The 72,089-nt window shown below is 40.1% G+C and overlaps 1 protein-coding gene and 1 long non-coding RNA gene across 2 annotated transcripts; both read right to left on the reverse strand.

The window, feature by feature from the left end:
* Positions 1-3,147: 3,147 nt before the first annotated feature.
* LOC148874302 (uncharacterized) lies at positions 3,148-3,724 on the reverse strand. Its single transcript, XR_016103153.1, has 2 exons — positions 3,505-3,724; positions 3,148-3,403 (listed from the first exon to the last, which is right to left on the reverse strand). It is a non-coding gene; the product is annotated as an uncharacterized LOC148874302 (long non-coding RNA).
* Positions 3,725-19,291: 15,567 nt separating this feature from the next.
* LOC148874303 (Thioesterase superfamily protein) lies at positions 19,292-45,408 on the reverse strand. The gene is made up of 3 exons (XM_088957239.1): positions 44,999-45,408; positions 44,753-44,896; positions 19,292-19,732 (listed from the first exon to the last, which is right to left on the reverse strand). Exons 1-3 carry the CDS (start codon positions 45,173-45,175, stop codon positions 19,592-19,594), a joined length of 462 nt encoding a protein of 153 aa, XP_088813365.1. The 5' UTR covers positions 45,176-45,408; the 3' UTR covers positions 19,292-19,591.
* Positions 45,409-72,089: the final 26,681 nt, after the last annotated feature.

Here is a 72,089-nt window from a genome sequence, read left to right on the forward strand (position 1 = left end):
TATGTATATCTCTCTCTGTACATATTTTGCAAAACAAATCTCAACACGTTTGAAATCGAGTCTAGGGGTTAGGTGTAACTTTTCAGTTTTTCCCATCTATCTTCAAGGTCCAGGGCATAACTGGAAAATGGTCCAGTTTAGAGTTTCAAACAAACCCACACTACACGTGCTTCAGATCCCACCCTAGCAGCTGAGACAAGCCACCCCAACCGACTTGGCAGCACATTAGTATCAGCCTTGACAGGATAAACCTCCCCAAGTCTATTCAACGGCTGTGAAGATTCTAAACTAACAGGAGTCTCTTAATTGTCTAGTTTAAGGGTATTACACAGAAACACACCATAATAACATGAATCAATTATGCACTTTATTCATTTACAATAAATGTAAAAAAGTACATCAATTTGATTAGAGTTAAGGGCATACATTGTCTAATAGCTCCCACTTGCACTTAGGTTCAATCGGGTACAAGCCAGAGTCCCATACTTTCCACATGTTTCTTAAACACTTTTTGTGTGAGTGTCTTAGTCAATGGGTCTTCCACATTCTCCGCTGATGCTACCTTTTGAATCTGGATGTCCCCTCTACTAACAATCTCCCGCAGTACATGGTATTTTCTCTCGATGTCCTCCGATTTCGAATGGGCTTGTGGCTCTTTATCTTGAGCAATGACTCCAATGTTGTCACACAACTGTAGAATGGGTGATGTGCTGGACGAAACAACTCCTAATTCTTGAACGAACTGTTTCATCCAAACGACTTTCTTGGCAGCTTCACTTATGACAATGTACTCGACTTTGGTTGTGAAATCTTCAGTGGACCCCTGTTTGCTACTTTTCTAGCTAACTGCACAAGACCCCATCGTAAAGATGTAACCAGATGTAGACTTTCCATCATCTGGGTCTGACTGGAAGTCGGCATGCATTTGTATACCCTAGGAATTGTAGTGAACTACCATCGAAAACTAGACAAAACTCTTTTGTCATTCGAAGGTATTTCAATATGTTTTTCACAGCTATCCAATGCTCCTATCCTAGGTTTGATTGATATTTACTTACCACACTCATTGCTTGAGCAATGTCAGGCCGAGTGCACAGCATGGCATACATGATGCTCCCTACGACTGAAGCATAGGGAGTCTCTCTCATGCTCTCAATCTCCTCGAGAGTCTTGGGAGACATACCCTTGAAGAGAGTGACTCCGTGCTTGAAAGGAACATTTCCTTTTTTGGAGTTCTTCATGCTGTATCTCTTGACAATTTTGTCTATGTAAGTAGTCTGGGATAATCTTATTATCCTCTTTGATCTATCTCTATAGAGTCGAAGACCCAAGATGTAGGAGGCTTCTCCAAGATCTTTCATATAGAATTATTGTGAAAACCATACTTTCACAGCAGTTAACATTCCTACATCATTCCCAATGAATAAAATGTCATCTACATACAGAACCAGGAACGTAACCTTATCTCCCACTGTCCTCTTGTAAACACAGGGCTCATCCGGATTCTGGTCAAAGTCAAACTGTTTGACAATAGAGTCAAACCGGATGTTCTAGCTCCTAGAAACTTGCTTAAGTCCATATATGAATCGATTAAGTTTACACACCATGTGATCATACATCATTCCAAATCTTTGCAGTTGCTACATATAGACATTTTTAGTAAGATCTCCATCGAGGAACGTGGTTTTGACATCCATTTTCCAAAATTCGTAATCATGATATGCTGCTACAGTTAGTAGGATCCTAATGGACTTGAGCATGGCCACTGGCAAAAAGGTTTACTCATAGTTGATTCCTTCTTTCTGAGTGTACCCTTTCACCACAAGATGAGTTTTATAGGTCTCTATCTTACCACTAGAGCCCTTATTCCTCTTGTAAATCAATTTTCAACCAATTGCTTTCACCCCATGGGGTGGGTCTACAAGAGTCCAGACATTGTTGGTATACATCGAGTCCATTTCGGCCTCAATGGCATCTACCTACTTCAAGGAATCTATGTCCAATATAGATTCCATATAACTTACGGGATCTTCCTCAATGTTCATGGCTTTCATCAAGTAACTTTCTTGATCATAGCCATAACGAACTAGAGGCCTAGATACCCGGGTGGACTTTCTAGGTTGGTTATTTTCTAAAGCTTGTGGGACATCTTCCACTACCCCTGGGGTCTCCTCATCAAGAACAACTTCCTGATGATGATTGTCCAGGATATAGTGTTCTTCCAAGAAATGGGCATTTCAACTACAAAACACATTTTACTCATTTGGGTCAAAGAATAAATAACCTATAGAGCTTTTGGGGTAACCTACAAATAGGCAACGACCGGTCTTGGATTCTAATTTGTCAGCACTTGTTCTTTTAGCATGTGTTGGACATTCCCAAAACTTCAAGTGTCTTTCACTTGGCCATAGCTCATATGGAGTCTTAGGAATGGATTTGGTTGGAATCCGATTCAGTACGTATATCGTGGTCTCTAATTTGTAACCCCAAAAGGATATAAGCAATTTCGAGAGAACGGAATATATCTAATAAAGTCCGATTTCTCTTCTCCAATACACCATTTAATTGTGGTATAGTATGAGGAGAAAGTTGTGATACAATTTCATTTTCCCTTAAGTAGTCTCTGAATTCATCAGAGAGATATTCGCCTCCTCGATATGATCAAAGGGCCTCAATTTGTTTTTCCAATTATTTCTCAACCTCTTGTCTAAGCTCATTGAACTTTTCAAAGGATTCGGACTTGTGTCTCATTAGGTACATGTAACCATACTATGAAAAATCATTGGTAAATGTTATAAAGTAAATGTGTTGGTTACGTGTCGTAACATTCATGGGACCACATACATTAGTATATATCAGGTCTAGTGTGGCAGTAGATCTTTCAGGCTTACTTGTAAATGGCCGTTTTGTCATCTTGCCCTAAAGGCAATGTTAACAGGTTGGAAGATTCTATGGTTAAAAAATCTAAAGGACCACCCTTTACCAACCTAGTGATACGATTTATGTTAATATGGCCAAGTTAGTAATGCCATGGGCACGTAGGATTAATTGTATCATGTGTTCTTTTCTTAAGAATTACATCCGACGTAGTTTTGGTTAAATTAGTTTCCAGAGAATGATGAAGAACATAGAGACCATTCTCAAGTTCTCTGTAAGTAAGGAATTTGTTATTCTGTTTAATAGTAATCACATTACTGAATAAAATAGAATAAACATCAATACACAATTTTGAAGCAGAAATCAAATTTCTTCTCAAATTAGGTACATAAAGACAATCTTTAAGTAAAATAACTCATCTAAAATATAATTCTACAGTTCTTATGGTTGTAGATGTAACAGTTGCAGAAATCCCCAAGTAAAGAGTCACTTCTCCGTCACTCATCCTTCTGCTTGACTTGAACCCCTGCAATGTGTTACATTCATGAGTAGAAGCCCTGGAGTTAATACACCAGGATGTAAAAGTAACCAATAAATTAGTTTATATGACAAAGCATTCGAAATTACCTTACTTCTTGGTCTCCAGATATTGAAGACAATTCCTCTTTTAGTGGTCGGTCTGCTTACATAAGTGGCAGACATCTAATATCTTATCCTTCTACTTCTTTTTAGTCTTGTCAACTTTCTTTTGAGGCTTCTTCTTTGCCTTCTTCTTCTTCTTGTCGGATTTTCCACTTTCAACAAGCATAGCAATTGGCCTATCCTTATTAATCAGTTCTTCAGTCATCTGCAACATATTGTTGAATTTTGAAGGCTAACTTTTAGCTTATTTATGCTATAATTCATGATAAACTGATTGAAGGAGGGTGGAAAACAGTTTAGAATAGTATTTGAGTGGTCATAAATAGCTTTAGGACTTTTTATCGAGTAGAACAATTCTGCTCTTCATACATTGTCCTTAGACTATCCATGATATCCTTGGACACTTTGATCTTATCGAACTGTCGTTGTATCGGATTGTCTAAGGAAGCTATGATATAACACTGGGCAAGAGAATTTTTCTCCTCCCATTCTTGATACTCTTTCTTTCGAGCCAAGGAAAGCCCTGTCACCTGGACGTTCCAGTGTAGGGTTATTGGGTACCTTGTCCAATTTCTCGGACATCAACACCAGCATATGGTTACGAAACTGGTCAGCGTAGTTTGGGCCTTTAAGTTTATTATCGTCTAACAATTTGGAGAAATGTCCGTTTGCCATTTCTGATAAAAGATAAAGCAAATTATTAGTCCACAACCTAAATTGATTCATGTTATTTATATAGAAATGACTTTTAATATATGTTCCATTTTCATTTTTTCATCTCTAAGATTTTCCTCCTATCCCAGTGATGGAGACGTGGTTATGTCTATGGAAATATGGGAAATCATATACGGTGCATGGAGCCAACTGTTTTAACTACAAATCCCTACCACTTTTTGTGAAGGATAATATCCACTCATCTTATGAGCTTTCCCTTTGGTCTTTGTCAGACAATGTTCATTGCCATTTTAGGTTAAGTCTTTCTGTCTAGTAAGTATAGACCCGTTATATTCGTGAACGCCCAAGGTACTGTGAGAGAGTCTTCCATTTTAGGATATGCCCCTCCCACATCGGTCTATGATGCCCTTATCATCTTATGAAGCAATCAAACAGACTCTCCAGCAAATAGATAGCCCAATTTTATGGTGCATCTCCTCATTACTGATAATCCCATCTTCATGTTAATGATGGAAGGCCTTTAGAGGTCATATGAATCTCTCTATCACAAGCACTTATATATCTGGAGGGAACAAGTTGTTACGTCTCTAGATCTTATTTAGGTCAAAACAAAGTGGCTCCCATAAACTTTCTTAAAGTTAGATTCAAATGGGCCCAAAATGGCTAGGGTTCCACACGGTTCATCTTGAAGAGGAAGTTGATCTAAAGCCCATTGAAAGGGAGATCATCCAATAATCTTTAGGGCACCATGGCAATGATGTGCATTCAGCCATGGTGTGCGTAGAGAGCCACTAATGAATGAACATGGGTCAAGTGCTTATGGCCCATGTATGTAGCACATCACACATTACATACATCCACATGTATGACAATTAATCCAATTAATCACATCTACTGAAAAACCCTAATTAGTTTTAAGTTAAATCCATATCAGCCCATTATAGCCCATAATATTATCATATAACATTATCTATGTATATGGGCTGAACTGCAAAAGGCGGTTCAGCCTATATAGCATTTATGCTGAAATAGGGCTAATGTAGTTTTAACTTAACAAAACTAGGTTTTATAGGGTGGGCCGAATTGCATCTTATAATGGGCCACCAAACCCCTGGCCCAAATCAGAATTTGGGGCTAAGAACAGACCCCTATTGAACCACAGGTTTGGTCCAACCAGTTTGGACAATCTTGTGTCAAACCGGCCTAGGGTTTGGTGTCCATTGCAAGATCCAATTCAAGATTGTGATCTGAAATCAATTATAGCCGATTAAAGACAATCAAGAATCAACAAGAAAACACATCAAAGGGCTGTACGTGTGATTGCAAACCTGCAAAACAAAGGGTTAATCGCAGATTACAGTTTCTTTAACTGCAAAAGGTCTTCTCTTCCTCCACGTGCTCCAGCAAGTCTTTAGACGTAAAAAAATAGAAAAACCTAATTTTCTATTAATTTCATCACATCAAATCCTATACATTTTGTCTAAAAAAAATATTTACAAACCAAAATGAATAGAATAAAAAATTGCAAGGTGCGCAAATGTTGGTGCCTTTAAAGAATTCGATCGCTATCACATGACAACCCAAGAATCCAAGAAACAATTACAGAACCATTCCATAATCATTAAAGAATACTAAAGGATTAATTTCAGATCTACATGCCCAAAAGCTGCAAACTTGCGCAAATCGGGTAGAATAGTTTCTGCCCATTTGCGCAGGTTCAGATTTGGTCCAGATTTGGTTCAAGACTTGAACCTAGCTCTGATACCACTAAAGGGAAGGGAGATCCATCATATGGATGGCCGAACCATATAGGGTGGTTGGGCGAAAATTCAAAAATTTCTTTTTCCCTTTCGGGAATCCTATTCCCTGATTTAGAAAAACTACAACTTTCAAGGTTTTTGAAACAAATAGGAACAAATATGTATCCAAGATTAAGGAAAGAATATACCTGATATGGAATCAACAGTAGTTCCCAACGCAGGTGTTCATGCCCAAAGAGTTCACCAAATCCTTCAAAGATGACAGTTTAGGGTGAGGCAGGATCAGTAAAGAGATTCTTTAGTAAGAACCCCAATTCTTCAACAAGAATCACGTAGGGATGTAAGCACAACTTCAAGATTGTTTTTTCTAATAATAAACAATATCAATATCCAATCTTGATCACTCTAAGAACTGGAGATTAAACAGGGTAGGGCGGCAAGAGCAAAGGGAGAAAGCAGATTGTAGAAAAGAATGATATCTCTATAGAATTCACCCTCCTAATTCATATCCTTTCAAAACCAGCTTCCTAATCAAATTAGGAAAGGGTTCTTTGGTCCAAATCTTTATTTGGATCTGGACTCTTAAGTGGATAAGACTTATCTTATCCTCTTTTTGATTCCTATCCAGATATAAATCCAAATTTGCCCCTTTTAATTAATCCAATTAAACCCAGTTCGAAATGGGCTTTAGGCCCATTAAGCTTTTAGACTCACTTCCTTTTAATTGCTGGCTAGCTTGGCTCTCTTTGTATGGCATGGGACCCTAACATTGATCTCTACAAATGCCATATGGGTTCAGCCTAGCCTCTATTACAAGGCCTGGCCAAATTCACTACTGAAGACAATGAACCCCTGAGCTCATCAGTATGGGCTCTTAATAGGCCCAACATTTACACTAAATGGCACTTGGGTCCAGCCACTTTATGAAGGTCCAATGACTATGGACTTATGTGAGATTATCCCATCAGGTATAAACCCTAAATGGTCTTACTCTTAACCTCTCAGCCCATAATGATCAAACACTGCCCGACAAGAGAGGAACTCTCCCTCGGCTGTAAGGTATAATGTTGCAATCTCTACTCACATGGATCCCAGTAATTAAAACCTTTTGCAAACAATTTGTGAAATCATATTTGCAAAACAAATCTCAACACGTTTGAAATCTACTACCGACAATTTAGGTTTCCATTAGAGATAGTGCATTCACCGATCATTCACTTTGTCTGACAAATGGGCTGATTTTGTCACTATGACCATCCACTTAAGTGAATTCTCAGGCTGCTCCAACATACCTAGATTTTAACCCCCGCTAAAGATTTTAATGATTAGCATATCAAAGACAACCCAATCCAACACCTAGTATAGTACCATAATCGAGTCTAGGGGTTAGGTGTAACTTTCCAGTTTTGTCCATCTGTTTCCAAGGTCTAGGGCATAACTGGAAAATGGTCTAGTTCAGAGTTTCAAACAAACCTATATTACATGTGCTTCAGGTCTCACCCTGACAGCTGAGACAAGCCACCCCAACCGACTTGGCAGCACATTAGTATCAGCCTTGGCAGAATAAACCTCCCTAGGTCTATTCAACGACTGTGAAGATTCTAAACTAACACGAATTTCTTAAGTGTCCAGTCTAAGGGTATTACACAGAAACGCACCATAATAATATGAATCAATTATGCACTTTATTCATTCACAATAAATGTCAAAAAGTACATCAATCTTATTGGAGCTAAGGGCATACACTGTCTAACATAGATAACACGAACAATGACAAAAATTAAAGGAAGATGCCTTAGAGTACTGCAATGAAGTCAAGGAACCCCCAGGTGCATTGCGGATTCCGTTGACACGGTAGAAGAACCGTTAGAAGAAATCAATCTAGCGGCCAACGGAACCGAGAAAAGACCGCTATACATATCGGATAAACTAGTAGTTGAGGACAAAGAAAAACTTATCGCACTATTGAGAGGTAAGGAGCTTTCCTTATCGCAAAACCTTAAATCCTATAAGCTAGTCTAATCTGTATACCTTCATAAAGTTTCAGGGTGTGTTCGCCTGGTCATACGACCAAATGGCGGGACTAGACCTAGATCTCATTAGACACTCACTGTGTATAGATCCCAAGTACTAGCCAGTAAAGCAGCCACAAAGGATTTTCAAGCCGAAAATAACCTTGAAGATTAAAGAAGAAATAGAACGACTCCTAAAAGTAGGTTTCATCAAGCCTATAGCACACCCATAGTGGCTAGCCAATATAGTACCAGTAAAGAAGAAGAACATATAGCTCAGGTTAGTATTCCCCACCTAGTCATTTAGCAATAGTACACCACCTGAAAACTAACATCACCTTATCGTAGGTGTTGTGTCGACTTTAGAGAATTAAACAAGGCCTGTCCAAAGGATGAGTTCCCTCTACCCAATATGGAGGTGTTGATAGAGTTGACTGTGGGACATGAGCTCTTCTCCTTCCTAGATGCCTACAATAGGTACAACCAGATATTTATGGATCCTACCGATGCACCCCACACAACCTTTAGGACACCGATAGGGGATTTTTATTGCAAGATGATGCATTTCGGCCTAAAGAATGCTAGAGCCACATACTAGAGAGCGATGACTAGTGTCTTTCATGATATGATGCACAAAGAAATCGAATGTTATGTGAACGATATAATGGTCAAAGCAAAGGAGAACCACTCCGAAGTCTTGAGGAAAGTATTCACCCAATGCATGGCTTTCAAGCTAAGGTTAAACCCATTAAAATGTGCATTTGAAGTGCAGTTTGGCAAGTTCTTGGGTTATAGAGTGGGCCAAATAGGGATACACCTGGATGAGAGCAAGGTTAAGGCCATCTTAGATCTCCCGCCTCTAGCTAACGAGTCTCAACTGAAAACTTTCCTAGGAAAGGTTTCATACCTAAGGAGGTTCATCCCTGGCTTCGCGCATGCAGCATTGCCACTAATGAAGCTAGTCAAGAAGTTTGTCGAGTTCAAGTAGACCCAAGAGCATCAGTAGACCTTTGAGAAATTAAAAGCAACCCTTGCTAGGGCCCCAACCATGTCACCACCCAAGGACGGGTGAGAATTGAGGACATACATCGCAACAGGCTCAGAGGCCATAGGATGCCTATTGGCGTAGGAGGACGATAACAGAGTGGAACTCTCGATATACTATGCCAATAGGACTCTTAAACTAGTTGAGAAAAATTACTCCCACATGGAACAACAATTTTTAAAGCTGGTTTTCTCTATACAAAAGTTTAAACACTACATCCTAGGCCAAAAAGTCAGGTTCACCGCATGAAGCGACCCAATCAAGTTCTTCATGGACAGATCTCCCATCTCCGATAGACTTGTCAAGTGGATGATGTAGTTCAATGAGTATACAATAGAATACACCCAGCCAAGGTCTATCAAGTGTCAAGCAGTAGTAGATCTACTAGCTACCTTCCCCTCAAGTGGTGACTTCCCTATATCAAACGAAGTAATCGGAGACATACCCATGATCGTTGTGGCCGAAAGTAGTGAGTGGGTCCTGACCTTCAATGGGAGTAGCACTAGCACCTCGGTCGGTGCCGAAGTTACCCTAACCTCACTCGATGGACAAACGTCCGCCTATTCTTTCAAGCTCCTGTTCCCCTGTTCTCACAACATAACTAAATACGAAGCCCTAGTCCTAGCTCTGATTAAAGCAATAGAAGCCAGGGCAAAAAAGATAAAAGTGATCAGTGATGCTAAATTGGTGATTGGCCAGCTTGATGGAAGTACAACAGTAAAGGAGGTGACAATTCTGCCATATAGGACCCTGATCCAGAGGTTAGTCCGCAACCTGGACGTAGATTTCAAACACCAAAATAGAGCCAAAAACAGGTTCGCTGACGCACTGGCTACCTTAGGGTCCAAGATACAAGCCAACACGAAGCCAATAGAGATCACCATCCAGTTGGTTGACAAACAATCAACCTTCACATTGGGGGATTGGGTAGAAAAAGAAGATGAAGTAACAACGGATGATAGGAGGCATGAAATAATTCAAAAACTGAAGAGTTAGACCATAGGGACACAGGACAACAAGTTGATCGCAAAGTTCCAATTAGTGAACGGGGTACTGTATCATAAAGAATCGAATGGAGTAAGGACAAGATGCTTAGGAAAAATGAAGGCTGAAGCAGTCTTGAACAAAGTACATAAGACCCATTGTGGAGACATCACAAGCGCCCTATTCTGAAAACTACAAAGGTTAGGGTATTACTGGCATGCGATGAAGTGGGACTCCACCAAGGTGCAGCGGGAATGCGATAAATGCATCTCGCAAGTAGACGGAAGTGAATGCCTCGTGGTTTGTGAGGAGGACTGGAGGAGGATGTACTTAGAGTAATTGAAAGACCACACATTGCCCAATGATACTACACTGAGGAGGAGGTTATTATCTAAGGCTAGGCGGTTCTACCTCCAAGATGGAATGCTATACTGAAAGTCATACATAGGAAAGCCTTTGCAATGCCTGACTGGTGATGAGATCTAAGAAATACTAGAGGCAACCCATAGATCCAAACCAGGCCCATCAAGGACAGCTAGTGTCATACAATCACATCTTACACTTAGGTTTCTACTACTCAACCATGATGGAGGATACACAGAGGCATGTGCGTAGATGTCATAAGTGCCAAATCCATGGCGAAAGAATTCACAATCCCGCCAACAGTGTCCACCTAGTCATCACACCCTGGCCATTCCATACTTGGGGGGTAGACCTCATAGGCAAGATACATCCCCCTTCTAGAGGGTACTGTTTCATCATAGTGGCTACGAATTATTTCACCAAATGAGTAGAAGCCATACCCCTGCAAAGAATCTGTGTAGAAAACATAGCAAACTTTTTAAGACAGAATGTGGTCCACAGATTCGGAGTCCCAATGAGAATCCTAACAGACAATGACCTATCCATAAAAAATCAAGAAGTTCGTGACTTTTTAGGGCAATATGACACAAGACTAGGGACATCAACAACATATTACCCACAAGGCAATGGACAAGTAGAAGCCACAAACAAAACCCTACTAAGGATGTTGAGTAAAATAGTGGTTGATGATCAAAAGGATTGGGCAGAAAAATTGTCAAAAACCCTTTGGGCTTATCACACCACTATTAAGAAGAGTACACAAGCGATGCCCTACTCATTGGTATATGGCCAAGAAGCAGTACTACCAGCAGAAATACGAGCTATATCCGCCCGAGTAGCCATTGCAATGGGTAAGAAAGTCAAACCATAAGACTTGGACCACTTACTCGCAGACAAGCTCGGAGTCATAGATGAAGCTAGAAACCTGGCCTTACAGAGGTAGACCAAATATAAAGAAGCCCTAGCCACAAACTTCAATAAGACTTTTAAGACCCAAAAACTTCAAAGAAGGAGACAAGGTACTCAATACAGCGATAAATGTTAGGCAGGGCAAGTCTGTAGGAAAATTCACTCCGACATGGGAGGGGCCGTATGTGATAAGAGAAGCTCATGCTTCGAGCTATTATGTATTGAAGACTGTAGATATAAAAGAAGAGGATGAAACAATCAATGGCTATTGGTTGAAACCTTACTTTGATTAATTTTGTACTTCTGTAATTTCATCACTGCATGTACTTATTTCATGAGTAAATGAAAAGTGTTTCAATGTCTCTGCTTTCTTATTGTACTCTACTTTTGAATAATTGTGACCAAATAGTACATGTATCAACAGCTCACATTTTTCGCAATAAAGTTTCTTTTATAATTCTGGTTGCGATAAAGTTTGTATGCATCCCAATGGTTTGAATGCTATAATCTATGTATTAACTTGCAGATATGCTTTCCATATTTGCTCACACCTCTTGGCAACTCCAGGATTGCACTCATTCCCTGGAAACCTTAGGCACGACTTCATTTCCCAAAAACCCTAGGAAGGCCCTGGCAACCCTAGGCACGACTTCATTCCCCAGAAACCCTGGGAAGGCCCTAGTAACCCCAAGCACGACTTCATTCCCTGGCAACCCCAGACATGACTTCATTCCCTGGCAACCCTAGGAAGGCCTTGGCAACCCCAAGCGCAATTTCATTCCCTGGCAACCCCAGGCGTGATCTCATTCCCCGGCAACCTCGAGAAGGCCCTAACAACCCCAAGTGCGACTTCATTCCCTGGCAACCCTAGAAAGGCCTTGGCAACCCCAGGCGCATTTATTCCCTAGTAGCCCCAGGAAGGCCCTAGCAACCCCAGGCACATTAATTCCTCGGCAACCCCGAGAAGGCCCTGGCAACCCCATGCGCGCTAATATCACCTAGCAACCCCAGGCTTGCACTTACATCACCTGGAAATCCCAGGCTTGCACTCAGATTCCCTAGCAACCCCAGACACACCCACATCCCCAGGCAACCCTTGGGGGCTTTGTCGACATTAGGTGCGATTCCTACCCAATTTATAAATGCAGATACTTTGTCTAACTTACAAATGCAACGGTTCAAAGGGGGGACAAACTCCACCCGTCCCGCACAATTGACAACAATACTTTGCTAAAGAACAACACTAGTTTTGACCATCGCTACCTCATTCCCATAGGAAGGCTCAGATAGCCCTCTCATACGCTAACCAAAATCTTACCCCAAAAGGTAAGATTTGCTAATGAACCTTAATACTCACCTTACTGTAGACTATATGTTGATCTCTCATAGTTGATAAACGTTGTGATATCGGGACAATTCCTCTCTATGAACATGTTAAATATTTTCTGATTTTACGTAGCCTTATCGCACATGATAGTACCTCCTGCAATGGAATAACACTATTTGATTTGTGATAAAGTTTATTATGCCAGTACTAACACATGATTACAATCCAGCCCAACGAGCTCTCAACTCAGAAATACTTAAATCCTGTTACTCATGGTGTTTCTTAACAAACCTGCGAAACACATTCCAATATTAGCGAACGTTCGCAACTTTTAGTGACCCACACTACACCTCCAAGATAAGGTACACGCGCGGTATCATTTTCATGAGTGATTACAGACACAATGGTGCCTAATTACGATTAACCTCTGGAATACTCACAAGTACTTATTTGCGACAAAATACATAAAATGTGTAACTCTGGACAATTTGACTACCACTTGACATTTGCACTAACGGATTATGACAAAGTCCCACAAACAACATGACTTTCAAAGGAAAACCGCACCACAAACAACTCAGACTATTTCTCATAAACTCATATGTGATAAAGTTTTATTTGTGACAACGAGTCTCTCCGATTAGGGGTGCTCACAGTTCAATTAACCGAACCGTGGGATATTTTTTCAAATTGAACCAACCTGATTGGTTTTTTAAATATCCAAACCGAAACCGAACCAATGCAATCGGTTAACTGCGGTTCAGTTTTTCGGTTTTTTATGCACTTAAAATAAAAAAAAAAAACTAAAACTATCGGTGGTTATTCCCAGTGTTGGACTGGTTGGTGTCGGTGGTCACTGTCATTGCCAGACTGGTTGGTGCCAGTGCTTGCTGTCGACTATCGCCTAAAGTGAGAGCCTGAGTGCTTATCGGAGACGTAGAGAGCAGAGGTGAGAGAGAGAAAAGAGAGATAGAGAGATCAATCCTTGCTTTTCAATGAGGCAGCGACTAGTGTTGCCGTGTTGGTGGTTGGCGCGGGTCGTGCGACCGTCTAGAGTGGAGAATAGGAAGAGTCGAAGAAGAATAGTGAGAAGAGTTAAAGAAGAACAAGAGTCAAAGTAGAAGAAGAAGATTAGAAGAGAAGAGAAAACAGAGAGAGAGAGAGAGAGAGAGAGAGAGAGAGAGAGAGAGAGAGAGAGAGAAAGAGAGAGAAAGAGAGGAAAAAGAGAAAATAATCAAAAGACTGAGAGAGTCTGACACTTTGGTAGTCTGGGGAAAAGACAAAAGAGAAAATAGAAAATCGATGGAGATGGTAGTCTAGGGAAATTGGCACTTTGGCAAAACTTTCAATGAAAAGTTCAAATTTCAAAAGAATGGTTTTAATTCTCAGGATCCACCCGAGCAAATAGTGTGACATTGTACCTTGTAGTCGAGGGAGAGGTCCTCTCTTATCGGGCAGTGTTTGATCATTAAGGGATGAGAGGTTAAGTGTAAGACCATTTAGGGCTTTTATACCTGATGGGCTAATCTAACTTAAGACCATAGTCCTTGGGCCTTCATAAGGTTGTTGGACTCAAGGACCATTTAGTATAAATGTTGGGCCCATTAAGAGCCCATATTGATGGAGTCGGGGGTTCATTGTGTTTAGTAGTGAATTCGGCCAGGCTTTGTCATAGAGGCTTGGCTGAACCCATATGGCTTTTGTGAAGATCAATGTTAGGCTCCCACGCCATACAAAGAGAGCCAAGTTAGCCACCAATCAAAAGGGGATGTGAATATATTTGCTTAATGGGCCTAAGGTCCATAATAAAATAGATTAATTGGATTAATGGGCAAATTTGGATAGGGATATGGGTTTGGACTAGTAGATAAGGATAAGAAGATAAGCCTTATCCACTTAAAGAGTCCATATCCAAATAAAGATTTGGATCAGGAAGCTCTTAATTGTTTTAGGAATGCAACTCTTTAAGCTATATAAATAGAAGAGGGAGAATTGCTCTAGTTTTACACATTACTCTCAGTTCTCCCTCTCTCCTTCTACTCTTGCCACCCTAACCCTAATTCGATCTCCATTCTTGAACCGATAGAGATTACTTCTGATTCTGATTATTGCAAGAAAGATAAGATCTGATTTAGTGCTCGCCTCCCTTGCTTGATCCAAGCTGTTGGATTGCAGTTCTTGCTGAAGAACTACATTGCTGAACCTGTTTCATCTCAAGCTATGCCATTTTTAGTGGAAGCGGTTTTGTACTTTGGGAGCTACATGTGTGGGTTCTATATCATGTATTGCTCTCACTTCCTTTTGGTTTCAGATCTGGTCCAATTTGGATCAAGAACGATCCAAAGAATGATGGAGCTGGGGGCTCCTTCTGACCAACTCCTGGAAACCCCCGAATAATGCACAAAGATAAGAAAAATGGAGTGCCCTACAACCCTATTCCCTTAACAACCTCACAACTGAAAGATGCGAACAACCTGGAAAAGCATGATCATGGCGTCAAACCCAAAGGATGTCCTCCCCCAAAGACTGCAGAAACTAACCACCCAAACTGACGCATCACCCGGTCTGGGCGGTAGGCAGCTAATTGTGCTTCACCTGTCCGATTAAGATAAGCCACCACCCCAGGCCATGTCACCAGTTGTGCGATACCCACAGCTGGATTATCAATATCTATTGCGCACTGCTGATCGCTGTCACTGGGAACAGACATGCCGACGCAAAACAGAATTGCATTGCAAACAGGTCAAACATACGACCTCCATACAAAACTGTCCAGTGAAGCCAACCTCATGTTGATCTCAACCATCTTAAAGTTTCTATGTCAGGCAGCTTAAAGCCAACATTTTCCTCTACAAACACCAAAAACCTTCTCGACCTCTTCCCCCCGCAGAGTGGCAACGGGGACTCGCATGCACGCAATATGGCGTGGAGTGGCAATGAGATTGAAGCGCTCAGACAAGAACATCCAGAGAAACGGTGCACACACATAACTACCACGCCTCTTACAGCTCGGGTCCACTAATTGATGGACAGTGTCGTCTAGTTGCTCGTAGAGATACCCTAAGAACATCGAGGCTAGACGCAGCAAGGACAGCAAGAGGGACCAAAGAAATGTGCAGGCCGTAGTCGGGAGGACCAGGAAAAAGAAACCGGGAAGCAACATAAAGAATGAAGGCTGCGAGATGGCACTGACTATTTGCGCCCCTCGCCATTACATCCCATGCACTGTGAGACTCGAACCAGAACTCCAACTAGTGATCGAAAGACATCTTCCCCTGAGAGGTGGTCCGATCCTCCTACGCTTTGAACGTTCCAATCTCGTGGAGAAGCTCGTCATAGAGCTCCCTATAGTCCGTAGGAATAGACTCGATATGCTAAAGGTGTTGGGTAGATATGGCACCCCCAACAGGTAAGGCCAACAGGGCAGCCACATCCTCAACCGTAACAGTGAATTCCCCAAAAGCCCCGATGAATGTGTGGGTACGACAGCACCAGTGTTCCAACAAGCGACCCACATACTTTACACCCTCCCTCCCAGAAAGACCCATATAACAATCTACGAACCTAAGCAGACTAGAATCCTGCAACATTCGGCAGTACATAGGATTTTCGAGAATGTATTCCGCCCAAGCAGTATAGCTATTAGGGGATTTCGCACTATCAGTCCTGGACTCCTGACATTTGTAGGACATAGACTGGTCTGGTTGACCACACAAACATAGCAACTCATTCCCACGGATGGGATCGAATATGCCCTCCACACCCCTCGAAACCAAGACCGAAGGCCAAAAGCTTTGTTCCCCTTCGACAGCTATAGCCGCCTATCTTTCCAGCAATAACTCCACCGTGTCCACCTCCCTAACGAAGTCGTAGAAGGGACACCCAACCCCCTTTTCTCCCTTCTTTTGGCTAGGAGCCATGACGAACAAACAATAAGAATGACAAAACACGAAACAAAGAAGAAATAACAAGATACACAAAGAGCACTACAGAGATGATAGCAAGAAGGTAAAGCAAGGAGCGGCCACAATCTCCTTACATGATTATAAAGCTTTCCTCACACATGCAAAATGTCAAACGACATCGGAGAAGACGAATGGATGCTAGAACAAGACTTGAAAGGATGCTTAGCGAAAAAGCAACCCATATAATTTACAAAAACACCCTCTAAAAGGTAGGACAAAACAACACATTAATTCAAATATAGCGCCACGTCAACAACCATAATCTTAAAGTATATCGGGTAACAAAATGCCACCACACGAGTAGCCAGGCCTCATTAATTGCGGTCTAATTAACAGTGAAGTCGCTAATCATGACTGCCACACGGGCAATCAACAACGGCCATCCCAACTTCCATCGGCAACATAACACGCCAACAGTTATGTCAGCCACCATTGACAGGGGCGCTTCACCCCTAACAAGTCATCAATAATAATAACACCCTCCGCCAACCCTTTCTTGATGAAAAGAGTTAGGGGGCTTGACATTTCAACAAACACCTCTCCGCAAATGACCAGGTGGGTTAATCTTTACAAACCGGACATGAGTACGACAATTAGCAAGGGGAGTTGGTTAAAAATAGTTTCTTCTCTTTCCAATGTCTTTTGCAAATATCTTCCTATCAACGGTCAAGAGGCTGGAACACACAAATAGAGCATGGCATTGACCATTGACAAGAAGCAAATTATCAAAAGACAGGGGGCTAAGCCGTGGAATGTAAGAAACTACCACCACGGACACAAGGCATGCAAGATCTATACAAAACTACAAAATAGGGAAAATCCCCAGACCCAACACACACAAGTGAACTCACTACAAAACCCAAAAACGAGAAGGCAAGTGCTTATCGACAATGTCCCACTTACTGATAAGCAGGGGCTAATGTAGGTATATAGTGTTCGTTCAGATCCTTAGAGAACATCAAACGCTAAATTAATACCACGAGGTTTTATGCGAATAGCCTATAATCAACTTTCTTATTGCGATGAACCCGCAATGCACTACAGGTTCTGCGATGAACTCACAACGTGCATCGCAGAACTATGATAAACTTGTGGTTCACCGCACACCCTTAGTGAGCCCACTCATAGCTCAAGCCAAAGGAAACCATGGCCAAACCCACGACAGGGTCCCGCACCTATTCGGACATGCGATAAACTCACAGCCCATTAAAGAACTGCACCCAGACGACCGCGCATGACTCCAAAGGGACAAACGTGGCAAGGCACCACGTGTGACTAACAAGATATTGCTCGCCAAGCGATGACGTTACGATTGCCATCTCAATTAAGTAAGGTGCACAAGAGGCGGAAGCACACGTGAATAATGAAGACTCTCGAGTGAAAAGAAAGTCGATCATCAGGAAGATCCCATGAGACATGTGGCAAAACCCTAGTGGTGCACCCAATGATTGACAACAAATGTAATATTCTTTTTCCCGATAGGTCACAAGCACCTTTATCTCATACCTTTTAAAATCCCAGGATCTCTCCCATAAATAGAGATCCTCCTCGTATTGAAACTCGTTTAGCACCCAATACTTGAACACCCTTTGCTTTTAAACTCTTTACCCTAACACTTTAGCCCGAAAGACAACCTCCTTAATCCGTAGTCTTTCTTTGTCTTTCAAAAAGACCATCTCCCAACCAAGCCTTACCCTACCTACACAGTCACCTAGTAAACTAGGTGCACCTCTCTACTTCAACCAATCTAATATTTATTCGAATTTTTCTATTATCATTGATATGCTCTAGTTTTATAGGCAATGCCCTATTTCATTGTTCTCCCATCGTTGATGTTTGATCCAAGATACCGTAGTTAAATTGGAGTATCTCCTTACTATCAGTTTTGATTGCACCACCATTTTTACTACTATTTTTACTAAAATTGCAAAGTATGCACTCTTCTTGGTATCTTTTTGAAGAAAAATAAACTTATATGAAGGCTACCTACAAAATGAATTGTTAGACAACTTAAAAACAATAGTTCCCCTATTATTTACCTAGTGTTTGCTAATTGTGTAGGAAATCCTCTTTCTCATTCCTCCTGATATGATCCAAGCATTTCAGGTATATTTGAAAAGGAAACTAACAAATATAGTGCAATTTGTAATCCAAATGCATTTGAATAAAGCATATTCAAAACAATGCATAGATATCATAGGCCAAACTTTTGTATCTAACAATTTGAGCATAGTAAGAATAATTGCTTGTACCGTACGAGAAATGTTATATAATTTAGAATATACCAGTCAGAAGTTGAACGAGATGCTGATCACTTAAATTTGGAGCATTGCCCCAAGGAAGCATCTAATAACAATTCAAACCAATGTTTTGAAAACTGACCCAAAACCGAAACCGCTTTGGCCACCGATTTCTGGTCAGTGGTTCAACTGTCTGATTTAAAAGATCAGTCCATTGCAATTTAAAAAATAAAAAATAATTAAAACAAAAATGATCAAAATCCGTTGTCTGCATCAAACAGGTAACGATTCAACTGCCTGGGTCAGCGGGTGATTGACTAAATCAACAGTTTTTGGCAAAAGACTGGGTCATGGGTGAAAGGGAACCAGTTGCCTGGGCAGTTTTAAACGATCCAACCATCTGGGTCAACAACGGTTCGAAAACCATGATTCAAACCTATCATAGAGCTCAAGAAGAGGAAAAAAGAAGACAACACCAATAACAACGGATCATGGAGGTAAAAAAGGACCGTGATATTACTTGCAGATTCTTTCCCAAGTTTCTGTGGAATGGCTAGGGCCTTTTACAATGCAAACAATTTTTCAGTTTATGGTATTGCTAGGGATTTTCGTACTTCCCCCTACCCCTTCATGTTCTTGAATCTGATAATTTATGTACTAGATTATTTGTTGTAGTGGTTTCGCATCTCCTCCAAGTCCTTTTATACATTTACAAATGAAATAGTAAGGTTGGCAGCACCTTCATCTGAAGTAAGGTTTCAAGTTTATGGAAGATGCAAAGTAGAAGGCCCTTCACATTTTAGAGACAGGAAGGTACTTGGTATGACGTCCCTGAGCAACAATCTTCCCTGTGCTCTTTTTCCTCAGCTCAACACTAATAACAGCAACTGCCTTTCCAATACGTAAAGCCTTTGCCTCGATCTCAATCGGTTCCTAGATCAATAATCATAAAAAATTTTGCATGCCACAAACTCCAAAATTATTATATGTAAACCTTGAAACCAAAGTTTAGAAAAAAAATCCAAAATACAAAAAATCAACAAGCAAATTAATCTAAGCCACAGAAACACCAAAGAAAAGAATAACATGCAAGAATGCTATTAAACAGCTGAACCAGCATTTCATGGCTCAATTTATAAAAAACCAGCCAAAAGAAAAAGATCAACTAATAAAAATAATGAACAAAAGACTTATGTCTAGGAGTGTCATTTCCAGTTGAACCACATCACTAATATCAATAAATTACAAGTAAAATCTGAGGTATATGTAAGTCTAGTTATGCTACTACAGAGACTGCTAAGATAAATGTATCAATGGTACAAAATAATTAACAAAACAAAACAAGACCAGCATAGAATGATCTAGGAAGAACATCAAAGACTTGGATATTCCTTCTATGGAATAGGTCAACTTCCAATATTAATCATGTTAATAAGTATTTTAGCATGACATCAGAAAAATTGAATATGAGAATCATAACCAGTTGAAATCAACTAGAGATTTTAGACACAAGATTAAAGCCTTGTCCACGGGAAATAGATGTCCCGGAATTAGGAGTGATACGAGTCTATGACATGAATAACCACTCTAAACCACAGAACAAAACAATATATAGCAGTTACGTAGATGTATCTACTGGTATGTAAACAACGAAATATAACAAAAACAAGAAAATTTAACCAAGTTAACACATCAAAGGATGGAGAGGATGGAAAGGGCTTGTGAAGACTGAAGAGCTCACTAGATTGGACTCACTTTATCCATCATTCAAGTCCATACCATAGGGAAGCTACGAAAAGGAGGGAAAGAAAAAGAGAAGCATTCTAGATGGTAGTCCTCAGATGAATGATGTTAGAACATTACAATCAAATTTTTAATAGCGAAGAAAAAGAAATTTCATTAAGCACTTCTTAATAACAAAGCAAAAGAAATTTCATTAAAAGGAAAAAAAAAAAAAAAACGCCGTTGGTGACAAGATTTCACCATACAACAGAAATTACAATGAACCTTCTTTTAGATGGATGAAATAACAATCAATTTTTATACAAAATGAAAAAGAAAAAAGACCATCAGAATAACTAAGTACCCCAGTCATCCAGTTCCAAGTATTCTTGATCCTAGTGGAAACCTTTTCTCTTTGGATTCAAAGCGACTAAGAACCCACTCTACAACCAATATAGATATATCAGCCACCACTTTTCTTCTGAATCTGCATTTGTATTCAAACATACACTTTGTGATTAAAAAGGTGTGCCTAGGGACACAGGTAAGGTGCATTTTAAGGCATGCGCCACACCTGAACGCATGCATAGCACCTTTCGGAACACATGTGCCTTTCTAAAATATGCCTTTTTGTTATTTTTTGTAGATTCTTATGTTTTTTTTTTTTTTTGAGAAGTATATTGTATTTGATTTCTAGAACGGGTAAACCCATTAAAGAGACTGGCAGTAATGAGAGAATACACAAAATATCAGTATATGAAGTAAATACCAAAAAGAGAGTATCAGTCGAAAGATTTGAAGCTTTTGCCCGACAAAAGATTTTAGCTGGCATGTGTATTCTTTCATCAATTTGAGAGGGTCATCCTTCAAAAGTTCTGCTCTTCCTCTCCATCCATATAGACCAAAAAAACAGCCACAGGGAGCATGCTCCAAACAGTCTTACCATTACTTGAAAGACCCTCAACGAATCAGCTATTTAAGAAATCAAGAATTGTGCCACGGAAAACCCAGTTCAGGTGCATGTTAGCCAGCAAATGGTTCCAAATTAGTCTGCTCACCGAAGAGTGCAGGAAAAGATGGTTTGCTATTTTTTTTATCAATAACAGAAACTTATATTATTAAAAAGCAGGATTACATACAGCATTCTGGGGAGAGATAAAATGACTTAACTCTCCCCAAGAGAACAAGAAAAAGAGATTACAAATTAGCCCAAAACATTTGATCCCTTCCCACCCCCTGCTTTGCCAAAGTATCTGGAAAGGAAGATGGTTTGCTGTTTCCTGTTCAGAAATCAGAATTGCAAAGGGGGTAATTGGGGACAATTGGGGCAGGTGATAGGGATACCTGTCCTGCCCAGCTTGTCTTTGGTAAGACGCCCAAGGCTTATGTTCAGATAGACAATGCTACTTTTGAAGTCACTTTTCATGCCTAGACAACCTTGTAAGGGGAGATGGGGGTACCCAGACATAGGTGCTGCATCATTGATTTGATAGGGAACATTCCTTTTACTATCCCATCTCCAAATTCTGCTGTCTTCCTCAAATGTTATTGGCTGATACTGCTGTGGCTAAAGTACCTTTTCTTCTAGACTCAATTTCCCAATCAAATAGGTTCTTTTTGAAGATGGGAGACTAGGTTCCATTAGTGCTGGTAGAAGTAAACATTTCAGAAACTGCTGCTTCTTTGTTGATGGCAGCATTGAAAAATGCTGGGGCAGGCATGGATGATGGTGACGATTGAAAAAGCTGTGGAAGGAAACAGCCAAGGCCTTATTACCAACTTAGCTTCTGTCCTAGCCACCCTTAAACAGACCATATTTGCTTGCTATCAATTGGCTCCACCAGCCATTTCTTTGACATTAAAGCTAAAGGGATGAGAGATCCATCATATGGATGGCCGAACCCTGCAAGAAGGTTGGGCGAATTTTCAAAATTTTCTCTCCCCATCTAAGAATCACATTCCCTATTTTAGAAAACTGCATTTTCAATGATCAATCTTAAAACAAACCAGACCAGATCTGAAAACAAAAGGGAGGAGAGGGATATACCTAATACGGAGTAACAGTAACTCCCAACGAAGGTGTTCACGCCCAAGGAGAAAAACCTAAATTTGCTCCCACTGAAGATGACACAGTGTGAGGTGAAGCAGAATTAGTAGGACTCCTCTTCAGCAAGAACCGAATTCTTCAGCAAGAATGTAGTAAAGGACTGGTGAACACAACTTCAGATTGCCTCTTCTAGCAATATCAAGAACAGTTCTTGATCACTCCCACAGGTGGAGATCGAACTGGGCAGGGGCGGCAAGAATAGGAAGAAAAGAGCAGAAGACAGGAGCAGTCAAACTGTGAAGTTGTCTTCTCTCTTAATTCAATAAACTGTGAGTGTGTTTGGAGGTCTACCCTGCTCTCCTATTTATAGCCTTAAAGAGAGGTTCTCCTAATCCTATTAGGAGTTTCCTAATCCAAATCTTATATTTGGATCTGGACTCTCTTTAAAAGATAAGGATAATCCCTTATCTAATCTGTAGATAAATATCAGCCTTCCTAATCAAATTAGGAGTTTCCTGATCCAAATACTCTTTGAGTTGATAGGGATAATCCCTTATCCTATCAGCTAATCCAAATCCCAGAACCGCCCCTTATTTAATTAATCTTATTAAGCCAATTCAAATGGGCTTTAGGCCCATTAAGTCTATGTGCTCACTAGCCCTCTTAACCTGCTACCCAGTTGGCTATCCTTGTATGGTGTGGGACCCAAACATTGATCTACACATCAGCAACATGGGTTCAGCCCAGCTTTTGTTACAAGGCCTGGCCGAATTCACTATAGGAGACAGTGAACCCCTGAGTCCATCACCATGGGCTCTTAACGGGCCCAACATTTACATTAAATGGTCCGTGGGTCCATCCACCTTATGAAAACCCAAGGACTGTGGGCAGATGCAAGATTAGCCCATCAAAGAGAGTGCATCCCCGATCATTCACTTTGTCCGACAAAAAAGGCTGATCCTGTCACTATGATCACCCACTCAGATGAATTCTTGGACTGTCCCAACATACCTAGGTTTTGACCCCTTCTAAGGATCTCACTGATTGGCATATCAAAGACAGCTCAATCCGACACCCAGTGCAGTATCATAATCGAGTCTAGGGGTTGGGTGTAACATTCTAGTTTTTCTCATCTATCTCCAAGGTCCAGGGCAATACTGGAGTTTTGGTCCAGTTCAAAGTTTCAAAAAAACCCACATTGCATGTACCTCAAGTCTCACCCTGGCAACTGAGACAAGCCACCCCAACCAACTTGGCGGCACATCAGTGTCAGCCTTGGCAAGATAAATCTCCCCAGATCTATCCAATGGCTGTGAAGATTCTAAACTAACACGAGTCTCATTAAGTGTCCAGTTTAAGGGTATTACACAGAAACACACCACAATGACATGAATCAATTATGTAATTTATTCATTTACAATAAATGTAAAAAATGTACATCAATCTGATTGGAGCTAAAGGGCATAACTGTCTAACAAAAGCTCCAATGCTACACACATATCAGGGCAGTATTCAGATTTTTAATTTGATAGGTTCCCAATCTACCCATGTGCTTGGGGAGAAAACACTAGCCCAGTCAACAAGGTGAATTTTCTTGTCTTCCCTCCACCCTTTTTAAAGAAAGCCCCTTTCAATCTTTTCCAAGTTATTTGCAACCTTCAAAAGGACCTAGAACAATGAGAGGTAGTGGCTGGGGATAAGGCACTTTTAATTAAAGTTAGTTTACCTCCCTTGGATGCTTAACTTTCCAAGTTGAAAGTTTCTTTTGGCATCTCTCAAGCACTGGATCTCAGATGGAACAAGAGTTGAAACTTTCCAAGTTGAAAGTTTCTAAATTGCCTTTTTTTTATGTTTGTATACTAGTAGTGGTCTATTAACTTTTAATTTGTTTTATCAGCAAAAAGTTATTTTATTAAAATGACTATAAGTGGATTAGAACAATTGATTACAGGATGTCATCCCCAATTACACGATCTAGATTACAATGAAGCCCAGTAGAATTGCTGCCTTGCAACACCTTGTTTTGCTAAGGCATCAGCTAGCCCATTCCTTCTAACCCACTTGAAGTTGGCACTTAAATCCTTTGTTATCCTTTCAACTTCCCATAAAATATGTTTGAGAGTCAAAGGAATATGTCTATTACAAGTAGCCCATGTAATAACCACTTTTGAATCCCCTTCCACCTCCACCTGTCTAAAACCCAAATGCTTTATCAACCGGAGCCCATGCAGTAATGCCAACACTTCAATCTTCATAGAGTTTGTATTGCCAATTGGCCCTGAATATAAAGCCAAGATCCTGCTCTCTGAACTCCTGATTGCTCCCTCTACCTATTCCCGTCATTCCTAGGTTTTTGTCTATTAACTTCTAAATTAAACAATATCAAACACCTTTCAAATACCTGAAGCCTTAGGGTCCGTTTGGTTTATGGAAATAGAGGTTTGGAAGACTGGAATCAGAATCAGAATGGGCCATTCTGATTCCAACTGTTTGGTTGGGTAGAATCAGAATCCCATTTCCATTCCTGCTGGAATGCCCATTCCCTCCCCCTCCCTCAGGAATGAAATCCCATTCCATCTGATTCCAACTCTCATTCCGATTCCTATCTGAACCAAACAGACTATGGAAATAGACCATTCTGATTCCAATTCCGAGGGATTTTGATTCCGATTCGAACTATGAACCAAATGGATCCTTAGTTTTCACAAATAGGATCTCAAATATCAAAGTTTCCATTAAAAAAAAGTGATTACAAAATAACTAATATCTTATCCCTAAACCTAATATAAAATGAACTACAACTAAAATCACAAAATCAACCTTTTAATATATAGGGCTCAAAATTTAGGTCAAGGGAATTTCCCCAAACCATAGACTTGTTTGGCCTTGTCTCAAGGGGCCTTTATTGAGGCAAAGGGCCAAAAGATTTCTACTTAAGGAGATTAGAGTGAAAAGGACGACTTCTTTGAAGATTAGAGAAGTGAAGATGGAAATTGTTTTGTTGGTTGGGAAGGCTATCAAATGGTTTAAAGTAGGGGTGTCAATGGTATTCAGAAATCACATTTTGAATTCAAGATTCGACATAATCAAATCGAATTCAGATATGACCTGATTTGATTCGATAAATAACCGAATTTGACTGATTATTTATTTCTTATATAATTCATAAAATATTTACATATTTTATATAATGTATATAATATTTTAATTATAAATAACTTATATATCTATATACTTTATATAAATAAAATATTTATTTTGTATATTTATTAATTATGTTAATCAATCGAATTCGAATATCGAATTTTCTAACCAGGTTAGAATTGGGATATTGCTCATTTTGATTCAAATTTGATCTGTTTACATCCCTAGTTTAACGAGTTCTTGGACAACACCATCACCACCAAAAAAAGAGTTAGTTTGGAATAAGTTCTCTAGATGAAGGCGATAGAAGGTTCATTGCAGAAAGAAAGACCAACACTAAAGGATAGTTCATAGATCTTTCTGAAAATTTTGGTGAAGGACTAAAATAAATTGTTAGTATCTCAGAAGGAAAATGAGCGAGGGTTTGGAGAAGTTTGCAAGCCTACTCAAGCATTTTATGCTTTTGTTGGAAAAAGCCACTGTTGCAGATAATTTTGGGGTAGAGGTGGAAGAAAGATCATTAAGCAAAAGGAGGTTCATGAGACAGCAAAGGCAATGACTCTGGTGAGTTATAGTGGCAAATGCAATCTAGTAATATAACAAGGATAACTGGGACTCCACTAATTTCAATGTGAAGGATTGGTATGAGATAGCTGATATTGTTATTAACAACTTGAAGCTGAAGGGCACAATAATTATCACTCCTTTTGAGAAGCATAAAGCTCTGCTCGATTTGGTGGACAGGCCAGAAATAACAGTAGTATCTCTACAAGCTCCTTTCAGCAATCTGAATTAACTTGAAGCCGAAGGGCATGATTACCACTCCTTTTGAGAAGCATAAAGCTCTGCTTGATTTGGTGGAGGACAGACCAGAAATAACAGTAGTATCTCTACAAGCTCCTTTCAGCAATCTGACAAACGCTAAATGGTGGCCTAGGGCCAATACAAAAGAGATGAACCTGAAGATAGGTGTGGCAGTTAGGGTCCTTGGCCTGCCATTTCATTTGTAGCGGTAAGGAACTTTTGTCTCCACAGTAGCAGCTTCTGGTGGTCATTTGGAAGCACTTTTTCTAGGTGACCTCCATTCAGAATTAAGGAAGCTTATTGGAGTGAAGCTAGAGGAAATAACTAGAAAGGTCAAGGTATACTCGGATATGTTGTTCTACAGTGTCATGTTAGCAAGATCTATTGAAGCTACACTATTAGAGGGGTGTAGGATGGAAGATGAAAGGGTAAAAGAAGTATTAGACAGTATATGCCCTTAGCTCCAATCAGACTGATGTATTCTACCTTTTATTATTTAATGAAATCAGATTATTATTATTATTTCATGTTTGTGTTTGGTATGTTTTTTGTGTATTACTCTTAAAATGGACATTTATGAGACTTATGTTAGTTTAGATTGTTCTCATCCATTGGATAAACTTGGGGAGTTTATCCCAACAAGGCTAATATTGATGTATTGCCAAATTGGTGGAGCACTAAACATGAGAAACATTAAACATTGACCAATTTCTATTTATGCCTTGGACCTTAAAAACAGATGGGCAAAACTAGAAAGTTGCACTTAACCCCAAGTAGCTTTGTGCATTATGTTATAAAATACTTTTATATTTTTAATTTTTTGACATTATAATTATAAAATAGCATTATTAAACTAGAATACTCATTTTATGTGTTTATGTACTAATTTCTTTTTATTATTTTCTTATTTGTTAGGGTTTAATCAACACAAACATTTCTAACTGTTGTATTGAACCCATGGTTCAAAGTATCGATACACCTCTGTGTATCGGCAGAAGTGTATCAGAACTTATAATGATACTCCCCCTATTTCTTTATTTCTTTGGTTTTCAATTTCATTTTTAAATATATATATATATATATATATATATATATATATATTATTTTAAAAAATGGGTTCCCGAAAACACTTGTAAACATGTGTATTGGGGCACCAAAGATAACAATACAATAGACATGATTGAAGTTTTGATACTTGATTGAATCCTCAAAGATTTCAGAACCTGAACCAATAAGCAAGGGAAGAACTTAAACTTTTGTCTAATCAACACATTTTCTTCTTACAGATCTTCTTCTTCTTCCACCTTTTCCTTTCTTCTTTTCCTATAACAAAAGTAGGGGTTCAGCCCCTATATTTTTTGAATTTTCTTTCCTTTGTTCCTTTTCTTCTCATAAAATGTTGATTTTCTAAACTTAAAACATTAAATTTATACTTCTCTTATGAAAATTATGGATAATTGTTAAGGAAAGATGATTATGGAATCTAGGAAACTACCCTAGGTTATATGGTTTTACTTGAAAAAAATCCATCACCTAGGCAACTAGGCGCCTGTCGCCTTAAAAACTATGCTTATAATAAGTTACTTTATGAAAAGGGTTGGCAAAAGATTTTAATCCCGAGACCCATTTTAGTAGAGGGTGTGACACTGCATTTAGCAATCAGGGAAGAGGTCCTTCCCTATGAGTAGTGTTTGAATATTTTGGGTTGAGAGGTTAAGAGAAAAAGACAATTTAGTGCTAAAACCTAATGGGTTTATATCTTGTATCGATTCATTATCTTTGGGCTTCAAAGGGTGGCTGAAATCAAAGATCACTTACACTTAAGTGTTGGGCCCATACTAAGCCCAATTCGACTGGCTTAGGGATTCACTAGGTTTACCTAGTAAATTCGGCCCATGTGTTTTGTGGCTCCCATGCCATGCAATTTCAAGCCTAATTGACTTGCAACTAATGTAATTAAAGAACCACTTAAGTTATGGGCCTAGCCCATTAACTAGTAGGATTAGTCACATGACTACTTAAGTTGTCATGTGCATATGGGTTATTTGGGTTGAATTGGTTATGGGATTAGGTTTGGATCTCTCTTATTATTAATGTAATTAGAAGTATTGCCAATTAGAGAACTTCTAATGAGAAGTCAAATTTTGAAACTCCTAACCACATTAGAAATAGAATTAGCAACTCTATAAAAGACAAAAGAAGAGAGAGATCGACTACAACATCTCTTGCATTCTTTTGGCACCAAAACCCTAGTTTGACCAGGCCATTATTAAGACCTTTCTCTCTTGTTTTCCTTTGTGTTTTTTCTAGCAAAAACCCAGATAATTAAAGTGGTCCACAGTTGCACATAAACCAAGGAGTTGGTGTGAAATTTGGCACACATAATGTTGCAAAGTCAAGTTGTTCAGCAATGAAACCCTAGCAAGGTTCAACCTTTATGGGTGTTTTACAGTCCAAACAATATGAACAAATGCTATGTTGCAGCTTGGGAATGGACAATTCAAATGGGCTTGGTTGTTCCCACAATTATAGAATAACAGCTGAGAATTTCAACAGATACAGGTCAGATTCCTAGAAGAACTTATACAAATTCAGGGGAGATGAATGTAGAAAAAGCAAAAGGAGAGCCTCAATTATATCATAAAGGAGAAATCCCCAAGGGCACAAAAAATGACGTGTGGCAGGTCCCATGCACAGGCGGTGTTTAAGGACCTTATTAAGTGGTCAGATATTCTAAGCTTAGGGAAGGTGAACCAGTAGACCTCTAAGGCAATGAAAAGAGGAGACCCGAACCAGGTTAATAGTGGTGAACCAACTAAAACAAACAAGTGGTGGGAATGGGATAGATCTTAAAGTAGTAGCAGATGGGGCTTTCAACTGGGCCTGTGAGTAGGGCCGTAATCGGATCAGGTATGGGTTGGATTCAGCAAAATTCAAATCCAATCCAATTATTGAAAACTTGCATCTGAGTTTGATCCGAAATCCGATCAGATTTGCAAACCTCTTTTAGGACAGTAAGTATATATCTAAGGGTAAAGAAGTAAGTCCTCGCTGATATGCATAATGAGACCTAGAGTGGATGACAAAATGAAGGCCTCGCAACCAATGCAACAGAAGATTGCAGATGAAGCGGAACTAATTTGGCCTTGCAAAGATGCAATTACTCTAACCTCATGAGTTGCCTTGCGAGGCCAGCATTGGTTGAATCTTGCGAGTCACCTCACAAGGCCGCGATAATCCGACCTTGCGAGTTGCTTCAAGAATTGGGTTTGATTAGGATTTGAGTTTGAGGAGGGTGTAAGAGATTCAGAATTAAATAATGTTGTGGATTTATTTCATGTCCTTAATGGAATTTTTTTTGGATCCCTCAAATTCTGACAGTTGTATTTGGACTGTCCTTTGGTGTTTTTTTCTTATGCCTCGTTCTTCAAGGCTATACGTCAACCTTTTGATAGTTTGGGATTTCCTTTTCCTGTTAAGGAGGTTTGGTGTAAACCTATCCCTCCAAGAACTGGAGGTTTTTGTTGGGAAGTCTTCCTGGAAAGAATAAATACTTGTGATCTACTCCAAAGAAAAAGACCAAGGTGGTGCTTGTCCCCTAATGTGTTCTTTGCAAGGCTAGTGGAGAAACTTGCTTTCACTTATTAATCTCCTGCCCCATTGTTACTTTTGTTTAGGAATAGTTTTCCTTGAAGTTTGGGTGTAGGTTGACTCCTCCGCCTAATGCGCAAAGCCTGTTTACTTCTACTTTCTTTAGGTGGCCTAAGAAAAGGAGAAAGAGTATTGTGGAAGTGCTTAAGGGTTGCAGTGAGCTGGAACATTTAGGAAAAAGGAAATTCAAGAAGTTTTGCAGGTAAGGAAAGAAGCAATTAGGAAACTATAGAGACCATCATGATTCAAGTGGTCTATTGGGTTTTTGCTGATTTCTCTTCAGGTGATATTATTGGAACATTTGGAACTTTTTGCTGATTTCTCTTCAGGTGATATTATGAAAAACTGAGAGGAAGTGGATAGTTCAGATTGTCACAAGGCCATTGCACCTATGATCTCCACCGTTTAATGACTACATCAAGGTAAATGTTGATGGGAGTAGTGCAGGTAACCCAGGTCCTTCTACTATTATTCTCAGGTCCAGTTGGTGTGGGTGATTCACTAAGGGCTGAGATTTTGGCCGTTATGGAGGCAGTGCAAAAGGAAAAGGATATGAACTTGAGTAAGCTGATAATAGAAGGTGATTCAAAGCTAGTAGTGGATTGGTTGCAAAAGAAGGGAAATGGTTTCTAGATTTTCAATGGTGAGAAGAAGAAATTCAAGTGGCTGCTACAAAATATGGAGGTGAAATTTAGTTGGTCAAATGAACTGCTAATGCTTTTTTTGATGTTCTAGCAAAACAAAGGGTGGGAAGAAGTCAATTGTTTTGGGCTCAATTGTAATTGTTGTATTAAGTTTGTTGAGGAGAGTTAAGAAACGTTGCCTCCTCTTATTGTATTTCTTTTCTCTTGAATTTTTAATGAAATTTACTATTATTGATCAGAAAAACTTTGACTCACATAGTTCACCGACCCTATATCTTTAAAAGATATAGATGAGAGTAATGAATGGTTATTGGGGGAGATGGCATGTGAAGATGGTGAAGCTGAAAATGAGTTAGCATTTGATGATGATTCTTTAACATCAGGAGATGTGGCTCTTGCATCAGGAGAGTTGAAGAGCCAATAGGAATACAAGAAATAGAAGTTTTGGTCTAGCTTCAACTTCTCAAGTAAGAGCAACAACATCAACATATGCAAGAAGGTCTAGAGGAGGTTCAAGTTCTCAACTTCGTTTGGAAGATAGAGAGGTTGAAGAAGAAGGTTTTTTTTAAGAAGAGGCCATTGAGGACTACAACTCCAATGATGATGAAGATGAAGTTGAACTTCCAAATGAAGAAAATGACAAGGAAGATTATAGAAATGAAGAGTGTGTTAGACAGTTATGCCCTTAGCTCCAATCAGATTGATGTATCTTTTGACATTTATTGTAAATAAATAAAGTACATAATTGATTCATGTCATTGTGGTGTGTTTCTGTGTAATACCCTTAAACTGGATACTTATGAGACTCGTGTTAGTTTAGAATCTTCACAGCCATTGGATAGATCTGGGGAGATTTATCCTGCCAATGCTAACACTGATGTGCCGCCAAGTTGGTTGGGGTGGCTTGTCTCAACTGCTAGGGTAAGACCTGGGGTACATGCAGTGTGGGTTTTCTTGAAACCCTGAACCGGACCAAATTCCAATATTGCCCTGGACCTTGGAGATAGATGGGCAAAACTGGAATGTTACACCTGGCCCCTAGACCCGATTATGGTAATGCACTAGGTGTCGGATTGGGTTGTCTTTGATATGCTAATTAGTGAGATCCTTAGAGGGGGTCAAAACCTGGGTATGTTGGGACAATCCGAGAATTCACCTGAGTGGGTGATCACAATGACAGGATCAGCCCATTTGTCGGACAAAGTGAATGATCAAGGAATGCACTATCTCTGATGGAAACCTAAACTGTCGGCAGTTGATTTCAATCGCTGAAATTTGTTTTTGCAAAATATAATTATATAGAGATATACTTATATATATTATGGTTTCAAAATGTTTGCAAAAGGTTTTAATTCACGCAATCCATGTGAGTAGAGAGTGCAGCACTGTTCCTTACAGCCGAAGGAGAGGTCCTCTCTTGTCGGGTAGTGTTTGATCATTATGGGCTGAGAGGTTAAGTGTAAGACCATTGAGGGAATCCCTGATGGGCTAATCTTGCATCTACCCAGTCCTTGGGTTTTCATAAGGTGGCTGGACCCAAGGACCATTTAGTGTAAATGTTGGGCCCATTAAGAGCCCATGGTGATGGACTTAGGGGTTCACTATTTCCTACAGTGAATTCAACCAGGCCTTGTAACAAAGGCTGGGCTAAACCCATGTGGTTGATGTGTAGACCAATGTTTGGGTCCCACGCCATACAAAGAGAGCCAACTGGGCAGCATGTTAGGAGGTTAAGTGAGCATATAAGCTTAATGGGTCTAAAGCCCAATTCGAACTGGGCTTAAGTTAGTTAATTAAAATGAGGCAAGATAGGATTTATAATCTAATTAGGATTAGCTGAAGGATAAGATAAGTCTTATCCATTCAAGAGTCCAGATCCAAATATCAGATTTGGATTAAGGAACTCTCTCCTAATTAGATTAGGAGGCTGATCCTGAGAAGGCTATAAATAAAGGGGGCGAATTCCTCAATAAAACAACACAACAACCTGTAGAATTCTCTCTTATTCTTGCCATCCCTACCTAGTTCGATCTCCTCTTGAGGAATTGATCAAGAAAGGTTCTTGATATTGTTTATTGACTGAAGAAACAATTTGAAGTCATGCTCACCAGCCCCTTTTCGATTCTTGTTGAAGGATCCTGGTTCTTGCTGAAGAGCCATCTTGTTGATTCTGCTTCATTACACACTGTGTCATCTTCGGTGGATGCGGGTTTTGGTATTCTCCTTGGGCGTGAACACTTTCATTGGGAGTTACTGCTACTTCGTATCAGGTATATCCCTCTCCTCTCTTTTGGTTTCAGATCTAGTCCGGTTTTGGATTCAAGAACGATCCTTGAAAATGCAGTTTTCTAAAATAGGGAATGCGATTCCCAGATGGGAGAGAGAAATTTTTGAAATTTCGCCCAACCTTCCTACAGGGTTCGGCCATCCATATGATGGATCTCTCATCCCTTCAGAGTGAATGGGAAAATGAGTGATCAGTGATAGTGTTAGACACCTAGACTTTAACTTATTTCATCCACCCTTGTTTTAAAGGCTTGAACATCTACTCCTTTTCTTTTTGGTTTTGTCTAAGACTTTAGTTTAAGTTGTGAATTGTTTTTTATTAATACTAATCTTGATAAAATGATGTGAATGTGATGTGCCATGTGTGGATTACCATTTACTAGATGTCTAGATGCAGTGGTTTAGTGATTGTGGTATTGAAGCGTAACAACATGGAGACTTGGAGAGGTAAGTTGTCTTCTAGTTTTTCTTTTATATTTGCATTCTTGTTTCTTATTGGCTTATTCATTTTAAATGACTAATTTTTATATTGAATGTGTTATGTGTAAGCCATGGAGACTTCGAGAAGTAAGTGTAACTTTTATATTTGTATTCTTGTTTCTTATTTATGATATTAAATGCTTTGTAATTTGTATGCAAATTGCAGATCTTGTCTCTTAATTTTTATTGACATATAACATATTAAACAATTGATCATTTGAATTATTGATACTATGTTTTTTAATAATTTAATAAGGTGTCTGGCTTACCTTCCTTGTGCCTCGGGTGCACTTGGACTTCTGCTTTTTGTGCATCTCTGGCTTTTAAAACACTAGTCCTTAGGTAACTTCCACTACAAGAACTCTTTCTTCTCCTAATTTCTTCCTTGAACTAAAGAAAAGATGCTTGATCTTTCTTACCCCTCCCTCCAATCACAATTGCAATTAAGAACTACTAGCAATGTCACAATGTGCCACCTCCCCTAGTAGTCAATCATCATTATCTAAGTCTTTGATACAGTAGGGCTGGAAACAAACTAACACAAGACAGAAAGAGAGAGGAAGAGAGAGTAGAAAGGGTAGAGAAAGAGAAAAGAGAGAGAAATCCCAAGGAATCACTCCAAGGGGTCCTAGAATCACTCTAGGGTTTGTAGGAATCACTCCATACAGCAAGAGAGCTCTTAAGAAATCTTCATTCATTCATTAGCCTCAAAAGGAAGAGAATACATCTATTTATAGAGTGACTTGTATGGCCCGGAACATTGTTCACCATAATTACAAAAAGTGCCACTTTTGTCTTGTGCATCAAGAAACACAATAACTTTCTATCTACTAATGCAAATAAACTAAAAATTGAAAGACAAGCACTACTAAGCCATAGGAACAAGATGCTATAGCCATGTCCACATTGGGATGGTCAAAATGACGAAAATACCCCTGACCAGATCAGTCCAATTCCCAAGAGTCTTCTCCATGCCAAATTAGAACCTGTTTGTTGGCCTTCTTACGAGAATAGGCCTTATAATGCATGGAATGATCCCCATCATCTCTCCCCGTCTTGAAAGAACTTGACCCTGGCGAGTTAAAGGCATGATATTGCTCATAAAGTTCTGGATTAAGATGATACAAATCTTCAGCTGTAATCCATGAACATTCTAAAAGAGGTAGATTCTTCCACTTTACAAGAAACTTTTGATAACCCCCACTTGTTGTAGAAATCAACTTCTCATCAAGGATGTCTTTAGACACATTAGTAGGTGGAACCAAAGGTAGCTTAGGCAATGGGACTATGGGACAATCACTATAGCCATGATATGCACTTAGGTCTTCAACATTGAAGATTGGGCTAATTCCCATTTCGCTTGGCAGCTCTAGGACATAAGCATTAGAACTGATTTTCTTAGTGATCTTATATGGACTTGCACTCTTGGAGTGAAGCTTCTTATAAAAGCCCTTAGGAAAGCATTCAGGATGTATATGCACCATAACCATATCACCCTCCTGAAAATCAGCTAGGCGCCTATGTAAATCAGCTTTGGCTTTGTATGCATCATTGCTAAGAGCAATCTTGCGCCTAACTTCATCATGGATTTCTCTCATGTGGTGAGCAAAGCCTTCAACCTCTATGCTAGTCCTGGCTTCTTGTGGCAAAGACACTAAATCAATAGGCCTCTTAGGCTGAATTCCAGTAACTATCTCAAAGGGACTTCTTCCAGTTGACCTGTTAACTGAACTGTTGTAAGCAAATTCAGCCATAGGTAGGATGAGATTGTTAGACAGTTTTGTATGCCCTTATCTTCAATCTGATTTGATATACTTTTGACATTTAGTGTAAATAAATAAAGTGCATGTTTGATTCATGTTGTTTGGTATGATTCTGTGTAAGACCCTAAAATTGGACACTTATTGAGACTCGTGTTAGTTTTAAATGTTCACAGCCATTGGATAAATCTGGGGAGATTTATCCTACCAAGGCTGATATTGGTGTGCCGCCAAGTGTTGGGATGGCCTGTCTCAGCCACCAGGGTAAGACCCAAGGCACATGCAGTATGGGATTACTCGAATCCTTGAACCGGACCAGATTTCCAGTATTGCCCTGAACCTTAGAGACAGATGGCCAAAACTGGAAAGTTACACCTGACCCCTAGACTCAATTATGATACTTCACTAGGTGTCGGATTGGGTTGTCTTTGATATGCCAATCAGTGAGATCCTTAGCGGAGGTCAAAACCTGGGCATGTTGGGGTAGTCTGAGAATTCATCTGAATGGGTGATCATAGTGACAGGATTAGCCCCTTTGTGCAGTTTGGTTTCCATCAGAGAGAGTGCATTCCCGATCATTACCTTTGTCAAAGGTAATGATCGGGAATGCACTCTCTCTGATGGAAACCAAACTGCTGGCAGTTGATTTCAATCGTTGGAATTTTGTTTTGCAAAATTTATATATATGATATATAGGTATTTTCGTTTTCAAGTTGTTTGCAAATGGTTTTAATTCCCGGGATCCATGTGAGAAGAGAGTGCAGCACTGTTCCTTGTAGCCAAGGGAGAGGTTCTCTCTTGTCGGATAGTGCTTGATCATTATGGGCTGAGAGGTTAAGTGTAAGGCCATTTAGGATAATACCTGATGGGCTAATCTTGCACCTACCCATAGTCCCTAGGTTTTTATAAGATGGCTTGGCCCAGGGACCACTTAGTGTAAGTGTTGGGCCCATAGAGTCCATGTGATGGGCTCAGGGGTTCACTGGGCTTCTTAGTGAATTCGGCTAGGCCTTGTAATAAAGGCTGGGCCGAACCCATGTGGCTGGTGTGTAGATCAATGCTTGGGTCCCACGCCATACAAAGAAGCCCAACTCGGTAGCAGACTGGAAACCAATTGAGCACTAATTACTTAATGGGCCAAAAGCCCATTTCGGACTGGGCTGATATGATCACCCACTTATGGGGCGGATCTGAGATTAAGGTTAGCAAAAGGATTGGGCCTTTAACCTAATCCACTCCAGGAGACCAAATTCGAATCAGATTTGAATATGGTAATCTCCTGATAAGATCAGGAGTAAGCTAACTTAATCTGCAGATAGGATTAAGATCATCCCCTATCCAGATGCTGATTTGGATTGGGGTAACTCCTAATAGGATTAGGAGATTTCTTAATCAAGAAGAAAGAGGAGAAATCCTATGAGGATTAACAGAATTCGAACCTAGGGTTTTGAGCAAGAAATCTTCATGCGAATTGAGATAGGATCTCATACACTCCAGAGAGAAGAGAAGCAACATTCGCCATCTTCATTTAAGAAGTTCTCCAGCCGCCGCCATTCTCTGAAAAGATTCGATCTTTGAGGAAAAGAAATCAAGAAATCAGTTCTTGATATCAGTTTTGCAGAAGGAACTGAAAAGATTCGGTGCTCAGTGTTTCCAGAGGATTCTTGTGAAGGATTCAGTGTGTAGGACGCACTCTGCTGGTTCCGTTCCACAGATTGCTGTGTCATCTTCAGCAGAAGCGGATCTTGGTGTCCTCTTTGGGCGTGAACACCAACTTTGGGAGATACTGCTTCTCTGGATCAGGTATAATTCCTCCCTTGTCTTTTGGTTCAGATCTGGTTCGATTATGATTCAAGTAGGATCCTTGAATATTATATTCTAAATTTAGGGAATATAATTCCCAGTTGGAAGAAATGTAGGAAATTTTTGAAATTCGCCCACCCATTCCGCAACCTTTTGGCGTCCATACGATGGATCCTACCATTCTTTCAGAGATCCCACCTGGAAGTATGGTCACCAACTAAGTAGCGTAGCAAATCACCGAGGCTCCTATTAACTACCTCAGTTTGGCCATTAGTCTGAGGATGGAAAGAAGATGAGAACTTCAGCTTTGTATTGAGAAGTTTCCAAAGTGTCTTCCAAAAGTAACTCATAAACTTAGCATCACGATAAAAAACAATAGTAATAGGAACACCATGTAAACGAACAATTCCCTTAAAGAATAGACTTACCACATGTGAGGCATCTGAGGTCTTACAGCAAGGAATACCAGTGGACCATTTTTTATCTACCACAACATAAATTGAATCATGACCCCTTATTGTCTTGGGCAGACCTAGGACAAAATCCATTGAGAGATCTTGCCAAGGCTCATGTGGAATTGGTAAAGGGGTATACAACCCTGTATTTTTCTTTCTCCCTTTTGGCAATTGACAAATTCTGCACTGTTTGATCACACGATCAACATCAGCCTTAAGGCTAGGCCAATAAAAGCAATCTTCTACCATAGCAATGGTCTTCTCCCGACCAAAATGCCCAGCAATTCCACCTGCATGTAACTCCCATATAACATAATCACGTAGTGAAGTGTTAGGAACACACAAGCAAGTTCCCTTGAACAAATAACCATCATGGATAGAAAACCCAAGATATTCATATTGCTGTCCAACTTGTAAAGAACTATAAATGATGCTGAAATCCTTGCAACCATCATAATCTTTCTTCAAATGATCGAACCCCACAACCTGTATAGGCATAGAATAAAGTATATACACCACTCGACTCAATGCATCGGCTACTCGGTTCTTGGCACCAGCTGTATGCTTAATCATAAAGTTATATTTTGCTAAAAATTCAACCCATTTCAGATGTCGACTACTAAGATGCTTCCGAGATTTGAGATATTTGAGTGCCTCATGATCTGAATACAAAACAAACTCTTGGGAAATTAAATAATGACGCCAATGTCGAAGACATTGCACAACAGGATAGAATTCTTTGTCATATGTAGAGTACTTTTGTCTAGCTTCATTAAGTTTTTCACTGTGAAAAGCTATAGGATGTCCTTCTTGCATAAGCACACCACCTATTCTAACTTGGGAAGCATCACAAAATACTTCAAAGATTTTTGAAAAGTTGGGCAAATGTAACACTGGGGTCTCAGTCATCCTTTGCTTGATAGTCTCAAAGACTTTAGTTGCAGCCTTAGACCAAACAAATTCCCCCTTTTTCATAGCTTTTGTAATTGGTGCCACAATAGTGCTGAAATTCCTTAAGAAACGCCTATAAAAAGTAGTCAATCCATGAAAGTTTCTCACTTCATGGATGTTAGTGGGAGTGGGTCAATCAAGTATAGCTTTCACCTTGTCAGGATCAGCCTTGACACCTTCAGAGGATATAACAAATCCTAAAAAGATAACATTAGGTGTCATGAAAGAGCATTTCTTTAAGTTGATGTAGAGATTTTCCTGACATAAAACTCTCTTCACTTGATGTAAATGGTCAAGATGATCATTGGGAGTATGACTGTATATAAGAATGTCATCAAAGTAAACAACCAAGAAACAACCAATAAAAGGACGAAGTACCTAAGTCATAACTCTCATGAAAGTGCTAGGAGCATTAGTTAAGCCAAAAAGCATAACCAGCCACTCATAGAGGCCATCCTTTGTATTAAAAGCGGTTTTCCATTCATCTCCAAGTCGAATCCTAATTTGGTGATATCTGCTTCTAAGGTCAATCTTAGAGAAAACTGTAGCTCCGCTCATCATATCCAGCATGTCATCTAAGCATGGAATAGGGAACCGGCACTTGATTGTAATCTTGTTGATCATTCTGCTATCAATGTACATCCTCCATGAGCCATCCTTCTTGGGAGTGAGTAGAGCCGGTACAACACATGGACTAAGACTCTCTCTAATGAAGCCCTTCTTCAATAGATCATCCACTTGCCTCTTCAACTCAACATGTTCTATGGGATTCATCCGGTGTGCAAGCAAATTAGGTAGTTGAGACCCAAGAATCAAGTCTATTGCATGTTGGACATCACGTAGAGGTGGTAATTCATCAGGTAACTCTTCTAGGATCAAATCGAAAAAATCAGCCAGCAAGTCTTCAACCTCTTTTGGCACCTTTGAAATAGGGGCATGTGCTGGTTTATTCACTTCTTTCACTATTAAGGCATAAACAAGGCCTGATTCTTTGCTTTCCTCCTCAAATTGCTTCTTGGATAGCAAGAGAGGTTCCTTCTTTTGTTCAACTACTTGTTTTTGGGCTAGAGCTGCTTTTTGAGGGGTCTTAGTTCGCTTCTTGATCTCATCGGGTGACAGGTTTCATAACAATTCTCTTTCCATTAAATAGAAAGTAATATGTATTCTCTTTCCCACAATGGTATACATCCCTATCGTAAAGCCATGGTTGGCCTAATAGAATATATGTGCAACATTCATAGGAACAACATCACACCAAATATCATCACCATAAGACCCATAGGAAATAAAAACAAGAGCTCTTTGTTCTACCTGAAGAGTCATCTTGTTTAACCAAGCAATTTTGTATGGTTGAGGATGAGGTTGTGCAACTAGATTGAGCCTTTCAACAATTGCTGCATAAACCACATTCATGTTGCTACCACCATCAATTATTAGCTTGCAAAGCTTGTCTCCGCTCTTGACAAAGGTGGGGAAGATCGCTGTACGAAGCCAATCTTCTTTCTTTTCTTCTTTAGAGGATGCTAAAATGCATCTAACTCCAACAAGATTGTTGTCATCTTCTTCTTCATGTTCAGACCCAGTGTACTTCTCTTCACCAAGGCCTCCTTCATCATCTTCCACTTGTCCTTCCTTCTCACACCCTATGTGTAGATTTTTATTAGGGCATTGAAATGCATAGTGGCCCTTTCCACCACACTTGAAACAAGTATTTTCTGTTGTTCCCCTTTTATTAGCATCACTCATGATGTTCTTGCCCTTGTTATCAACTCCCTGATACTTGGAACCATTAGACCTTACTGGAACCACATTATGAGATGTAGGTCTAGTGACTCTACTCTCATCTAAACTTTTACGTGTTGTTGCCTCCCCAGCATGAATACCAAACCTCCTACTATTAACTTGCTTCAAGTTCTTCTCTATTTTAAGAGCTATTTGAAAAGCATCATCTACATCATAAACTCGTGCAGTCATCATTTCCCTTTGAATATCAGCCCGTAAACCATTCCAAAATCGGGCTAATTTTTGCTTCTCACTTTCTGTAGACTGACTTCTAATAGTAAGCTCATCAAACTTCTGCATGTACTCAGACACAGATAAGCTGCCTTGCCTCAATGTCATCATCTCATCATGAAGAGCATATTGGAAGTCATTAGGCAAATGTTTCTCCTCCAATTAATGCTTCATATCTTCCCAATGGGTGATAGGATGCTTACCCATATTCTGTATGTTAGACAGTTTTGTATGCCCTTAGCTTCAATCAAAATGATGTACTTTATGAGTTTATTGTAAATTAATAAAAGTGCATATTTGATTCATGTTCCCTTGGTATGTTTCTGTGTAATACCCATAAACTGGACACTTAATGAGACTGGTGTTAGTTTAGAATGTTCACAGCCAATGGGTCGGTTTGGGGAGACCTATCCTGACAGGGCTGACACTGTGGTGCCACCAAATCAGTTGGGGTGGCTTGTCTCAGCTACCGGGGTGAGTCCCTAGACACATACAGTGTAGGATTATTTGAATCTTTGAACTAGACCAGATTTCCAGTATTGCCCTGGACCTTGGAGATTGATGGGCAAAACTAGAAAGTTACACCCAACCCCTAGACTCGATTATGATACTGTACTAGGTGTCGGATTGGGCTATCTTTGATGTACCAATCAGTGAGATCCTTAGCGGGGGTCAAAACCTGGGTATGTTGGGACAATCTGAGAATTCATCTGAGTGGGTGATCATAGTGACAGGATCAGTCCCTTTGTCGGACAAAGGTAATGATCGGGGATGCACTCTCACTGATGGAAACCAAGACTGCCGGCAGCTGATTTCAATCGTTGAGATTTGTTTTGCAAAATATATTTTATATGAAATATAAAAGTATATATATTATGGTTTCAAAATGTTTGCAAATAGGTTTTAATTCCCGGGATCCATACTTGAGAGAGTGCAACAATGTTCCTTGCAACCGAGGGAGAGGTCCTCTCTTGTCGGGCAGTGTATGATCATTATGGGCTGAGAGGTTAAGTGTAAGACCATTGAGGATAATACCTGATGGGCTAATCTTGCATCTCCCCATAGTCCCTGGGTGTTACAAGGTGGCTTGGCCCAGGGACCACTTAGAGTAAGTGTTGGGCCCATAGAGCCCATCTGATGGGTTTCAGGGGGTGCACTGTCTATAACAGTGTACTCGGCCAGGCCTTGTAACAAAGGCTGGGCTGAACCCATGTGGTGATGTGTAGATCAATGTTTGGGTCCCACGCCATACAAGGAAGCCCAACTGGGCAGCAGTTTGGAAGGCTAAATGAATACATAACCCGAAATGAGCCTTAAGCCCATTTCGAACTGGGCTAATTTGATTAGTCATTAAGGGGCGAATTCTGAGATAAGATCAGCTGATAGGATTGGGCCCACACCCTATCCACTCAGAGAGTCCAAGATCTAAATGAGATTTAGATCTGGAAACTTCCTAATTAGATTAAGAGATGGCTGATCTAATCTGCAGATAAGATAAGGGTTATCCCTTATCTTAAAGGGACTTCTAATCCAGATATGATTTGGGTTAACAACTCCTAATGGGATTAGGAGTTGATCCCTTTAAATCTATAAAAGGAAGAGGGGGCGGCAGCCTTTAGACACACAATCATCAGCAACAGATAGTCTTGTTTTCACAGGTGAAATCACAGAAGAGAGAATTCTGCTCCCTGCAAATACTCTCTAGCAGCCTCCTTCCTGCAGCCGCCGCCTACAGCAGTTCGATCTCCATTCCTTGGGAGAAATCAAGATTGGATCTTGATTCCAATCTTTTGGAGAAAATATTGGTGGGAGTTGTATTTACAAGCCGTCCAAGTGATTCTTGAGAATGATCAATTTCTTTTGGAAAAACACTGCTGATTCTGCTCCACCCTGCACTACGCCATCTTTAGTGGGAGCAGATTTTGGATCCTACCTTGGGCGTGAACACCTCCATTGAAAGATATTATTTCTCTGTATCAGGTATTATCTCTCCCTACTCCTTTTGGTTCAGATCTGGTTCAGTTTATGGTTCAAGAATGATCCTTGAAAATATGATCTTCTAAATAGGGATTCGATTCCCAGTTGAAGGGAGAGAAAATTTTTTGAAATTTGCCCCCTTATTCCGCAATCTTTGGGCGTCCATGTGATGGATTTCCTATCCCTTCACTGTAATCTATTCTCCACACTCCACCATACTTTTGCATGGTCTACAAGTTTAAGTTTAGCAAATCTAACCCGTCTTTCATCTGATATATCGAACCAATCAAAGTATTCCTCTAGTTCTGCCAAGCAATTGGAGAAAACTCATGGATTGATGTCACCTCTAAAACTGGGAACTTTTATCTTCACTTTACTAGTAATATCATCCCGATAGTCATCTATATTAGTCTTATAATGCTCCACCAACTCATCATATAAATCATTTAAAGTACCTTGAGTTTGTAGAGTTCGAGACCTTAGAGGCTTGATGGCAGTCCTTAGTGGGTGGTTCACATGTGGACCAATAGGGTTATTGGTGTTAGAACCCTTTGCTTCAGCTCCTCTATGTGGAACACCAGTGCTGTTTTTCTCTTCTTGTTCTTCCATCAACACTTTGACTTGAGCTTCTAGGATGTCCACTCGATTAATAAGTGCAAGCAACAACTCTTCTTTAGCTTGTTCACTTAATCTTCCTCTCATGTTTCTACCATGGTAATGAGCCATTTGAAACCTGATGCTCTGATACCAAAACTGATGCAATAGGACTAGAACAAACTAACACAAGACAGAAAGAGAGAGGAAGAGAGAGTAGAAAGGGTAGAGAAAGAGAAAAGAGAGAGAAATCCCAAGGAATCACTCCAAGGGGTCCTAGAATCACTCTAGGGTTTGTAGGAATCACTCCATACAGCAAGAGAGCTCTTAAGAAATCTTCATTCATTCATTAGCCTCAAAAGGAAGAGAATACATCTATTTATAGAGTGACTTGTGTGGCCCGGAACACTGTTCACCATAATTACAAAGAGTGCCACTCTTTGTCTTGTGCATCAAGAAACACAATAACTTTCTATCTACTAATGCAAATAAACTGAAAATTGAAAGGCAAGCACTACTAAGCTATAGGAACAAGATGCTATAGCCCAAGTCCACATTGGGCTGGTAAAAATGACGAAAATACCCCTGACCAGATTAGTCCAATTCCCAAGAGTCTTCTCCATGCCAAATCAGAACTATTTGTTGGCCTTCTTCTTACGAGAATAGGCCTTATGCATAGACCGATCCCCATCAGTCTTGTCCCCACTATATGGGGTTGGCTACATGAATCCTAATTCACAGTTCCATTCTATTTAGTGCCATATCCATCGCTAAATTATATGCATTTAAATCATTTCTTACTAGTTCAACTCGTGTCCTTAAAGCCTGTCCCTAGCTCTTCCAGCCCCTTCAACTTGCAACGAATTACTTCTCAATTTCAAAGTGTTATCATTATAATAAAAGTACTACCGAATCCAATTCTCACTGGTTTATCTCACTCCAAACTAAAACCATCAAGCTTAACTCATCAAGAATGTATGGTAGACATGATAAACAGGAAATCAAAAGAGACATCTAGTTCAAAGATAACGTCTACCACTGAATTTGTTGAAAATAACGTTTCTCATCCTTCTAATCTCTTCCTTCAAGTAAAGAAAGATGCCATAACCTTCTTTCCCTTCCCTTCTGTCACAATCCACAATATCAGTATTGTATTTATTAGCATGTTATCATAATGCATACTGCCCCCCCCCCTCCCAAATACCCAAAGAACACTTTAAAACAGTGTGCCATCACTATAATAGAAGTAATTCCCACATGAACCAATTTGCATGATTCATCCAGCTCCGACGAAGAATCCCATATTCCAAACAAGAAGCAACCGGTAGGGTGTATTTATCAACCCCACCCCACCCCTCCAATTCTTATACCAGAATTAAACATTCTTGAACAACAAGAATCATTTTTCAGCTAGGGATTTTTGGCTACTAGACATAACAATTTTTGCCACTGTCAAATTGAAAGCTCTTGGGGATCAAATAAACATTGAACGGAGAAAAACTCATTTTCTTCTCAAATTCAGTTAGTAATTACAAACAATCAAACAAATACAAAGACTAAATTTAGAGGAGGGAGGGAGATAGAATTAATCAAGATAAAGAATCGGATTAGTTGGTACCCACATTGACAAACGCAGCATCCAAGTAGGAGATGTTAATCTCTAATGAAACACCCGTGTTTACACGGCCAACTGTAAAGATTACGGCCGAGCTCACCAAATCCACTATAGATGCCGTCGCACCACCGTGCAGAATATTACCAGAATTCTTAATCCAACAAGCAAACGAAACAACACAGAACGTCAAACTCAAAAATTGTTAAGAGCTCGAAAATTTTATCACGCATATGTATAGACGGATGAGACTCACCAGAAGACGAGGAGGGATTTCCATGGTGCAGATAATTCGACCTGGTTCGATGAGATCAACTTTAATACCTTGCATGATAAATTGGTCGAAGAATCGGAGAGGCAAACCATCGATTGAAGCATTCTCGCTCTCGTCGCCTCCTCTCTCTAACAACTTCTTCACTGACTCCAAGTCCATTTCTCTCTGTTAACCACCGAGGAGTCGGCTGCTTCTCCTCGAGCCAAGCTTCACAGAAAATCAGCTCATTCCGACATTCCGTGGACAATAATAATAATAAAGGATTTCTTCGGCCAGCTCCCCCTACGAAATCGAAATTTCAATGGGCCGAATATGAAACCCCCCAGTCCCAGCCAACGAATTGAATATTTTTCTCCTTAATATCAATAAAATAATAATTTGTATCTTATCTTATATATCTTATTTATATGTATATATATATATACATATTAAAGCGAAAGGGTAAACCCTTTCGCAAATCGGAATCTTACTTAGCTATAATGACACGCGTGCCAATACAGACTATACACCATTGAGATTATGACACGCGTGTCATTAGCTCTCAAACCCCGCCTTCTCCATCCTCTTCTTCACGCTCAGATAACTACTGCGGCAAAACCTTCGAACGGTGTGGAGAAGCAAAAGCAGACGATCCTGGCCGTGTAATACATGTTGTTGGGGAAGATGGGTCACTGTAACTTAGGAGGAAAAGCTCTAAGGCATGTCTGAAGACTATCTTTAGAACGTTATTTGCCCCCACTCAGTTTTATTGAGTTTGTTGTTGGGTTATAGGCAAATTCGTTCCTAGGATACAACAGAGCCTTGGGCGAGAATCTGCAACCAGCAAAGTTGAAGAGTCTCCAAAGAAACCTTCTGTGAGACTGTAGCAGACCGGACTGAGAGAGAGAGATAGTGAATTTCGAAATTGTGTGTTTTAGAGTCTGATTCATGCTCCTTAAATAATTTGTAAAGAGGTATGAGGAAAATGTAGGTGCTGGTTTAGAGAAAGCACCTTGAACAATTTCAACCATTGTGACTGTTTAAAAAGTTGTTAACAATTGGTGACTGTTAACTTTGAATTGTGCCTCTTGATCACACCCGATTGAATCGTGACTATTGATCTCATCAACGGTGACCAACGCACCAAAACCAGAGCCGCCCATCGCGGCTGCACGCGAAGTGCGAGCAAAGTGCGCCTCTAAAGCGCCTCATTGCACCACACACACGTGTGCACGCATGTGCGCGCACGTTGCACGGTATCGAATCCCCATACTCTCCTCTACTAATTCTAAGGAGTGTAAATCAGCTCCTATTGAAATACTGAAAACAAACCTTGTAATTATCCAATGTGGGACAAGTTCAAAACTAGGTCTTTTTTTCTTTTTTAAGGGAAAAATTGATTTTCCAACCAAGAGTGCAGATGCAATTTCTCATGTAATTGACCAATCAAACCCATTGGATTTAATCTCTTATGAGATTAAAATCCAACAATCCCCCACATTGATTGATCAATTACATAGTTTTCTCTCAATCCAAACTACTATGACACAGTTATGCATACAAAAGGTATTTATCAACTTAAACCTCTTGTTAGTATAGTTATCTCAAAGCCTTGCCAAAGTTATTGGTGGTAAGACTTTAAACCAACTACTCTCAAGATAGACCGAAGACACCTATACACATAAAAATGTTCAGTCTCTACAAGAGTTTCAATTTTTGCTTAACACTGTTATGGACATGTGCTTCTTTCCTGGTTTCATGAACAATCCCGAGAGCAAATCCAAACCCTCATGAGAAGCGGCACCACTTCTATGTTCACATAGGTGAAGTTCTACTATGTGCTCCGTTATTTGACACATTTTAGAACTTCATTAAGAGTTTATCTCAACCTCTCATCATAACGGACAGCACTGTTTATGTTGTGATGGGAAATTTCTCAATGTTAGTGCTAACAGTCACATTGTTGTAACTTATTGTTACCCATTAAACCCAATACTGATGGCTTTTCAGTTCAGGTTGGGTTACCATTACAGGTGACTAAGTAAAGGGTTTTAATCCCATATCTTTGATTGTCATTCTTACCAATTCTCTAACTAAACCCTTGGTAAGAGGATCAACCAAGTTTTTACTTGACCTCACATAGGTTATAGTGATGACTCCATCTTGAATCAGTTGCCTAACAAATTCATGCCTCAGACTTATATGTCTGGACTTACCATTGTAGGTACCACTATAGGCTCTTGACAGAGTTGCCTCATTATTACAGTAAATGGAAATTGGAGACATAAGATTAGGCCAAAGTTTTATATCAAATAATAAATTTTTAATCCATTTAGCCTCTTTTCCAACAGCCGCTAAGGCTATGAATTCGGATTCCATGGTCGAGTGAGATATACAAGTTTGTCTCTTGGATGCCCAAAAGATCATACCCCCACCAAGGATGAAAATCCATCCAGAGGTGAGCTTGTTATATTCATTACCGGTAATCCAACTTGCATTAGTGTACCCTTCTAGTACAACTGGATAATCACAGCAAAACAAGTCAAGTTCCAAGGTTCTCTTGAGATACCCAAGAACTCTCACAATTGCCTTCTAATGCTCTACACTGAGATTACTTGTAAACTGACTGAGTTTACTTACTGCAAATGCAATATCAGGTCTGGTACAAAGCATAACATATATCAAACTTCTTAGCATATTCAAGTTGTGCAATTGCTCTACCAGTATTTTCTACTAGCTTTATACTAGAATTGATGTGCTATATTTTTTAAACCCTAAAATGCTTAAATTTCTCAAGTACTTTCTGAATATTATGTGATTGGCTTAATTCATAGCCCCTACTATGCTTTTTAATTTTTATTCCCAAGATGGTATCTACTTTTCCTAAATCTTTCATCTTGTAGACAAAGGATAAGTAGTTTTTAATTTCATTTATGCCAACCATATTTGTACCCACAATAAGTATATTATCGACATAAATACATACAATTACTCCATAATTTTCAATGAATTTTGAGTAGATGCATCTATCAGCACTATTATGTCTAAAACCAAAAGGTAGAATGCAAGAATCAAATTTCTCATGCCACTGTTTAGGTGTTTGTTTTAATCCATATAGTGATTTAACCAGTTTACAGACTTTCTTCTCATTTTCAAGAAGAACAAATCCTTCTATTTATTCCATATAAATCTCTTCATTTAAATCACCATTTAATAAAACAATTTTAACATCCATTTGGTGAACAGATAAGTGATAAATGGATGCTAATGCTACGAGTGTTCTAATAGAAGTTGTTCTAGCCACTGGTGCATAGGTGTCAAAGTAATCAATCCCTTCATTTTCACTAAATCCTTTGGTTACCAATCTAGCCTTAAAAGTTTGTATAGTTCCATCAGTGTTGTATTTTCTTCTAAACAGCCATTTACATTTTATTGGTTTTGATCCTAGAGGCAGGTCTACTAGTACTGATGTGTTATTTGACATTATTGAATCCATTTCATCATTTATAGTTTCCTTCCAAAAGGCAGCATCTCTAGAGGTCATGGCCTCACTGTAGGTTTTTTGGATCATTTTCAATGTTTAGGACAATAGGTATCTTATTTAAAATCGTCTCTCTATCAGCCTCAACCAAAAATACAATTGACTGAGTAAAGATAAAATCTGAACATAAGTGTTTCTCTGTTCTTTGTCTTTGACTTTTTCTTGGTCCTATTGTAGGTGTTACAGTTGTGTCATTTCTTTTTTCAGTCTCATTATTATCAACAGGTATTGAGATCTGAGTTTCTCTTTCAGGTTCTCTGTCATTTTCCGTGGATTCATTTTCTATAGATTCATAACACAATTTATTTTCAAAGAATTCAACATCTTTAGTTTTTATTATTATGTTGGACTCTAAGTATAGAAGCCTATGGGCCTTGCTATGTTCTGCATATCCAACAAACATACTTCTCTTAATTCTAAGTCCTAACTTGGTTCTTTTAGGGTCTGGAACTCTAAAATATGCTAAGCACCCCCACAGTTTTAGATATGCTAAATTAGGCTTTCTTTTTATCCATAATTCATATGGGCATTTGTTATTAACTCTAGAAACAATTCTGTTATGTAAATGACAAGCTGTTAGGAGTGCTTCTCCCCACAGGTTTAAGGGTGCATTAACTTTTAACAACATGCAGTTTATCATTTCTGTAAGTGTTTTATTTTTCCTTTTGGCTAGACCATTCTGTTGAGGGGTATAAGGAGAAAAACACTGATGTAATATTCCAAATTCCTCACAGAAAGAATTAAACTAATTTTTAAAGTATTTAGCACCCCTATTACTTCTAAGGATTTTAATTTTCTTTTCTAGTTGATTTTCAACTTTAGTCTTATACAGTTTAAACATGTCAAATGCTTCATCCTTAGTTCTCATAAAGTAGACAAAGGTGTACCTAGAAAAGTCATCTATAAATGTTATGAAATATCTCTTACCTCCTCTATTTAATACACCATTGAGTTCACAATGTTAGAATGAATTAGTTTTATAAGTTGAGAATTTCTCTCAACACTACGGAAATGTTTCTTAGCCATTTTAGATTTTACACATATCTCATATTTTTCAGTTGATTCATTACTATAAGCAATTATACCAAGTTTGTTCATGTTTTTTATGGATTTAAAATTCAAGTCATGCCATAAAGAGAAAGAATCAACAATATAAGCAGAATTTTTTCCTCCATTAATACTTAATTTGAACATACCATTAAAACCATATTCCTTTCCAACAAACATCCCATTCTTGGATAAAATTAGCTTATCGGATTCAAATACAACTTTGAATCCCCTCTTACAGACAAGATTTATTGATACCAAGTTCTTTCTAATGTTAGGAACATGGAGAACATTCAGGAGAGTCAGTGTCTTTCCGGAGGTGAAGTTTAACTCTACGTTGCTTCTTCCGACAACTTTGACACATGTTTGGTTTCCCATCTGTACCTTCTGGCCATCAGTCACTTTTTCATATGTTTTGAACAAGGACTTGTCCTTGCAAACATGGACTATGGTGCCTGAATCAAACCACCATCCAGAAGACGATTCTGCCATGTTGACTTCAGTAATCATGGCCACTAGATTGTCTTCTACCATGTTTGCAGACTTGGTTCCGCCTTTCCGATGTCGGCAGACTCGGGCATAATACTCATTTTTTCCACAAACATAACATGATCCTTTTTTATTGTTGCTCTTCTTGAATTTCCCATCCTTCTTTACTTGTAATGCAAGGTTAGTCTTCTTCGATCCGTTTTCCACAAAATTGACCTTAGAGTTTGGCATACTGGCCAGGGTGTTGTCCCTACTGTCTCTAATCCGAGACTCTTCTTCAATACGAAGGTGTTGCTGAATTTGCTCTAAGATAAGTTTTTCAGCCTTGTGCAGAAGATTCTTCCTGTAATCCTTCCAAGAGGGTGGAAGTTTGGCAATGATTGCTCCCACTTGCAAAGATTTAGGAATGATGATGTCAAGGGATCGAATTTTGTTGACTATCACCTATAGTTCATGAACTTGTTCCAGTATGGGTTAATTGAAGGGATAGGAAATCCATCACATGGACGCCCAAAGATTGCGGAATAAGGGGGCAAATTTCAAAAAATTTTCTCTCCCTTCAATTGGGAATCGAATCCCTATTTAGAAAATCATATTTTCAAGGATCATTCTTGAACTATAAACTGAACCAGATCTGAACCAAAAGGAGTAGGGAGAGATAATACCTGATACAGAGAAATAATATCTTTCAATGGAGGTGTTCACGCCCAAGGTAGGATCCAAAATCTGCTCCCACTAAAGATGGCGTAGTGTAGGGTGGAGCAGAATTAACAGTGTTTTTCCAAAAGAAATTGATCATTCTCAAGAATCACTTGGACGGCTTGTGAATACAACTCCCACCAATATTTTCTCCAAATGATTGGAATCAAGATCCAATCTTGATTTCTCCCAAGGAATGGAGATCGAACTGCTGTAGGCGGCGGCTGCAGGAAGGAGGCTGCTAGAGAGTATTTGCAGGGAGCAGAATTCTCTCTTCTATGATTTCACCTGTGAAGACAAGAATATCTGTTGCTGATGATTGTGTGTCTAAAGGCTGCCACTCCCTCTTCCTTTTATAGATTTAAAGGGATCAACTCCTAATCCCATTAGGAGTTGTTAACCCAAATCATATCTGGATTAGAAGTCCCTTTAAGATAAGGGATAACCCTTATCTTATCTGCAGATTAGATCAGCCATCTCTTAATCTAATTAGGAAGTTTCCAGATCTAAATCTCATTTAGATCTTGGACTCTCTGAGTGGATAGGGTGTGGGCCCAATCCTATCAGCTGATCTTATCTCAGAATTCGCCCCTTAATGACTAATCAAATTAGCCCAGTTCGAAATGGGCTTAAGGCTCATTTCGGGTTATGTATTCATTTAGCCTTCCAAACTGCTGCCCAGTTGGGCTTCCTTGTATGGCGTGGGACCCAAACATTGATCTACACATCACCACATGGGTTCAGCCCAGCCTTTGTTACAAGGCCTGGCCGAGTACACTGTTATAGACAGTGCACCCCCTGAAACCCATCAGATGGGCTTTATGGGCCCAACACTTACTCTAAGTGGTCCCTGGGCCAAGCCACCTTGTAACACCCAGGGACTATGGGGAGATGCAAGATTAGCCCATCAGGTATTATCCTCAATGGTCTTACACTTAACCTCTCAGCCCATAATGATCATACACTGCCCGACAAGAGAGGGCCTCTCCCTCGGTTGCAAGGAACAATGTTGCACTCTCTCAAGTATGGATCCCGGGAATTAAAACCTATTTGCGAACATTTTGAAACCATAATATATATACTTTTATATTTCATATAAAATATATTTTGCAAAACAAATCTCAACGATTGAAATCAGCTGCCGGCAGTCTTGGTTTCCATCAGTGAGAGTGCATCTCCGATCATTACCTTTGTCCGACAAAGGGACTGATCCTGTCACTATGATCACCCACTCAGATGAATTCTCAGATTGTCCCAACATACCCAGGTTTTGACCCCCGCTAAGGATCTCACTGATTGGTACATCAAAGATAGCCCAATCCGACACCTAGTGCTGTATCATAATCGAGTCTAGGGGTTGGGTGTAACTTTCCAGTTTTGCCCATCAACCTCCAAGGTCCAGGGCAATACTGGAAATCTGGTCTAGTTCAAAGGTTCAAATAATCCTACACTGTATGTGTCTAGGGACTCACCCCGGTAGCTGAGACAAGCCACCCCAACTGACTTGGTGGCACCACAGTGTCAGCCCTGTCAGGATAGGTCTCCCCAAACCGACCCATTGGCTGTGAACATTCTAAACTAACACCAGTCTCATTAAGTGTCCAGTTTATGGGTATTACACAGAAACATACCAAGGGAACATGAATCAAATATGCACTTTTATTAATTTACAATAAACTTATAAAGTACATTATTTTGATTGAAGCTAAGGGCATACAAAACTATCTAACATTAATAGTCAATCATGGTGAAGTCAAGGTATTCTGCAATAAGATACTTCTTCGTACTTGCTTCTTGCACCTTGTATTTGTATTTTAGGGCCTTCCAAATTTCTTTTGGAGATGTAAGTTCCTTGTAGAAGTTGTAGAGCCGGTCTGATAAGGCATTCAGTATGTATCATCGGCACAGAAGTGAGTCATCTTCTTGTTTTGCTCTTTCCTTCTTTAGTTTTTCTGAGTCTTTGTCAGTGGGTTCAAGAAGTGATTGCAGATTCGGGTCCAACAGATAGTATAGTTTTAGTGTGGTCAGAAAGAAGATCATCTTGTCTTGCCATCGGCTGAAGTTTGCTCCATCGAATTGGTCTAATCGAACAAGATCTTGGTTCATCATCTTGATTGAAGTCATGCTTGCTTCCACTTCTATTGTAGAATAACGTTCTAAATTTTTGGAAAATGGGGTCACTGTATCTTTGGAGGAGAAGCTTTAAGGCACGTCTAAAGTCACTGTCTTTAGAACATTATTTGCCCCCACTCAGTTTCATTGAGTTTGTTGTTGGGTTATAGGCAAATCTGTTCCTAGGATACAACAGAGCCTTGGGCGAGAATCTGCAACCAGCAAAGTTGAAGAATCTCTGGAGAAACCTTCTGTGAGGCTATAGCAAACCAGATTAAGAGAGAGAGAGTGGATTTCGAAAATGTGTGATTTTGAAGTCTAATTCATGCTCCTTAAATAGTTTATGAAGAGGTATGAAGAAAATGTAGGTTTTGGTTTAGAGAAAGCACCTTGAACAGTCACAATTTCAAACATTGTGACTGTTTAAAAAGTAGTTGACAGTTAATGACTGTTAACTTTGAAATGTGCCTCTTGATCACACCCGATCGAATTGTGACCGTTGATTTAATCAACGGTCAGCATCGCACCAAAACCAAAGCCGCCCTTCGTGAGCCACGCTGGTGCGAGCAAAGTGCGCCTCATTGCGCCGCACACACGCATGCACACACGTTGCGCAGTATCAAACCCCCATACTCTCTTCTACTATTTATAAGGAGTGTAAATCAACTCCTATTAAAAAACTGAAAACAAAGCTTATAATTTTCCAATGTGGGACAAGTTCAAAACAGGGTTTTGTAAGAGAAAAGCTAATTTTTCAATCAAGTGTATAAGTGCAATTTCTCATGTAATTGGCCAATCAAACACATTGGATTTAATCTCTTATGAGATTAAAATCCAACACCTCATTTTGGAGTCCAAAGGTTTCAAAAAGGAAAAGCAGAAATTGACTCTCTGAATCAAGTCTTGCTTTTAGAGTTAGAGCTCTTAAACCCACCCCACGACTGCTCTTGTTTTTCGGCTTTCGCAACCGCGCCAGATGCCTTTGTCTTAATTTCAGGTTTGTGTTAGTTAAGATTTTAACACGAAGAGAATGTTACTTGGTTTAGCATGGTGGCTTTCATTTTTTTTATATATCTTGCTTTGTAGTTTTGGTTCTATTGAACAGAATTGAAATAGACATGGTTTAATTAACCAAAGGATAATTCTTTCATGGACTTAAACTTGCCACTTATTTTCTTTTGTTTTTTTTCATCAGCTCCACTTATTTTTTCTTTTTAATTGCATGTTAATGTTAATCCTATAACTTTTCATTGTCTTCAACTTTATCTAATTTGGCAAGGACCCAACGTTTAGGTACACCATTGCGTGCTGTGACAGGATACCACTCTTCTTTTTTGTGTAAATATGCAGAGCATGTCTGGTCACACAAGTCCAGTTGAATGTGTAGCTTTTGATTCAACGGAGGTTTTGGTGGTTACAGGAGCTTCTACTGGTGCAATAAAGTTGTGGGATTTGGAGGAAGCAAAGAGTAAGTAATATTCTTTTCACTCCTTTGATTGTTTTCAGTTGAAAAACACTTGCTAAACAGTTGGTGGCACAACTTGTTAAGTAGTTTAAGTACCAAGATATGGCACTTGAAAAACGGAACTCATGACACATGCACCGTAATGGAATGCATAAGTTAATGACTCAAGGAAGCACCTGAAAATAATCCCGTTGTTTGGTCTCAGTTGGGCTTGGGAACCTAATTGCTTGCATCCCAAGTCTGACTCATTAATTTTGTTGATTAGGACCTTCACATAGCAATTCCTTTACTTTTTAAACTAAAGCTTGTATTTGGAGAATTTTTGGCATTTTCTAATTTGTTTTATGATTCTTGTTGAAGTGTAGTCGTTTGCACCCTTACCGGACACAGAATTAATTGCACTGCCATTGAATTCCTTCCATTTGGTTAGTTCTTTGCATCTGGTTCTTATGAATGCTAATCTAAAGATCTGGGACATTAGAAAGAAGGGATGCATCCACACATACAAGGGCCATACTGGAGGAATTAGTACCATTAGATTCACTCCTGATGGCCGTTGGTTTGTTTTGTGGTGGACTAGATGATGTTGTGAAGGTAACCATAAAGCCATTGATATACCCCTCCCCCTCCCCCCAACCCCCCAAAAATATATAAATAAAACTATAAATAACAACTTCTAAAACTATCTAAACATGTATGGGATCTAACAGCTGGAAAGCTTCTACATTTACTTTCCATGAAGGACAAATTACCTGCATAGATTTTCACCCCCTTGAGTGCCTGCTAGCCACAGGTGTGTATGGCTTTTATGTTATCTCTGTGACATACGCATATGTGTATATTATGTTTTCTTCTTCCGTTTGAGATGCCAAGACTTGATACATATCCATAGTTTAATGATCACCTTATTTATCATACCGAATGCATTTCCATTTATAGAATCTTATGCACATTTATCGGTTTGGTTTTCAAGAAGTGAACTGGCAATTAGGCTTCTTATGAACTTAGGAATCTCCTTCTATATTGAGATGGTTGTCTGTTTACAGAAAGATCTATGCACCTACAAATAGACTATAGATGTATAAAATAGAACCTCTTATAATTATAAAGATTTGAAAAGTTAAAAACTATGTCAGATATCTTTGATGAACAGCTCATTATTTGTTTTGATTGGTTTTGTTCTATAATTTCATTATCTAAAACATTAAATGATAGGTTGTATCTCCGCATTATGCTCTATAGATTGCAAGGAGAGAGAGAGAGAGAGAGAGAGAGAGAGTAATTAAATAGTGATAGACAATAAGGAAGAAGATGGGATTGTGCTTTTTCTTTCTTTTGGTGTTAGAAGAGAAGATGAAGAAATTACATACCTATCTGAGAATGGCTTTTACAAATAAGCAACAACATTATAGAAAAATAAATCTATCAAAATTTCAAGCATTAATTAATTCAATTCAATTAATGCTTCTACTCCTAAATAAATTCATGGCATAACCAACTTCTCATATTTCTTCCTTCTCCTATTGAATCTGGATAAGCTTATTCTCCTTGCCTATCACTCTCTCTAACATGATTAATTGTTTATCTTGCAGGCCTATGAAATTAGATCTACTAAATATCATTGAATGGTTACTTGGTTCTTTCTTCTCTCTCACACATTTGCTAAATGCATTTTCACAGGGATTTCATTTATTACCTTGTAAATTCTTGTCTTTAAATCTTTGAATATTTCATTTTTTTGGCTTTCTATTTGTCATTTATCAGGCTGCTTCAAACAACAAATATAAAATTATAAATATTCCCTCAACTCATTCCATCTGTGTAGGTCTCATCCTCAGCTTCTGTCTTCTACTATGAGATTATGAATGCCCCGAAAAGGTGATTTCAGAGGAAAAGTTTCATCTTTCTGTTATTTAAGGCTTCTTATTTGTATTGCCTTTTGTCCTTTGGACTCATTCATTGGGTTTCTTTATATTATAGAAGGTTAGGTTCAGAGGAAAAGTTATTTTATGTTGGATAATATCCTTATTCTTCTTAGAATTGTATCTATGCTTTTTCCTAGCCTGTTGTGTTATGTTATTTTTTGGAAACATAAGTGGAGCTTAGAAGAGAGTTCTTTTTTAGTTGGAAATTAATCTAATATGGATGAAGTTAATTTAATATGATATTTATTGATACAAAATTTGTGTTTTCTATTTGGCTTTTAATCATCTACAAAAAATGTCGGGCCCCAAAATTTCTATATCCTTTTTTAATTTTTCACCACAATAATTTTTGTCCTTTATTTTATGTAGGAGAACAACTTGCACCTGGGAATTGTTGCTAGCAACAGATTGGTGGAGCCATGGAAGAAGGGATCCAATAGTCTAGGTCAAGTGTGGGATTGAGAAAGTGAAATACCATGTACCCAAGCAAGAAATGGTCAACCAGATGGGCAAACATTAATTTTGAAATCATTGGAGTTATTCACTATTTAGTTAGACATCACATCTCCTAATTGTAAACCTTTCTTCTTTTTCCACTAAACAATCTTCTTTATCCTTCAGAAATTTGTATTGATCTTATTAAAGGAACACCTCTTTATATATAAACTAATTTCTCTTTATTTTGTATTGTTTCTATTACTGAGAATCATGAAGTGGGGTTGCCTAAAGATGTAATTGCTATTTGCTATTAATTTTCTTCATTTTTTACTCTTTCAATTATTCAGTATTATTCGCCCGTGCTTGCATGGGCTCTCCTTGCTAGTATAATAATTAAAATAAAATAACTCTTTTAGAAAAATATCAGTTAAGGGCACTATGCAGTATTGTTCCTCATCTTCCTCCACTAACAAAGAAAGAGTTCTCTGTGCCAAACTAAAAATCTCAGGATCTAGACATCGACCTCCCTGAAGGTTCAAAAACATAGACGATGAAAATCATGAGATGAAAGTGGTTTTGCTACTTGAAGATAGCAATGGTAGTGGGGATTTGGAGGTTTCCATGAGAGAGAGACACACACAAAGCGAAGCAAAGCCAAGAGCCAAATCGATGAATTGTGAGGAGTGCGGTTTTTAATTTCCATCTCATTGACTACTTTGAGAGAGGAGAGAAGAGAAGAAAACAGGAGAGGTTTCAAGGAAGTTTATTTTAGGCGGTTTATCACCGAGAAGTTCCTGATTTTCCAGCATTGGAACAATAGTTGGGAGAGGAGGTTGATGTCTAGATCATTTTTAAGTTATTTTCCTGAAAACATGAGTGGTTTCAAGGAAATTCTTTTTAAGTTATTTTCCTGTTTCAACTGTATTTTCGAACCTTCAAGGAGGTCGAAGTCCAGATCTGAGATTTTCCATGATTTTTATCGGTTTTACTTTAGATTTTTTCCTTTATTTCTCCTTTTCCTTTTCATGGTGAGGAACCGTGCGGCTATATCAATTCATCTCTTAGAAGATTAGAACTCTACTTTGGCACAAGGAATTGTTTCTTTGTTAGCGGAGGAATACGAGCAATAGTACTGTGTAGTGCCCTTAATTGATATTTTTTCAAAAAAGTTATCTTATTGTAATTATTAAACTACCTTTATGGTTTAGCTAATTGACTAAGTGTACCCTTACTATTTGAAAATGAACTAACGCTATCCTTACTGTTTTTGACAATTGTATAAACATTACCAGGGTCATTAAACATGACAGAAAAATATAAAATGACCATTTTACCCTTAAATTCAATCGGATGGAGCCACCGGAGAGATCGACGATGATAGCGAAGATATGAGATAGCTGAAACCCAGATTAGAAACAATCTCCGGTGTGGGAGGTTCAATCCAAATTGCCACTGCTAAGAGTTGCAACGGCGATTGTAGGGGAGGAAAAACAGGGGAGGTGAGGTTGAAGGAGAGAGAGAGAGAGAAAGAGTGTTGTCGCTGCTAAGAGTTATCGTTCTATGATTCACATTCATCGTCGTTGTCCTCATCGGCAATAGCCTCTTTTTTCAGAATATCAAAGCTGAAGGCGAAGAGATTGCCACCGCAGGGACACCTGTCGTGAGTTGAATAGGAATTATCATCTCCTCCGTTGCTCGAAGCATTAGCATTGACAATAGAGGAATTCAGGGAGTTGGAATTGTCCATTTTGCCACTGGAACCCACTGAAAGCTTGCCAATCATCACCCTATCTCTATTGTAGGTCATCAGCCGTCGATGAAGTGATGAAAGATCCATCATATGGATGGCCGAACCCTATAGGTAGGTTGGGCGCAATTTCAAAAAATTTCTCTCTCCCATGTGGAAATCACATTCCCTATTTTAGAAAATTGCAATTTCAATGATCAATCTTGAACCTAAACCAGACCAGATCTGAAACCAAAAGGTAGAAGAGGGATATACCTGATACGGAGTATTAGTAACCCCCAACGAATGTGTTCATGCCCACGGAAATTACTAAAGACTGCTCCCACTGAAGATGACACAGCGTAGGGTGGAGCAGAATCAGTAGGATGGCTCTTCAGCAAGAACCTGATTCTTCACCAAGAATCTAATGAAAGGCGAGTGAGCACGAGTTCAGATCACCTTTTCTGCCAAAAGGTGATATCAAGAACCCTTTCTTGATCGCTCCTACAGGTGGAGATCGAACTGGTAATGGCAGCAATAGTAGGAGAAGGCAAGAACAAAAGATGGCGTCAGTCCAACTGTATGCTGTCTTCTCTCTTGTATTAGTAAAACTGAAGGATGATTTTGAGTTTGCTCTTCTCCTCTATTTATAGCGCTAAAGAGAGGTTCTAATCCCATTAGGAGTTTCCTAATCCAAATCTTGTATTTGGATCTGGACTCTCTGTAAGAGATAAGGATAATCCCTTATCTTATCTACAGATAAAGATCAGCCCTCCTAATCCAATTAAGAGTTTCCTGATCCAAATCTTTATTTGGATCTGGACTCTCTGAGTGGATAGGGACAATTCCTTATGTTATCTGCATATCAAAATCCCAGAACCGCTCCTCTTTAATTAGTCTAATTAAGCCAGTTTGAATTGGGCTTTAGGCCCATTAAGTCTATGTGCTCACTTATCCTCCAAACTGCTGCCTAGTTGGATATCCTTGTATGGCGTGGGACCCAAACATTGATGTACACATCAGCCACATGGTTCAGCCCAGCCTCTGTTATAAGGCCTGGCCGAATTCATTGTAGGTGACAGTGAACCCTTGAGCCCATCACCATGGGCTCCTAATAGGCCCAACATTTACACTAAATGGTCATTGGGTCAAGCCACCTTATAAAGACCCAAGGACTATGGGCAGATGCAAGATTATCCCATCAGGTATTACCCTCAATGGTCTTATACTTAACCTCTCAGCCCGTAATGATCAAACACTGCCTGATAAGAGAGGACCTCTCCCTCGCCAGAAGGTACAGTGCTGCACTCTCTATTCACATGGATCTTGGGAATTAAAACCTTTTGCAAACATTTTGAAACCATAATATATATGTATATCTCTATATAAATATATTTTACAAAACAAATTTCAACGGTTGAAATCGGCTGCCAGTAGCTTTGGTTTCCATCAGAGAGAGTGCATCCCTGATCATTCACTTTGTCTAACAAATGGGCTGATTTTGTCACTATAATCACCCACTCAGATGAATTATCCGACTATCTCAACATACCCAGGTTTTGACCCCCTCTAAGGATCTTACTGATTGGCATATCAAAGACAACCCAATCTGACACCTAGTGTAGTATCATAATCGAGTCTAGGGGTCAGGTGTAACATTCTAGTTTTTCCCATCTATATCCAAGGTCCAGGGCAATACTGGAATTCTGGTCTAGTTCAGGGTTTCAAGAAAACCCACACTGCATGTACCTTAGGTCTCACCCTGGTAGCTGAGACAAGCCACCCCAACCAACTTGGCAACACATCAGTGTCATACTTGGCAGGATAAATCTCCCCAGATCTAATCCAATAGTTGTGAAGATTCTAAACTAACACGAGTCTCATATGTGTCCAGTTTAAGGGTATTACACAGAAACATACCATAATAACATGAATCAATTATGTACTTTATTCATTTACATTAACTGTCATAAGGTACATCATTCTGATTGGAGTTAAGGTCATACATTGTCTAACTTCTCCCACTTGCACTTAGGTCCAATCGGGTACAAGCCAGAGTCCCAGACTTTCCACGTATTTCTCAAACACTTTCTATGCCAGTGGCTTAGTCAATGGGTTTGCCACATTCTCTGCTGATGCTACCTTTTTAACATCAATCTCCCATAGATCTAGTGTTGTCACACAACAATGGAATGGGTGATGTGCTGAATTCCAAATTCCAGAATGAACACTTTCATTCATTAGGCAACCTCACTTACGGCAATGTGTTCGACTTGGGTTGTGGACTGTTATTGTTACTACTTAGGACCCCTGTTCGTTGCTTTTCCAGCAAACAACACACGATCCTATCATGAAAATGTATTCAGATGTAGACTTTCTATCATTTGGATTTGACTGGAAGTCGGCATCAGTATACCCCTGATCCGTAGTGAAGTACCATCGAATACCAGACAAAACTCTTTTATCTTTCGAAGGTACTTTAGTATGTTTTTCACAACAGTCTAATGTTCCTGTCTTGTGTTTGATTGGAATCTGCTTCCCACACTCACTACCTGAGAGTTGTCAGGGTGAGTGCACAGCATGGCATACATGATGCTCCCTACGACTGAGGCATAGGGAAACATCCTTCATGCCCTCAATCTCCTTGGGAGTCTTGGGGACATACCCTTGGAGAGAGTGACTCCATGCTTGAAAGAAACATTTCCTTCCTTGGAGTCTTGGGAGACATACCCTCGGGAGCTCAGGGCGAGGTCCCCTCAAGCTCTTGGAGAGCTTGGGGGTTCCCTGAAGGGCATGCTCCAGAAGTCTGTGAGGCCTCCGGTAATGTGGCTTCCACTTCTCGGGGTCGGGAGCCTGATAGTTTCGGCCCTTCCTCCATGTCAATGGAGAGGCTTCGGGCCCTAGTCTTTTATTATAACCTCCCCAGGGATCTCATCTACAGCCTCCCATCTGGTAACTATCCCTAGGAACACGGCCATGACGAAATCATGGTCTTTTAGGAGCAGCTCATGGCTGGTGTCCGACTTCCTCTACATCCTTTGATAGTGAAGGTTCTTACCCATTTTAATGTCACCATAGACCAGCTTCATCCGAACTCAATCCGGAATGCGGTTGGGGCAATTTCTTTGTTTTTCGAGTATTGTTTTCCTCTTTCCCTTGATATCTTTGCCACCATCTTGTTCATTAAGAATGCCTCCCCCGGAGCCCCTCCAGAAAGGTGCTCTTATTACTTTTCCCCCTGTCTTGGCTTCAAGCTCCTCCACGACCTGCCAAACAGGATCCCAACCTGGAAGCGGGGTTATTTTGTAGTTTGCAACCCCAAGGGGTGGCCCTTTCCGACCCATTGGAGGGCCGCCATTCAGGATCTGGGCATTGAGATGAACCCAAAAGTTTGGGAAATGCTGCAGTCTTGGGCGGGGGTAGGCTCTTCCTCTGTTGGGACTACTTGGCTGAGGACAAGCTCGTACAAGCCGGATTGAGCCCTGGTAGGTCACCCTTAGGTCTTTTTTTTTTCTTTTTTTTTTTTTTTTCGAGCTGGACTAATGCCTTGTGATTCTTGCAGCCGACATGTCTGGTGTGGATGTGCGTCGCCTTCTGTTGAGTAACCAGAAGCATAGGGTGAAGAGGTTGCGCCCCGACCAGGCGTCCATTTCTGAGGCCGCTGAGTTCGAGGTTACAGACCCAGCCTTTGTTCCACCGCTAGAGGTCCTGCCTGTGTCCTTTGAGGGAGTAGCTATGGGAGGCAGCGAAGAAGAAGAAGAAGAAGAGGTCCCACCTCAGGAGCAGTAACCTTCAGCCGCACGGTCCGACCCCATCGTGTTCCCATGGTTTTCTATCGAGGGAAGGTACGAAAGCATCACCAACTACCTCGTGGCCTCGCGGAGGAGCCGGCAGGCGATCACTCATGATGATGTCACGAGCTGGGCTGGGATGCACCATAAGGAGCTTGCCAAGCTAGCCTCAGCTCACTGCATGGTGGTAAGTGCCTGCTTCTTTCCTTTTTCTCCCTCCCTTCTCTTTTCTTTCTCCCTCTTACTTACTTCGGCTTTCTATTTGTGTGATTCTTTCTTTTGTCGAAGTGACTATTTCACCTGAACTACTAGGGATGAACACCCGAAGTGGGGTTTTCCAACTATCATCATCCTGAGATATTTCCCCGTACTTAGTAGGGATGATTTTATAATGTACACCGAGGTGATCAACAAAGTGAGCATATGCTCGACCTGCATGCACCTGGGTTACTTAAGTTGAAGTCAGTTGTCCCTAGCGGGTCCAACTTGTATATCGGGGCGGGCTATGCATCATTGGATCCACACCCGAGTTGTCTGCGCCTTTGGTATTAACACTTAGCCTATGCCGACGAAGCGGGTAGGTCTTATACGGTGCCGAGGTCTTTGTTAGCTCGGTGCTTTAGCCCTTAGGCTGGGGGAGTGACTTATAGTCCACTCTCCTAGAGTTCGCCCATGCCACAGATGCGACTGGGTCTTGTAGTGCCGAGGTCTTTGTTAGCTCGACGTTTTGGCCCTTGGGATTTTGGAGCAACTACAGTCCACTCAGCTCAGCAATTACAGGTAATACTGCAGGGGTTAATGTTTAATTACAAGATGTAATTCGGCCCACACCTGTAAAACCCAATTTTAATGTGTTAAAACTGCTTTAGCCCATTAACTGCATAAAAGCTATATGTGCCGAATTGCTCTTCGCAATTCAGCCCATATACCTAGATAATATTAAGTATTATTATCGGCTTTAATAATGGCTTTTACAAATATTAATTGATTAGATCAAATTTGTTCCTGCATGTGATGTATGGATGTGTGATGTGCAACGTTCATGGGCCATAAGTACTTGGCCCATGCTGATACGATAGTGGCCCTTGCACACACCATGGCTGAATGCACATCTTTGCCATGGTGTCCTTTAAATCATTGGATGATCCTCCCTTCATGGTGGGCCCCACATCATCTTCCTCCCCAAGAGGAACCGTGCAGAACCCTAGCCGCTTAGGTTCCATCGAAATCTGGCTTTATTAAAGTCAATGGGAGCCACTTTGGTTTGAACTAAGTTAAACTATGGCATAATTTTTGTTCCCTCTACTAAAATATGAGGGCATGTGATAGGGAGATTCATATGATGAACTCTTTAAAGGCCTTCCATCATTAGCATGAAGATGGCTCCTTCAATAATGATGAAATGTACCATAAAATTGGGCTATCCATTTACTACTGGATCTGTTAGATTGTTTCATGAGATGATAAGGGCGTCATAGACCGATGTGAGAGAGGCCTATCCTAAAATGGAAGACTCTTTCATGGTACCTTGGCGTTCACGAGCATGATGGGTGAACACTCCCTGGACAGAAAGGTTTAACCTAAAATGGCAATGAACCTTGTTTGACAGAGGCCAAAGGAAAATCTCATAAGATGAGTGGATATGATCCTTCACAGAAAGGTTGTGGGGTTATGCAGCTGAAACAGTTGGCTCCATGCACCCTATGTGATTTCCCACATTTCCAAAGACATAATTCGCAGTCTCCGTCACTGAGATATGAGGGAAATCTCAGAGATGAACAAATGGGAAAGGAACATAGATTAAAAGTCATATCTATGTAAATAACATGAATCAAATAAGGTTGTGGACTAATATTTGCCTTTTACCAGAAACGAAAAATGGACAATTTGCAAAATTGTTGGATGACAACAAACTTAAGGGCCCTAACTATGCTGAATGGTACAAAAACCTTATGTTGGTCCTGAAATCAAAAAAGTTGGACAAAGTAGCTAAAAACTCTGCTCCAGAACATCTGGGTGATAGGGCTTCTAAGGCCCATAGGAGGGACTACCAAGAATGGGAAGAGAAAAATTCCCTTGTCTGTTGCTACATCATTGCATCCTTAGACAATCTGATACAGTGACAGTTCAATCAGATCGAATTGTCCAAGGATATCTTGGACAGTCTGAGGACGATGTATAGGGAGCATAATCGTTCTACTCGACAAAAGGTCTTGAAACAGTTCATGACCGCGTAGATGTCCAAGAACCAGCAGGTTCATGACCATTGTCTTAAGATGATGGGATATATCAATGAACTCGAGGCTCTTGGATTCGGGCTTGATCATGTCACTAAGGTGGATGCCATCCTAAATTCTTTGCCTCCTTCCTTCAATCAGTTCATCATGAACTATAACATGAACAAGCGAAATGTTAGCATCCAGAAACTCAGCAATATGTTGTAGAGGGCCAAGGAATTGATCAAGAAGGATGAGCCCATTGCCATGCTTGTTGAAGCTTATAAATCGGGCAAGAAGAAGAGGAAGGCAAATAGAAAGCCTCAGAAGAAAGCTGCTAGGTCCGAAAGGTAGAGGAAAGACAAAGCATTGGATGCTTGTCACTTCTACTAGTAGGCTGGCCACTAGTAGAGGAACTGTCCTCAGTACCTGGAATCGAAGAAACAAGGTAATTTCGAATCCTTTGTCAAAGAAACCAATTTATTGGTAACTTCTACTTCCTGGTGTATTGACTCCGGGGCTTCGACTCATGCGTATAACTCACTGCAGGGGTTCAGGGTAAGCAGAAGACTGAGTGACGAAGAAGTGAATCTTTACTTGGGGACTTCTGCAAGTGTTGCAGCTACAACTATAGGAACTGTAGAGTTAATTTTCAGAGAAGGAATTATTGTACTAAAAGAGTGTCTTTATATACAGAATTTGAGAAGAAATCTGATTTTTGTTTCAAAACTATGTGCAGATGGATATTTTGTTCTCTTTATTAATACGATTACTATCAAAAGAAATAACAAATTCCTCACATACGGAGAACTTGAGAATGGTCTCTATGTTCTCCATCTTTCTCTGGAAACTAGCATAACCAAAACTATGTCAGATGACATCCCAAAGAAAAGAACCCATGAAAAAGTTAATCCCACATATTTGTGGCATTACCGACTTGGCCATATTAACATAGATTGTATCACAAGGTTGGTAAAGGATGGTCATTTGGATTTTCTAACTGTAGAAGATCTTCCAACCTGTGAACCTTGCCTTTAGGGTAAAATGACAAAACAACCATTTAACGGTAAGCCTGAAAGATGCACAGGCACGCTTGACCTTATACATACTGATGTATGTGGTCCCATGAGTATTAGAACACGTAACCAACATGTTTATTTTATAACATTTACCGATGAGTGTTAGGGAGAGAAATTAAGACCCTTCGATCAGATCGAGGTGGCGAGTATCTCTCTGATGAATTCAGGGACTACTTAAGGACAATGGGATAGTTTCACAATAATCTCCTCCTGCTATACCACAGCTAAACGGTGTGTTAGAGAGGAGGAACCGGACTTTATTGGATATGATCTGATGACTTCTCATACACTCAGAGTTACCCACATCCTTTTGGGATTACGCATTAGAGACTGTGATATACGTGAGGAATTGGGTTCCAACCAAATCAGTTCTGAAGACTTCCTATGAGCTTTGGACCGGTAAGAAACCAAGTGTGAGACACTTGAAGATTTGGGGTTGTCCGACACATGTTAAAAGAATGAGTGCGGACAAATTGGAATCCAACACCAGTCGTTGCCTATTCGTAGGCTACCCCAAAGGTTCTATGGGTTACCTATTATATGACCTAGGAGAACAGAAAATGTTTTGTAGTCGAAATGCCCATTTCTTGGTTGACGATTATATCCTAAACAATCATCATCAAGAAGTTGTTCTTGATGAGGAGAGCTTAGGGGTAGTGGGAGATGTCCCACAAGCTCTAGGTAATGACCAACCTAGAAGATCTACTTGGATTTCTAGGCCTCCAGTTCATTTTGGCCATGACCAGAATAGTTACTTGGTGGAAGCCGCGACCAGTAAGGAGGATCCCGTGACTTATACGGAAGCTATGTTAGATATAGATTCCTTGAAATGGGTAGATGCCATGAGAGCTGAGATGGACTCAATGAAGACCAATGTAGTTTGGACTCTGGTAGATCCACCCCTTGGGGTAAAAGCAATTGGTTGCAAATGGATGTATAAGAGGAAGAAGGGCCCCGATGGTAAGATTGAGACCTACAAGGCTTATCTTGTGGCGAAAGGGTACTGATGGAGGGTGATTTGACCTGACCTCCTAACTAAGGGACACGTGATATGACTCGACGTAAGTGATAGCTCAGCATGACAGCTTGGCTACAACTCAGCATAATGAGCTCGCTGAAACCCCAGCAGAACAGCTCGCAACAAGACAACTCACTACAGCTTGCTACAGCCCACTACAGAACGACTTGCTGCAAGGCAGCTCGCTATTGGAGCTCGCTATGAAGGAGTTTGTTACAAGGGAGCTCGCTACAAAGGAGCTCGCTATTGAGTAACCTAGAGTCTTTGGGTAACGTCTTATCTGACAAGACCGTGCTTTTCAGTCTGCTCCCACGTCTCTTGTCCGGCAACGCAACACCTGCCAGTCCGGAGGACTGCGCTCATGTCTCACTTCAGGCGGCGTCATGCACACCAGCTCTGCATAACGTCTCTCAAGTGATAGGGCTGTACCCTGTGACGGATACCTGTGACAATCAAATCAGTCTAACGAATAATGACTGTAGTAGAGAACCAGAGGCGATTACACCCGATTTGTAGTGCATTAATATATAAGGGCTCCGACCCCCAAGAAAAAAGGTAATTGAATTTTTGGTAATCGAGTAGTGCGCATCTCCACTCTTAGTTCGTCATTACTCTTAAGCTTCTCTCTCAGAGTTCTAACTTAACCATCAGAGTGTTCCCGCAGGGCAAGCTCGTCGAGAATCCTTCATCTTCTCCTTCTCAGGTGCTGTCCGTTGCCAGTTAGGAGTGAAGCCCCTGCCAGCTAGGAGTGACTAGATCGCGCTACATCATTTGGCGCCATCTGTGGGAAATGCTTCAAAAGGCCTTCTTCCACCAAAACTTTGTAGACTTTAGTTGTCATGGCTTCTTCCAACAACGCAGCATGCAGTGCAGAAATGAACACTGCTGGGGAGCAATTCCAGGTCCCAACAGTGTGTATTGGATAGTTCACCATCCCCCTCTCCGCGGATGGAGTTCCCATCCTGAACGTGCCTCTGACAATGGCACCCATGAATGCTCCACTCCCTTTCACGGTTGGAACAACCTTCACCGAACCCTCCCTTGTTCCCCCCGTGATAGCCCAAAACCAGCTTGAAGACCTGGTGCAATGCATGCGAGCCATGCGAGCTCAGATGCAATAGGTCCAGCAGTTCCAACTATATCAGCAGCAAGTGCTGCACCAAGTTTCTCAGCATCACTATCAGCAGCAGTTTCCTTCACTGCCTCAGACCCAGTAGCCCCTTTCTCCTCAGCATCTGGCCGTGCAACAAGTCCGGCCTCGCCGTCAGAACGATCATCCTTCTCACTGGGGAGAGACCTCTCAGACTCAGAATCCTCTCAAGAGTCAAGTCTCGTCCCACGAGAGGAAGGAAAGACCAGTCACCCCTACCTCGCCACGCGCAGTTAGGTCGGTAGGGTCCTAGCCTACCAGGCCTACGCCAGCTCAACTTTCTGAGTTCATGGCCCCGCTTGTGGAGAACCGGTTCGAGGTCTTGTCTGTAGACTCCAGGCAAGATCCCTCTATCCACAGCCATCACCAGCAGTGGAGACGTTGTCGAGCTCGCCGAACTACAACACAAAACCTGCCCGAGCTCAAGGGTAAGGAAGAGGTAAGCTCGGGTGAAATAAAAGCCATTCCGCTCCTCTCTGTACCATCCCCTCTATCTCCAGAACTTTTGGCTGTCCCAATGCCCAAGGACTTCAAACTGCCTCCCTTGGACAAATATTACGGGTCGTTCGACCCGAATGACCATGTTGACGCCTTCCAATCACAGATGCACTTGGCAAGGGCCAGTGAGTCCTGCATGTGCGTGGTTTTCTCCACCACTTTCAAAGGAGTGGCCTGTACATGGTACAAGAACCTCACGCCCAGATCAATAAGAAGCTGGGCGCAGTTCATGCAAGTCTTCACTTCTTACTTCGTCACCAGCAAACGGTGCCTGAGGACCTAGGACAGCCTCCTTGGCATATTCCAGAGGGAAGGAGAATCTATCCGAAGTTGCATCAAGTGGTTCAATGATGCTTGTTGATGAACCTACAATTTATCTATAATTTTTTAGGACTTTAGCATGGGTTTTTATGTCGGTTTTATTAATTTTTGCCTTAATTTAGTTTAATGCTAAGAATAAGTTTCAAGGATAATTAATCCAAGAAAATGAAGGAAAAAGGCAAGAAAATAAGGTTCAAAAAGACCAATTTTAGCCCAGCCCGGTTGTGAAAGCAAGAGAGGGCACTTCGGACCAAGAAGAGCAAGTGGATTCCTTGAGAAAACCCAAGAAAAGAAAGCCTAGCTAAGAGTAGAATTCAGCCTAGCAAAGAAGGCCCATTCTCAGCCCAAAAGAGCAGCTCAAAGTATAAATATAATGTGCTAAGAGAGAGCCTAAGTGCAGCCCAAATAGCAGCCCTTAGGAGGCTTTCAAGAGAGCTCTAAAAAGTTCAAGAAAGGGGTGTAATACACCCCATTCTAGAGGCTTCAAGAAGGGGCAAGAGCCCCCTTGAAAAACTATATAAGGAGGCCTCTAGGAGGGGGAAGAGGTGTTCAATTGCTTGAGAGGAAGGCTCTCCCACTCTTAGAGGTTCGGCCACCTTGAGAGAAGAGAAGAGAAGAAGGCTAGGCGCAAGGAAGAAGAAGAAGAAGGGCTGAAGGAAGTTCAAGTCAAGAAAGCAAGAAGAAGAAGGTGAATTCGAAATTGGGGGTTTGTCATTCAAAGATCTTTTGTAATAACTCAATTATAGTTTCATTCTCCTTTAATTTGAATTCAGTTTCTTTGTTATATTCTCTTTCTTCTTTCTCCTTCTTCCATTCTTTCTTGATGTATTCCAGCTTGTAAAATTTTAGTTCAGCAATCAAATTCTTTTTGATTCATTCGAATGGTTATGAATTATACTTGACGTTTCTTGAATATGGGTTAAATTGTAGATTAATTCAGCCAATTAACCTTCAAAACTCAGATCTGAATTCTCAGATCTGAGATTGCAATATCTGAATTGCTTGAAAGAGAATTCAGATCTGCAAATTTCAGATTGACCAAATGGATTTAAAGCTTGGAATTCGTAAAGTGCTTGAGAGAGACTATAGGAATTCAGATCTACTATTCAAAAACAGAATTGAGTGCAAGGTTAGAGATAATTTGCATAATTCAGTTGGTGATCAATTCAGATTTGAATTGATGCCTTAGAAGTGTTTGAAGAAATGCATGCATGGATATTAGATTCTTGCTAGAGATAGAAGAACCGTCACTCATGCATAGGATGAACATGCGTTTGAGAGAGGCTGTTCATGACCTTGGGGTTTCAACAAACCAAGGCTCAATCATGATTTATTCGAATGATCCAAATTGATAGATTACTGAATTCTGAGATTGACATTTACTGCTTACTCTTCTAACCTGATTTGAAGGCAACCAAGCCAATGATTTAGATAGATTTTAGTTTAGGATTTTTAGCTTTCATTAAAGTTTTGATTTATTTATTAATCAGATAAAAAGTACTCAATTTAGTATTGATACTTGTTACCTAAATCCTCATGGGAACGATACTCTACTCACTACTCTATTACTTGAGTGATTTGTGCACTGACTAGTGTCACAATGAGCCACACATCAAGTTTTTGGCGCCGTTGCCGGGGATTTAGGGAAATAATATTAGGAAACATTGGACATTCTTAATCTAATCTCATTCAGCATTGCATTCATAGTTGATTTAATTTGCTTAATTTTTCATTTTAGCTTGGATTGCAATTGTTGTACTACTGTAGTTGTGTTTTAGTAGATTACTTTCTCTTCCTTGTTTTAGTTTAATTTTAATAAAGGGAGACCTGTTTTCCTTTCTATCTTGAAGTTATTATCTTCTAAAAGAAAAAAAAAAATTAAAAAAAGTTGAATGTTGCTGATCTGAGTTGCATTCGACACTCAGATCTGCTATAGCAAAACTGCAGCACTCAGCTGAGAAAATCTGTTTATGTTTCCTGCTAGCTGTAGCAGCGTACCATGACTATGAGATTTGGCAAATGGATGTCAAAACCGTGTTCCTGAATGGAGATCTTAGTGAAGATATCTACATGCAGCAGCCGCAAGGCTTCATTGCTGCTGGTCAGGAACACATGGTATGTAAACTTAATAGATCCATATATGGACTTAAGCAGGCTTCTAGGAGTTGGAACATCCGTTTTGATTCTGCAGTCAAAACGTTTGACTTTGAGCAGAATCCGGATGAGCCCTGTGTTTACAGGAAGTCCAGTGGGGATAAGATCACCTTTTTGGTGTTGTACGTGGATGATATCCTACTCATTGGGAATGATGTAGGAATGTTGACTTCGGTCAAGGTATGGCTATCACAGCAGTTCTCCATGAAAGATCTTGGAGAAGCTTCATACACACTGGGTCTTCGACTCTATAGAGATAGATCGAAGCGGATAATTGGATTATCCCAGGCTGCTTATATTGACAAAATTGTCAAGAGGTACAGCATGGAGAACTCCAAGAAAGGAAACGTTCCTTTCAGGCACGGAGTCACTCTCTCCAAGAAGATGTCTCCCAAGACTTCTGAGGAGATTGAGAGCATGAGAGACGTTCCCTATGCCTCAGCCGTAGGGAGCATCATGTATGCCATGCTGTGCACTCGCCCTGACATTGCTCAGGCGGTGAGTGTGGTAAGCAGATTCCAGGCAAACCCAGGGCAGGAGCATTGGACTGCTGTGAAGAACATACTCAAATACCTTCGAAGGACAAAAGAGTTTTGTCTGGTATTCGATGGTAGTTCACTACAAGTTCTAGGGTATACCGATGCCGATTTCCAGTCGGATCCAGATGATAGAAAGTCTACATCTGGGTATGTTTTCATGATAGGATCGTGTGCTGTTTGCTGGAAAGCAGCAAACAGGGGTCCACTGCAGACTCCACAACTGAGGCCGAGTACATTGCCGCAAGTGAAGCTGCCAAGGAAGCCGTGTGGATGAAGAAGTTCATACACGAATTGGGAGCGATTCCATCCAGCACATCTCCCATCCCGTTGTTGTGTGACAACAATGGAGCGATCGACCAAGCTAAAGAGCCTCGGGCTCACTCGAAGTCGAAGCACATCGAGAGAAAGTACCATGTACTGCGGGAGATCGTTGGTAGAGGGGACGTCCTGATTCAGAAGGTAGCATCAGCGGATAATGTGGCAGACCCATTGACTAAGCCACTGACATAGAAGGTGTTTGAGAAACACGTGGAAAGTATGGGACTCCGGCTTGTACCAGATTGGACCTAAGTGCAAGTGGGAGCTGTTAGACAGTTTTGTATGCCCTTAGCTTCAATCTGATTTGATGTACTTTTGCTATTTAGTGGAAATAAATAAAGTGCATGTTTGATTCATGTTGTTTGGTTTAATTCTGTGTAAAACCCTAAAATTGGACTTTTATAGAGACTCGTATTAGTTTTAAATGTTCACAGCCGTTGGATAAGTCTGGGGAGATTTATCCTGCCAAGGTTGATACTGGTGTGCCACCAAGTGTTGGGATGGCCTGTCTCAGCCACCAGGGTAAGACCCGAGGCACATGCAGTGTGGGATTACTTGAATCCTTGAA

The sequence above is a fragment of the Nelumbo lutea genome, chromosome 1 (assembly GCF_056320005.1).
Source record: "Nelumbo lutea isolate HS-2025 chromosome 1, American lotus-T2T, whole genome shotgun sequence".
Taxonomy (NCBI): Eukaryota; Viridiplantae; Streptophyta; class Magnoliopsida; order Proteales; family Nelumbonaceae; genus Nelumbo; species Nelumbo lutea.

Excerpts from the sequence above, each read along its gene's own strand:
- LOC148874303 (XM_088957239.1), bottom strand. The coding sequence starts at position 45,175 with ATGGACTTGGAGTCAGTGAAGAAGTTGTTAGAGAGAGGAGGCGACGAG. Across the intron at positions 44,897-44,998 it reads AAATCCCTCCTCGTCTTCTG|AATTCTGGTAATATTCTGCA; the intron begins GTGAGTCTCATC and ends TGTTGGATTAAG. Across the intron at positions 19,733-44,752 it reads TGGATGCTGCGTTTGTCAAT|GAACCGATTGAGATCGAGGC; the intron begins GTGGGTACCAAC and ends TTATTGATCTAG.